Source organism: Macaca nemestrina, chromosome 10 (genome assembly GCF_043159975.1).
Source record: "Macaca nemestrina isolate mMacNem1 chromosome 10, mMacNem.hap1, whole genome shotgun sequence".
Classification (NCBI taxonomy): domain Eukaryota; kingdom Metazoa; phylum Chordata; class Mammalia; order Primates; family Cercopithecidae; genus Macaca; species Macaca nemestrina.
In genome coordinates this window covers 76423167-76493884 of record NC_092134.1, presented here as the reverse complement: position 1 = coordinate 76493884, position 70718 = coordinate 76423167, and the positions used below count along the sequence as shown (strand labels likewise).

Below are 70718 nucleotides of genomic sequence, written 5' to 3'. Positions count from 1 at the left end.
AGCACTCTCATTGTTCAATTCCCACCTATGAGTGAGAACATGCGGTGTTTCGTTTTCTGTCCTTGTGATAGTTTGCCCAGAATGATGGTTTCCAGCTTCACACATGTCCCTACAAAGGACATAAACTCATCCTTTTTATGGCTACATAGTATTCCATGGTGTATATGTGCCACATTTTCTTAATTCAGTCTGTTATTGATGGACATTTGGGTTGCTTCCAAGTCTTTGCTATTGTGAGTAGTGCCGCAATAAACATGCATGTGCGTGTGTCTTTATAGTAGACTGATTTATAATCCTTTGGGTATGTACCCAGTAATGGGATCACTGGGTCAAATGGTATTTCTAGTTCTAGATCCTTGAGGAATTGCCACACTGTCTTCCACAATGGTTTAATTAATTTTCACTCCCACCAACAGTGTAAAAGTGTTCCTGTTTCTCCACATCCTGTCCAGCACCTGTTGTTTCCTGACTTTTTAATGATTGCCATTCTAATTGGTGTGAGATGATATCTCATTGTGGTTTTGATTTGCATTTCTCTGATGGCCAGTGATGATGAGCATTTTTTCATGTGTCTGTTGGCTGCATAAATGTCTTCTTTTGAGAAGTGTCTGTTCATATCCTTTGCCCACTTTTCGATGGGGTTGTTTGTTTTTTTCTTGTAATTTTATTGGAATTCTTTGTAGATTCTGGATATTAGCCCTTTGTCAGATGGGTAGATTGTAAAAATTTTCTCCCATTCTGTAAGTTGCTGTTCACTCTGATGGTAGATTCTTTTGTTGTGCAGAAGCTCTTCAATTTAATTTGATCCCATTTGTCAATTTTGGCTTTCGTTGCCATTGCTTTTGGTGTTTTAGTCATGAAGTCCTTGCCCATGCCTATGTCCTGAATGGTATTGCCTAGATTTTCTTGTAGGGTTTTTATGGTTTCAGGCTTAACATTTAAGGCTTTAATACATCTTGAATTAATTTTTGTATAAGGTATAAGGAAGGGATCCAGTTTCAGCTTTCCACATATAGCTAGCCAGTTTTCCCAGTACCATTTATTAAATAGGGAACCTTTCCCCATTTCTTGTTTTTTTTTTTCAGGTTTGTCAAAGATCAGACGGTTGCAGATGTGTGGTGTTATTTCTGAGGCCTCTGTTCTGTTCCATTGGTATACATACCTGTTTTGGTATGAGAACCACATGCTGTTTTTGATACTGTAGCTTTGTAGTAGAGTTTGAAGTCAGGTAGCATGATGCCTCCAGCTTTGTTCTTTTGGCTTAGGATTGTCATGACAATGCAGGCTCTTTTTTGGTTCCATATGAACTTTAAAGCAGTTTTTTCCAATTCTGTGAGGAAAGTCATTGGTAGCTTGACGGGGATGGCATTGAATGTATTAATTACCTTAGGCAGTATGGCCATTTTCACGATATTGAATCTTCCTATCCATGAGCATGGAATGTTCTTCCATTGTTTGTGTCCTCTTTTATTTCATTGAGCAGTGGTTTGAGCTCTCCTTGAAGAGGTCCTTCACATCCCTTGTAAGTTGGATTCCTAGGTATTTTATTCTCTTTGAAGCAATTGTGAATGGAAGTTCACTCATGTTTTGGCTGTCTGTCTATTATTGGTGTATAGGAATGCTTGTGATTTTTGCACGTTGATTTTGTCTCCTAAGACTTTGCTGAAGTTGCTTATCAGCTTAAGGAGGTTTGGGGCTGAGACCATGGGGTTTTCTAAGTATACAATCATGTCATCTGCAAACAGGGACAATTTGACTGCCTCTTTCCCTAATCGAATACACTTTATTTCTTTCTCTTGCCTGATTGCCCTGGCCAGAACTTCCAACACTATGTCGAAAAGGAGTGGTGAGAGAGGGCATCCCTGTCTTGTGCTAGTTTTCAACGGGAATGCTTCCAGTTTTTGCCCATTCAGTATGATATTGGCTGTGGATTTTTCATAAATAGCTCTTATTATTTTGAGATACCTCCCATCAATACTGAATTTATTGAGAGTTTTTAGCATGAAGGGCTGTTGAATTTTGTCAAAGGCCTTTTCTGCATCTGTTGAGATAGTCATGTGGTTTTTGTATTTGGTTCTGTTTATATGATGTATTACGTTTATTGATTTGCGTATGTTGAACCAGCCTTGCATCCTAGGGTTGAAGCCCACTTGATCATGGTGGATGAGCTTTTTGATGTGCTGCTGGATTCGGTTTGTCAGTATTTTATTGAGGATTTTTGCATGGATGTTCATCAGGGATATTGGTCTAAAATTCTCTCTTTTTTTATTATGTGTCTGCCAGGCTTTGGTATCAGGATGATGCTGGCCTCATAAAATGAATTAGGGAGGATTCCCTCTTTTTCTATTGATTGGAATAGTTTTAGAAGGAATGGTACCAGCTACTCCTTGTACCTCTGGTAGAATTCGGCTATGAATCTGTCTGGTCCTGGACTCTTTTTTGTTGATAGGCTATTGATTATTGCCTCAATTTCAGAGCCTGTTATTGATCTATTCAGGGATTCAACTTCTTCCTGGTTTAGTCTTGGAAGGGTGTATGTGTCCAGGAATTTATCCATTTCTTCTAGATTTTCTAGTTTATATGTATAGAGGGGTTTATAGTATTCTCTGATGGTAGTTTGTATTTCTGTGGGATCGGTGTTGATATCCTCTTTATCTTTTTTTTTTGAGATGGAGTCTCGCTTTGTTGCCCAGGCTGGAGTGCAGTGGCGTGATATCGGCTCACTGCAAGCTCTGCCTCCCGGGTTCACTCCATTCTCCTGCCTCAGCCTCCCGAGTAGCTGGAACTACAGACGCCCGTCACCATGTTTGGCTAATTTTTTGTATTTTTAGTAGAGATGGGGTTTCACCATGTTAGCCAGGATGGTCTCGATCTCCTGACCTTGTGATCTGCCCGCCTCGGTCTCCCAAAGTGCTGGGATTACAGGCATGAGCCACCACACCCGGCCCCCTTCATCATTTTTTATTGTGTCTATTTGATTCTTCTCTGTTTTCTTCTTTATTAGTCTTGCTAGTGGTCTATCAATTTTGTTGATTTTTCACAAAATCAGCTCCTGGATTCATTGATTTTTTGAAGGGTTTTTTGTGTCTCTATCTCCTTCAGTTCTGCTCTGATCTTAGTTATTTCTTGCCTTCTGCTAACTTTTGAATGTGTTTGCTCTTGCTTCCCTAGTTCTTTTAATTGTGATGTTAGGGTGTTGATTTTAGATCTTTCCTGCTTTCTTTTGTGGGGGCATTTAGTGCTATAAATTTCCCTCTACACACTGCTTTAAATGTGTCACAGCAATTCTACTATGTTGTATCTTTGTTCTCACTGGTTTCAAGGAACATCTTTATTTCTGCCTTCATTTCGTTATGTACCCAGGAGTTCTTCAGGAGCAGGTTGTTCAGTTTCCATGTAGTTGAGTGGTTTTGAGTGAGTTTCTTAGTCCTGAGTTCTAGTTTGATTGTACTGTGGTCTGAGACACAGTTTGTTATAATTTCTGTTCTTTTACATTTGCTGAGGAGTGCTTTACTTCCAACTATGTGGTCAATTTTGGAATAAGTGTGATATGGTGCTGAGAAGAATGTATATTCTGTTGATTTGGGATGGAGAGTTCTGTAGATGTCTATTAGGTCCACTTGGTGCAGAACTGAGTTCACTTCCTGGATATCCTTGTTAACTTGCTGTCTCATTGATCTGTCTAGTGTTGACAGTGGGGTGTTAATGTCTCCCATTATTATTGTGTGGGAGTCTAAGTCTCTTTGTAAGTCTCTAAGGACTTGCTTTATGAATCTGGGTGCTCCTGTATTGGGTGCATATATATTTAGGATAGTTAGCTCTTCTTGTTGAATTCATCCCTTTACCATTACATAATGGCCTTCTTTGTCTCCTTTGATCTTTGGTGGTTTAAAGTCTGTTTTATCAGAGACTAGGATTGCAACCCCTGCCTTTTTTTTGTTCTCCATTTGCTTGGTAGATCTTCCTCCATCCCTTTATTTTGAGCCTTTGTGTGTCTCTGCATGTGAGCTGGATCTCCTGAATGCAGCACACTGATGGGTCTTGACTCTTTGTCCAGTTTGCCAGTCTGTGTCTTTTAATTGGAGGATTTAGCCCATTTACATTTAAGGTTAATATTGTTGTGTGTGAATTTGATCCTGTCATTATGATGTTAGCTGGTTATTTTGCTCATTAGTTGATGCAGTTTCTTCCTAGCTTCGATGGTCTTTGCATTTTGGCATGTTTTTGCAGTGGCTTGTACTGGTTGTTCCTTTCCATGTTTAGTGCTTCCTTCAGGAGCTCTTGTAAGGCCTGGTGGTGACAAAATCTCTCAGCATTACGTGTCTGTACAGGATTTTATTTCTCCTTCATTTATGAAGCTTAATTTGGCTGGATATGAAATTCTGGATTGAAAATTCTTTTCTTTAAGAATGTTGAATATTGGCCCACACTCTCTTCTGGCTTGTAGAATTTCTGCCGAGAGATCTGCTGTTAGTCTGATGGGCTTCCCTTTGTGTGTAACCTGACCTTTCTCTCTGGCTGCCCTTTTTTTCCTTCATTTCGACTTTGGTGAATCTGACAATTATGTGTCTTGGAGTTGCTCTTCTAGAGAGATATCTTTGTGGCGTTATCTGTATTTCCTGAATTTGAATGTTGGCCTGCCTTGCTAGGTTGGGGAAGTTCTCCTGGACAATATCCTGCAGTGTTTTCCAATTTGGTTCCATTCTGCCCGTCACTTTCAGGTACACCAATGAGATGTAGATTTGGCCTTTTCACATACTCCCATATTTCTTGGAGGCTTTGTTCGTTTCTTTTTACTCTTTTTTCTCTACACTTCTCTTCTTGCTTCATTTCATTCATTTCATCTTCAATCACTGATACCCTTTCTTCCAGTTGATCGAATTGGTTACTGAAGCTTGTGCATTCATCACATAGTTGATGTGCCATGGTTTTCAGCTCCATCAGGTCATTTAAGGACTTCTCTACACTGGTTATTCTAGTTAACCATTTGTCTAGTCTCTTTTCAAGGTTTTAACTTCTTTGCGATGGGTTCGAACTTCCTCCTTTAGCTCGGAGAAGTTTGATCATCTGAAGCCTTCTTCTCTCAACTCATCAAAGTCATTCTCCGCCCAGCTTTGTTCCATTGCTGGTGAGGAGCTGCGTTCCTTTGGAGGGGGAGAGATGCTCTGATTTATAGAATTTTCAGCTTTTCTGCTCTGTTTTTTCCCCCATCTTTGTGGTTTTGTTTACCTTTGGTCTTTGATGATGGTGATGTACAGATGGGGTTTTGGTATGGATGTCCTTTCTGTTTGTTAGTTTTCCTTGTAACAGTCAGGAACCTCAGCTGCAGGTCTGTTGGAGTTTGCTGGAGGTCCACTGCAGACCCTGTTTGCCTGGGTATCAGCAGCAGAGGCTGCAGAACAGCGAATATTGCTGAACAGCAAATGTTGCTGACAGATCATTCCTCTGGAAGCTTCATCTCAAAGGGGTAACCGGCCATGTGAGGTGTCAGTCTGTCCCTACTGGGGGGTGCCTCCCAGTTATGCTACTCAGGGGTCAGGGACCCACTTTAGGAGGCAGTCTGTCTGTTCTCAGATCTCACACTCTGTACTGGGAGAACCACTACTCTCTTCAAAGCTGTCAGACAGGGACATTTAAATCGGCAGAGGTTTCTGCAGCCTTCTGTTCGGCTATGCCCTGCCCCCAGAGGTGGAGTCTACAGAGGCAGGCAGCCCTCCTTAAGGTGTGGTGGGCTCCACCCAGTTCGAGCTTGCTGGCTGCTTTGTTTACCTACTCAAGCCTCAGCAATGGCGGGCGCCCCTCCCCCAACCTCGCTGCCACATTGAGTGAGGCTCCGTGGGTGTGGAACCCTCTGAACCAGGCAAAGGATATAATCTCCTGGTGTGCCGTTTGCTGAAACCCTTGGAAAAGCGCAGTATTAGGGTGGGAGTGACCCAATTTTCCAAGTGCTGTCTGTCACGGCTTCCCTTGGCTAGGAAAGGGAATTCCCTGGCCCCTTGCAATTCCCGGGTGAGGCGATGCCTTGCCCTGCTTTGGTTCTCACTCGGTGGGCTGCACCCACAGTCCTGGACCCACTGTCTGACACGCCTCAGTGAGATGAACCCGGTACCTCAGTGGGAAATGAGGAAATCACCTCTTCTGCGTCACTCACGCTGGGAGCTGTGGACTGGAGCTGTTCCTATTTGGCCATTTTGGATCCCCAGCATTCAGTTTTAAAAGCCAAAAAGATCATAAAAGTTCAGAAAATGTGCAGGCTGACAATGCAATAGAAGAGAAAATCTCATTATCTGAGGAAAAATCCAAGCTGGCTACAGAAATTTGCACAAGGAACAAGAAGCCAAATATTAATCTCCAAGATAATGGGGAAAATGTCTCCAGGGCATGTCAGAGGTCTTCATGGAAGTCCCTCCCATCATAGGCCAGAGGCCTAGGAGGAAAAAGTGATCTCATGGGCCAAGTCCAGGGTCCCTGTGCTGTATGCAGCCTAGGGACTTGGTGCCCTGCATCCCAGTTGCTCCAGCCATGGCTGAAAGGGGCCAATGTAGAGCTTCGTCCGTGGTTTCAGAGGGTGCAAGCCTCAAGCCTTGGCAGCTTCACCATGGTGTTGAGACTGCCAGTGCACAGAAGTCAAGAATTGGGGTTTGGGAACCTCTGGCTAGATTTCAAAGCATGTATGCAAACACCTGGATGTCCAGGCAGAAGTTTGCTGCAGAGGCATGTCTCTCATGGAGAACTTCTGCTAAGACAGTGTGGAAGGGACATGTGGGGTGCTGGGGCACTGCCTAGCAGAGCTGTGAGAAGAGGGCCATCATCCTCCAGACCCCAGAATGGTAGATCCACTGAGAGCTTGCAGTGTGCACCTGGAAAAGCCACAGATGCTCAACACCAGCCTAGATTGCTTTTCTATGTTTGTGAAAAATGTTGTTGGTATTTTGATGATGATTTCATTGAATCTGTACATTGCTTTGGGTAGTATGGCCATTTTAATAATATTGTATTGATTCTTCCCATTCATGAATGTAGGCTGTTTTTCCATTTTTTGGTGTCCTGTTCAATGTTTCGCCTCAGTGTTTTATAGTTTTCATTATAGAGATCTTTCACTTCTTTGATTAAGTTAATTCATATGTATTCAATTTTATTTGTGGCTATTGTAAATGGGATTACTTTTTAAATTTCTTTTTCATGTTGTTCATTGTTGGTATATAGAAATACTACTGATTTTTGTATGTTGATTTTGTGTCCTACAAAATTTTGTGTCTCTTCTAGATTTTCCAATTCATTCACATATAATTACTCCTAGTAGCCACTAATGATCCTTTGAATTTCTGCAGTACCAGTTGTAATGTCTCCTTTTTCATTTCTGACTTTATTTATTTGAATATTCTTCTTTTTTTTTTTACTTTTGCTTAGTCTGACAAAAGATTTGTCAATTTTGTTTAACTTTAAAATAGCAAGTTTTTGTTTCATTGATCCTTTGTATAGTTTTTAAAATTTCAATTTCATTTGTTTCTGCTCTGATCTTTATTTCTTTTCTTCTACTAATTTTGAGTTCGGTTTGCTCTTGCTTTTCTAGTTCTTTAAGGTACATTGTTAGGTTATTCATTTGAAGTTTTCCTTTCTTTTTTCTTTTTTTTCTTTTTTTTTTTTTTTGATGTAGGCACTCATTGCTATAAATTTCCCTCTTAGTTCTGCTTTTGTTATATCACATAGGTTTTCATATATGGGGTTTCCATTATCATTTGTTTTTAGACATTTTTCCATTTTCTTCTTAATTTCTTCATTGACCCACTGGTCTCTCAGGAGCATATTTTAAAATTTCTACATATTTGTGTAGTTTCCAAAATTATTCTTCTTATTTCCAGTTTCATTCTATTATGATCAGAGAAGATGCTTGATATTATTTCAATTTTTTCAGTGATTTAAGACTTGTTTTGTGATCTAACATGGGGTCTATCTTTGAGAATGATCCATGTGCTGAGGAAAAGAATGTGTGTTCTGCAGCCATTGGAAGAGATGTTCTGTAAATATCTATTGGATTCATTTGGCCTACAGTGCAGATTAATTCTGATGTTTCCCTGTTGATTCTTCTGTCTGGAAGTTCTGTCCAATGCTGAAAGTGGAGTGTTGGAGTCTCCAACTATTATTGTATTGGGACCTATCTCTCTCTTTAGCTCTAATAATATTCCCTTTATATATCTGGGTGCTTCTGTGTTGGGTACATATATTACATATTTAAAATTATTCTTCTATCCTCTTGCTGAATTGAGCCCTTTACCATTATATAGTGACCTTCTTTGAAATCTATTTTATCTGAGATAAAACTCCTGCTCTTTTTGGTTTCCATTGGCAAGAAATATCTTTTTCCATCCCTTTATTTTCAGTCTATGTTTGTCTTCATAGGTGAAGCGTTTCTTCTGTAGGCAACAGATCAATGGATCTTGATTTTTCATCCATTCAGCCAGTCTATGTCTTTTGATTGGTCAGTTTAGGATATTTACATTGTGTGTTGTTATTGATGGGTAAGGACTTCTGTCATTTTGTTATTTGTTTTCTGAACTTCTTTCCCTTCTTTCTTTCCTTCTTGTCTTTTTCTAGTGAAGATACTCTGCTCTGGAGATATGACTTAGTTTCTTGCTTTTTATTTTTTGTGCATCCATTGTGTTCTTTGGCTTGAGGTTACCATGAGGCTTGCAAATACTATCTTATAACCCATTATTTTAACCTGATAACAACTTAACACTATTTGCATAAGCAAACAAACAAGCACAAAGAAAATTAATAAAAACTCTACACTTTAACTTTGTTCCCCAACTTTTTAACTTTTTATTGTTCCTGTTTATAGCTTATTGTACTGACTATGTCTTGAAAAGTTGTTTTAGTTACTTTTTGTGATTCATTCATCATTTACTCTTTCTACTTAGCATAAGAGTAGTTTACACACCACAGTTACAATGTTATAATATTCTGTGTTTTTCTGTGTACTTGCTATTACCAGTAAGGTTTGTACCTTCAGGTACTATGTATTGCTCATTCATGTCCTTTTCTTTCTTACTAAAGTACTCCCTTTAGCATTTCTTGTACAGCAGGTCTGGTATTGATGAACTCCCTCAATTTTTGTTTGTCCAGGAATGTCTTTCTTTCTCCTTTATGCTTGAACGATATTTTCACCACATATACTATTATAGTATTATAGGGTAAAAGATTTTTTCTTTAGCACTTTAAATTGTTATGCCACTGTCTCCTGGCCTGTAAGGTTTCCAGTGAAAATCTGCTGCCAGATGTATTGGGGCTCCATTGTATGTTAGTCATTTCTTTCCTCTTGCTGTTTTAGGGTCCTTTCTCTACCCTTGGCCTTTGGGAGTTTGATTATTATCTTCTTTGGGTTAAATCTGCTTGGTGTTCTATTACCTTCCTGTACTTGCATATTGATATCTTTGTCTAGGTTTGGGAAGTCCTCTGTTATTATCCCTTTGAATAAACTTTCTACCCCTATTCTCTTTCTCTACCTCCTCATTAAGGCCAATAACTCTTAGAATTGCCCGTTTAAGTCTATTTTCTAGATCCCGAAGGCATGCCTCATTGTTTTTTATTATTTTTTCTTTTATCTCCTCGATGTGTTTTCAACTAGCCTGTCTTCAAGTTGACTAATTCTTTCTTCTGCTTTATCACTTCTGCTGTTAAGAGACTCTGGTGCATTCTTGAGTATGCTAGTTGCATTTTTCAGCTCCAGAATTTCCGGGGGATTCTTTTTAATTATTTCGATCTCTTTGTTAGAATTTTCTGATAGAATTCTAGGTTTCTTCTCTACATTACCTTGAATTTCCTTGAGTTTCCTCAACACAGCTATTTAAAATTTTCTGTCTGTGAGGTCACATATCTGTTTCTCCAGGATTGGTCCCTGGTCACTTATTTAGTTCATTTGGAGAGGTCGTGTTTTCCTGTATGGTGTTGATGCTAGCAGATGTTCTTTGGTATCTGGGCATTGAAGAGTTATGTATTTATTGTAGTCTTCACTCTCTGGGCTTATTTGTTAGCCATCCTTCTTGTAAGGCTTACCAAATATTTGGAAAGACTTGAGTGTTGTGATCTAAGCTGTATCTGCTCTAGGGGGCACCCCACACCCAGTAATGTTATGGTTCTTGCAGAACCTCACAGAGGTACCACCCTGATGTTTGGGACAAGATCTGAGAGAATTCTCTGGATTATCACACAGAGACCCTTGTTCTCTTCCCTTACTTTCTCCCATATGTACAGAGTAACTCTGTGTGTGTTTGTTCTGAGATATTGAAAGCTTGGGGTGGAGTGACACAAGCACCCATGTGTCACCACCATGACTGCATTGGGTCAGACTTGAAGCCACCACAGTGCTGGGTCTCACCCAAGGCCTGTTGTAACCAGTCCCTGGCTACTGCCTATGTTTGCTCAAGGCCCAAGGGATCTACAATCAGCAGGTAGCAAAGATAGTTATGCCTGTGTCCTTCTGTTAGAGCAGTGAGGTCCCACAGTGGGACTTCTGGTCCCCCAGTCTCCGTGTGGTTCCAGAAGTGCTGTGCAGGAATCAAGGGCTAGAGTCAAAAACCTTAGAAATGTACCTGGTATTCTACTGGATTGCAGCTGAGCTGGCACTCACACCACCCAACAAATCCTTCCCACTCCTCTCTTCCTTGTCCAAAGGCAGAAGAGCCTGACCTCATAGCCACCACCACCCCAGGCCACATGGAGTACTGCTAGACTCCCATCTATATTCCCTTAAAGCCTAAAGTCTCTTAAGTCATCTTGTGGTGAATGCTGCCTGGCCTGGGACACACCATTCATGTTATGGGCTCTCAATTGGCCCAGGGCAGGTCCAGAACATACCACCCAAGAGTCAAGTCCCAGAATCACAAACCACAATAGTCCACTTGGTGCTCCACTCCACTGTGGTTGTGCTGGCACCTAACGTGCAAGGCAAAGTCTCCTTTACTTTTCCTTCCACTTATCTCAAACAGGAGGTGTCTCTCTCCATAGCCACCACAGCTGGGAATGTCCCAAGTCTCATCTGAAGCCAGCAAGTCTCAGAGGCTCACCCAAGGCTCTCGATGTAGTACCTGGCTATCAATGCTGGTTATTTGGGGCCCAAGGTCTCTTCAGATGGCAGGTGTTGAATGCTGCCAGCACTTGGTCCTTTCTTTGAAAGCACTGGGTTGCTTTCTGGCCCAGGGTCCATCCAGAAATGCCGTATGGGAGCTAGGGATTGAAATGGAGGCCTCCTGACTCTGATCATTGCCCTATCTTGCTGTGGCTGAGCTGGTATTCAAGATGCATGATGAAATCCTCCCCACTCTTCTTCCCTCTCCTCTCCTCAAGTGGAAGAATGGGGTCTCCTTGGGAATCTCAAGCTGTACAGCCTGGGATTAGGGGAGGGGTAATGCCAACATTCCCCTTGGCCGCCCCAGCTTGTGTCTCAGTAGGTCACCTGACCCTGTAATCCATTGCCTCTGGGTCTAGTTCTGCACTACCCCTAGACTATGAGGGGCAGTCCTTGTGGCTTAGACTGCCTTTCAAGTTTACTTGGAGACACAGAGCATTGTAGTCCTTGGTGGCAAGCTTTGCGGGCACTCAAGTCAGGTCTGCTGTGATCAGAGATTCCCCTGTGGCACTAGGCCTCGCCTATGAGTTGCAGTTCTTATGGCCTAGACTGCCATTTAAGTTTACTTGGGGGATATGGAGCATTGCAGCCCTTGGTATTGAGGTTTGTAGGCACTCAAATCATGACTGCTAGGATCGGTGATTCCCCTGTGGCTAGGGCTGGTTTAAATGCTCCCTCTATGGACGGGCATCAGCTGAGTTTGGTCTGTTTTTTCTTTCTGCTCTAACAGGATAGCACTGAGTTCAGTGCCTCAAAATTGCTGTGTTCTCCCTCCCGCAGCACCCAGAGAGGCTTTCAGCACCATGCCTCCACTGCCAGGGTTTGGGGAGCAGTAGTGTCTGATTCACGACTCTTTTTTCTACCTTTACAGTACCTCTTTCAGCAATGAGGTTGAAACCAGGTTAAAGAGTTATCACCTGACTGTTGGTTCCTCTGAAGGTGTTTTTTGATGTGGAGATAGTTGTTAACTTGGTGTCCTGGTGTGAGATGGGGAAGAGAGAATGATCCGTGAAACCTTCTATTCCAACATTTATCTCCACACACTTCTCACTGTGTGTGTTTCATTTGTTTGTTCATTTTGCTTTGTTTTGTTTTGTTGAGATGGGGTCTCACTCTATCACCCAGGTTGGAGTGCAGTGGCACATCTCAGCTCACTGCAACCTTCATCTCCCAGGCTCAAGCCATCCACCTACCTCAGCCTCTCAGGTATCTGTATCACAGGCATACACCAACACACGCAGCTAATTTTTTTTGTATTTTTAATAGAGACCAGGTTTCACCATGTTGCCCAGGCTGGTCCCTAACTCCTGAGCTCAGGTGATCCATCCACCTCAGCCTGCAAAAGTGCTAGGATTACAGGCATCAGCCAACATGCCAGGCCTCATTGCGTGTTTTGAATTCAGTGGCCCAGCAACATCTGACCTCAGTCTCTGCTTCTACAATAAACACTGGTTTGTTAAACAACATGGGGCTTCTTAAAGGCTCCATATCCTAGATTTTTATCCTGAGGAAAGAAAAACGAGAAACCTGGGGAGTTACCTCCCAACTACAATTTGTGCTGAGTTCAAAAATCTGTTCCCCTTTCCCCTAATGCTTTCTGTGTTGAGTCCACACTTGTGACATCATCAGAAAACTGAAGACACTGAGGATGAGGACCAGGTCATTCAAGGGAATTTCTGTCCGGCACACAGCAGGGGCTCAAAAAAGGTAGTGAAAATATGAAAGATGAGTCCAGCAGTAACTCTCACTCCCTGTCACTGGAGGAGTGTGTGCGTTGGGATATGGTGGGGGACCTGAGGGATGGCACAGGGAAAGTGCAACGACTTTAAAGTGAGGGTCGGGCACCAAGGGCCACAGAGAGCGCACAAGTGAGGGGAGGAAGCTTCAGTTGCCCCAGGGAGGGGATCTGGGGCCTGCCTGTCAATACAGCTGTTGAGGTCACCTTGCTGGCTTGTCCTTGGGTCTGTTTCTGTGACCCCAGGCTACTACAGAACTCCTGGAAAGAAAACAATTGCCCCTCACCTTGGTGGCAAGAAGGGACGGGAGAGGGCAGGGATAGTCCAACTTCTCTCTTCAAATTCATTCTCAGGTCAGCCTCTCATCCCCTGATGTTCAGGAAGGCACCTGCCTCTTCCTGCCACTGCTCCCCAAGGTCATACAAATCCAGGGAACGGGCATCTTCAGGAGTGAAAGTGTAAAAACTCTGATATCCGCTTGTGTAAGTCACTCCATTCCTCCCTCCCAGCAGCTTGGGGGTTCCCATCCCCATTTCCCTCTGTCCCCTTTCTTTGCCTCTAAGATCAGACTTCCCCGTTGGGATCTTGTTCTCCTTCTAGCAGAGAATTCCAATATTAGGAGGACATCTAATCCTGCTCACTCTTTTCTGCCTTTGACTTATAGTCCTAGAGATGCTGACAGTGACCTGGTTTTCTGGATGGAGTGATTCTAGGTACTGAGCAAAGGAGGGAACGCAGGCTCAGAGAGGGATTGCAATCTCGTGTGTCTGGTATCCAAGAGGAGCTTCATAAGAACATTCAAATCACTGCACATGGGTGAAACTATCAACTTTTCAACATCAAAAGAGTCAAAGGAAGTCCATGCTTTCCAGATAAATAGAAAACTTGTTTATTTGCCCTCTGTACAGATCCCTACTGAGACCACCACCTCTCAGCCACTGCTGCTGGGATGACTACTGAAGCCTACAGGGCTGCATAATGGTTGCGCTCCAGGTTCCAACACCCCATGTACAGGGATCTTCAACGAAGGGGTGCTCTCATGTCCGCCAGGCCATTTCCACCCCATGGCCCAGACTGGCCCAGAATTAACACACAGCCTGATAAGGAAGCAGGAGGTAATGGCATAGGCTGAGGCTCCTTCCACCTGCTCACACCCACCCCAGTTGTTGCCTAAGGATGGCACAAGAGACTTGCACATTGGAGTGGACACCCAAGGTGACAATGCACCCAGGAGCCCTACTTGGTCCCTGCTTCTCAGCTGCATAACTTGAACTTTCCTACCAACATCTCCAGAGAGCAGAATTATCTCCTAGAAGAATCATGGCCAGGAGGTAATGAAGGAGGTGAGATCGGTGCCCTACTGACCTGACATCTCCCTCCCTCCACTTTATTTCTCTCCCAAGGATACACCACCCCTCATAGCACACCCCAAATCCATGCAACCATGCACCCGAGGCTTGGCTTCATAGAGCCTTGGCCGGGTTTGCAGAATCCCAGTAGATAATGGCATCCACCAGGAAGGTGGGCATGTAGCTCATGGGGAGGTAGAGAAGCTTAGCATCCCAGCCGGCTGAGTAGTGAGTGCGGGGGTGGCAGGCAATCAGCGCATGCTCCATGCAGTTGGTCACCAAGGAGAGATCCTGTGTGTACTTCTGTTCCAATTGTTCAGCAAATTTCTTATCTGTTAAACATGAGAAATGATCCATGTGTATTTCCACCTGTAACCACTCCTGCTTTGGATTCAACTTAGAGTGGAAAGGGTCTAAAAACTCATGCCACCCCACAACCCCCAGTCAAGCAATGCCCCAAGTCTCTTTTATCCAAATTCCCTGAGTTGGAGCCCATCCATGGGAAAGTAACAAGTGTTCCACACTAAGTCATGTTTCTCTCTTCGGGAATATCTGGACTGCATAAATGATGGTCTCCACCCACAGTAGAAGTCTCAACACATAAAAAAGAGCTGTCTCTCACGCCAGCTTATCAGTCACCAATGTCTTCCCTTTCTGGCTTCACTTTGCTCCTCAATAATGATGGGTTCAGATAGACACTGGTCCCAAGTTCTGAGAAGCCTGGACACTTGCTTTTATGACCAGTTGACCACACAGCACCCATCATGGAAATGGGGCTAAAGGTCTCCACTTTGTGGGGAAGGGAGAGCCTGGAGATCAAACTCTAATGACCTTCAGACACCAACGGTAGACCAGGGATTCCACACGAGGGTTTGCTTCTCTCCCTACTGTCCACAGTTTACTCACAGACTGCAAGAATCTTCTCGCTGCAGACCTCCTTGACTTCTGGACTGGACTGGTCCCAAATCTCCAGGAAGCTCTTTAAGAATCTCTCCTTACTGGTCAAAGCAGTCTTGAAATAGCCAGGCTCAATCATAGCCACCTTCACCCCAAAGTAGGAGAGTTCCCTCCTGCAAGAAAGAGAAGCAGAGGGGAAAGACTTCAGGGGTTATGGAAGGTAAAACACAAACAATAAAAATAAAACTATGACAGCACAACATACGAGGACAACGGGTGAGATAGAAAGCTTGGAATATTTAATTTCCAGCAATCAAGGGGTCATAATGATGATGGTGGTGCTGCCTTTGTATGGGGGTTCGATATTTCACATACCTGAACTTACTAGCTCTAAATCCTACCAATTCCAAAGCAAGGCAGCACCTTAGTGCTGTCTCCTCCTATGTCCTTCACATCCAATGGATCACCAGAATTCCCACATTTTGCCTCCTCTCCAGTCCTCAGTCCCCTCCCTCCTTTTCCTGCCCCAGGAATCTCCCTGGCCTCTGAGCTGGGTGATGGCAGCTGTCCTCTAAGAAGCATCTGTCTTCAGTCTGGCTCCCCACTTTCAGCCACTGGGCTTCCTGCAGTCAGTGGGTGTCTAGAAGCTGATTAGACCAAGGAGCAAATCCCTTTTTTGGGGGGTTCCACTCCCAACAGCATAAAGCACAGCTCCTGTTCAGGACCCACAGGCCATCAAGGAGCCCACCTATGCCCACCTGCCCAGCATCCCCCACCAGGCCTGGCCTTGACCTTCACCACAAGAGGACTCTGCAGTACATGCAGGTCACTAATGCTCACCCTGGGCCTGGGCTGATGGCATTCCTTCATCCAGGATCCCTTCACAGCCTTCCTTACCAGGCTGCCAGGTGGAGTTCTCAATCCCCAGCTCAGACAGAATCTCCACGACTCTCCCCAACTCAGGTGGGTACCATGGCCAGCAAGGTTGACTTGGTAACCAACCTTATAAGCGTTGGCAGTTGATTCTAGATCTCTTGTCCCTCTCTCAGGTATCAAGTTTCAGGTCACAGACAAAACCTTGTTGTTGATTAAGGACGAATTTTTGTCCACTTAGACGAGGGCCTAAAGCGTCTGTTGTGTGGACTCAAGATGCTCTACCCATTGTCAAAGGGGCTCTGGACATGAATTCTGCTAGGAAAGGCCATCTTCTGCATGCTGTCTTTGGGCTCCAGAGAGCCACGAAGGAATGGCCTCAGCGCTTGAAGCATTTCTCTCCCTAGAGAGGAAGAGCCCCAAAGCCAGGCACCCATCTCCTGGTGTGGAAATATCTTTCCCTGTTTCTGACTCAGTGAGTGCTCCTGCATCTGCATGAGCATGTGTGTCTCTGTGGCACTAAGGCATGCCCCAGCTTTACAAGTATTTCAGATTCCAGGTAGGAGGGGTCGGGGTCCATCTACTACAGCAAGAGAGGGGTGTGAGCAAGCCACATGCCCATTGTCAGCTGCCGGGAAAGCCTCCTTGGCCAGGGGACCAACACACACTGTTGTACTGATCTTTCTCTGCTCCTTCCCTAGGGTGCAAAGCATTCTTCCATCCAGTGCTGACTGCCTGGCCTGCCTTTGTGGCTCCAATACCAAGGTGCAATGGGAAGAAGTGTTTAGGGTCCTTCCCTGGGATTAGTCATTGATACACAGTATTCTCCTGTCCTGGGCTTGGGCACCTCAGTACTGTGTTCCTCTTGGCAGGATCAGAAGCCAAAGGTCCAGGTCCAATTCTGCCTCTGGCAGTTTCTGACCAGGAGATCCATCTAGGGAAGAGGTATCATTCAAGAAACTCTCTGACCTGAGGCCCCTCCTGCCACCCAGCACTCAGGAAGGTGCTTCCCAGTGAATGGCCAGCCCAATCCACAAAGCGGAAGATGAGGGTGCCGCACATGAAGACAGAGAGGGATCTCATGAAAGGGCCTTACAGGCTGGGATTCAAGGAACTCCCTGGAAAAGACTTCCCCACAAACACAGGAGCAGGAAGACTAGGGCGGGCCCCGTCCCAGACCCATACCTGAGGGAGTCAGAGAAGGCTTCCACGCCATACTTGGAGATGCAATAGCCTCCACCAAAAAGTGACACCCGGCCACAGATACTGGAGACGTTGACCACACGGCCCCTGGCCTTCCTCACTAAGGGCAGCAGGCTCAGAGTCACGTCGATCACCCCCAACAAGTTCACGTCCAGTACAGTCACAAAGTCCTGCTTGGTCAGCAACTCATTGGGGGCCGCAGGCAAGGAGATGCCAGCATTATTCACCAGGCCCCAGAGTCCTGGGACAGTGGGAAGATGAGAGAGCATCACTGTGTTGTGCCTGTGCAGGTGGACAGTTAGGATGCAACTCACATCCCAATAAAGTGAAGGCAGAATGACAGGTGTGGGATGGGAAGGAGGGTAAAACAAGCACCACAGTATCTGCAGGGGTGGGGGCTGGACATTCAGCAGCTGGTGGGCCACAGAACCCAGTTCTTTCTTCATTTACTCTTCAGGGCCCAGTCCACTGCCTGAAAGACAATAAGCTATTATCCCTATGTAAGGATTGCATGAAATCATGTTAAAGAACTATTGTCCATGTCTGGAAACATGAAGACCAATGTTTGGTTAGTTAAACATGAATGCTGTCGATGTTATAGACATTCACCTGCATTTTCAGGTATGCTAACAGCTTATATAGTGAGTGTTCCGCAACCATCTGTTCATGGAATAAGAGACATGAGAGGGGGAGAGTGAGGGAGAGAGGAAAGACAGAAAAAGACAGACCTGAAATCCTAGGCTTGGGGGAACTTGGAGAACATCCTGTGTTTGATCTCAGGGCACTGGTCTTGAAACATCCTGCATCAATATCCAGTAACATTTTTATAGAAAGCACTGGGGAATTCCAATGCACAGGCTTTGGGAAGAAGGCGAGGTTGCATCACCCCACTCAGTACACAGACTCCACCCTCTGCCCCAGAAAATGTCACCCTCTCCTCCTACTGCATCAGAAGCCCACTCTTCATCCTTCCATCAGTCCCAAGTTCACTCAGCTCTGGGAAAATCTCTCTGGAAGATGCAAATACACAATCCCCAAGACTTCAAGTCAATAGAGTTTTCAACCCACAGAACCAGGGGGCAGGAGCACAGGGTCCCTTGAGTCCGGGCAGGAGTGGCAGTTGTTGATCTGGAAGGGTTGGCCTAGGCATAAGAATCCATCCCCTGCTCAATAACAGGCCCTGCCCTGATGCAAATGCAGATTCCTCCACCCAGACATCTCAGTTTTAAGAATCCAATCAATACTCACACTTACAGAGATGCTGGCCAATAAAAGTCCACCAAGATGACATTTATGATGATAAAAAGCAGGAAGGAATTTCATATTCAACCACTCAGTATGGATTACATAGGTAAGGCTATTGGAAGTATACAGTACTCTAAATAATTAAATACAATTTTATAAAAACAGTCATTATGGTCAGAAAATGTTCATCTTCTCCAGAGAACTAAGAACAAAATATAAAATCCTAAATATATATAATTGTAAAAAGGACTTCCATGTGGATGACAATTTCAGGGAAACTTTTGTTTTCATTTTTTTTTTAAAATTAATTTATTATTATTATACTTTAAGTTGTAGGGTACATGTGCATAACGTGCAGGTTTGTTACATATGTATACTTGTGCCATGTTGGTGTGCTGCACCCATCAACTCGTCATTTACATCAGGTATAACTCCCAATGCAATCCGTCCCCCCTCCCCCCTCCCCATGATAGGCCCTTGTGTGTGATGTTCCCCTTCCTGAGTCCAAGTGATCTCATTGTTCAGTTCCCACCTATGAGTGAGAACATGCGGTGTTTGGTTTTCTGTTCTTGTGATAGTTTGCTAAGAATGATGGTTTCCAGCTGCATCCATGTCCCTACAAAGGACACAAACTCATCCTTTTTGATGGCTGCATAGTATTCCATGGTGTATATGTGCCACATTTTCTTAATCCAGTCTGTCACTGATGGACATTTGGGTTGATTCCAAGGCTTTGCTATTGTGAATAGTGCTGCAATAAACATACGTGTGCATGTGTCTTTATAGCAGCATAATTTATAATCCTTTGGGTATATACCCAGTAATGGGATGGCTGGGTCATATGGTACATCTAGTTCTAGATCCTTGAGGAATCGCCATACTGTTTTCCATAATGGTTGAACTAGTTTACAATCCCACCAACAGTGTAAAAGTGTTCATATTTCTCCACATCCTCTCCAGCACCTGTTGTTTCCTGACTTTTTAATGATCGCCATTCTAACTGGTGTGAGATGGTATCTCATTGTGGTTTTGATTTGCATTTCTCTGATGGCCAGTGATGATGAGCATTTTTTCATGTGTCTATTGGCTGTATGAATGTCTTCTTTTGAGAAATGTCTGTTCATATCCTTTGCCCACTTTTTGATGGGGTTGTTTGTTTTTTTCTTGTAAATTTGTTTGAGTTCTTTGTAGGTTCTGGATATTAGCCCTTTGTCAGATGAGTAGATTGCAAAAATTTTCTCCCATTCTGTAGGTTGCCTGTTCACTCTGATGGTAGTTTCTTTTGCTGTGCAGAAGCTCTTTAGTTTAATGAGATCCCATTTGTCAATTTTGGCTTTTGCTGCCGTTGCTTTTGGTGTTTTAGACATGAAGTCTTTGCCCATGCCTATGTCCTGAATGGTACTACCTAGGTTTTCCTCTAGGATTTTTATGGTATTAGGTCTAACATTTAAGTCTCTAATCCATCTTGAATTAATTTTCGTATAAGGAGTAAGGAAAGGATCCAGTTTCAGCTTTCTACTTATGGCTAGCCAATTTTCCCAGCATCATTTATTAAATAGGGAATCCTTTCCCCATTTCTTGTTTCTCTCAGGTTTGTCAAAGATCAGATGGCTGTAGATGTGTGGTATTATTTCTGAGGACTCTGTTCTGTTCCATTGGTCTATATCTCTGTTTTGGTACCAGTACCATGCTGTTTTGGTTAGCGTAGCCTTGTAGTATAGTTTGAAGTCAGGTAGCGTGATGCCTCCAGCTTTGTTCTTTTGACTTAGGATTGTCTTGGAGATGCGGGCTCTTTTTTGGTTCCATATGAACTTTAAAGCAGTTTTTTCCAATTCTGTGAAGAAACTCATTGGTAGCTTGATGGGGATGGCATTGAATCTATAAATTACCTTGGGCAGTATGGCCATTTTCACGATATTGATTCTTCCTATCCATGAACATGGTATGTTCTTCCATTTGTTTGTGTCCTCTTTGATTTCACTGAGCAGTGGTTTGTAGTTCTCCTTGAAGAGGTCCTTTACATCCCTTGTAAGTTGGATTCCTAGGTATTTTATTCTCTTTGAAGCAATTGTGAATGGAAGTTCATTCATGATTTGGCTCTCTGTTTGTCTGTTACTGATGTATAAGAATGCTTGTGATTTTTGCACATTAATTTTGTATCCTGAGACTGCTGAAGTTGCTTATCAGCTTAAGGAGATTTTGGGCTGAGACAATGGGGTTTTCTAAATATACAATCATGTCATCTGCAAACAGGGACAGTTTGACTTCTTCTTTTCCTAACTGAATACCCTTGATTTCTTTCTCTTGCCTAATTGCCCTAGCCAGAACTTCCAGCACCATGTTGAATAGGAGTGGTGAGAGAGGGCATCCCTGTCTTATGCCAGTTTTCAAAGGGAATTTTTCCAGTTTTTGCCCATTCAGTATGATATTGGCTGTGGGTTTGTCATAAATAGCTCTTATTATTTTGAGGTACGTTCCATCAATACCGAATTTATTGAGCGTTTTTAGCATGAAGGGCTGTTGAATTTTGTCAAAAGCCTTTTCTGCATCTATTGAGATAATCATGTGGTTCTTGTCTTTGGTTCTGTTTATATGCTGGATTATGTTTATTGATTTGCGAATGTTGAACCAGCCTTGCATCCCAGGGATGAAGCCCACTTGATCATGGTGGATAAGCTTTATGATGTGTTGCTGAATCCGGTTTGCCAGTATTTTATTGAGGATTTTTGCATCGATGTTCATCAGGGATATTGGTCTAAAATTCTCTTTTTTTGTTGTGTCTCTGCCAGGCTTTGGTATCAGGATGATGTTGGCCTCATAAAATGAGTTAGGGAGGATTCCCTCTTTTTCTATTGATTGGAATAGTTTCAGAAGGAATGGTACCAACTCCTCCTTGTACCTCTGGTAGAATTCAGCTGTGAATCCATCTGGTCCTGGACTTTTTTTGGTTGGTAGGCTATTAATTATTGCCTCAATTTCAGAGCCTACTATTGGTCTATTCAGGGATTCAACTTCTTCCTGGTTTAGTCTTGGAAGAGTGTAAGTGTCCAGGAAATTATCCATTTCTTCTAGATTTTCCAGTTTATTTGCGTAGAGGTGTTTATAGTATTCTCTGATGGTAGTTTGTATTTCTGTGGGATCGGTGGTGATATCCCCTTTATCATTTTTAATTGCGTGGATTTGATTCTTCTCTCTTTTCTTCTTTATTAGTCTTGCTAGTGGTCTGTCAATTTTGTTGATCTTTTCAAAAAACCAACTCCTGGATTCATTGATTTTTTGGAGAGTTTTTTGTGTCTCTATCTCCTTCAGTTCTGCTCTGATCTTAGTTATTTCTTGCCTTCTGCTAGCTTTCGAATGTGTTTGCTCTTGCTTCTCTAGTTCTTTTAATTGTGATGTTAGAGTGTCAATTTTAGATCTTTCCTGCTTTCTCTTGTGGGCATTTAGTGCTATAAATTTCCCTCTACACACTGCTTTAAATGTGTCCCAGAGATTCTGGTATGTTGTATCTTTGTTCTCATTGGTTTCAAAGAACATCTTTATTTCTGCCTTCATTTCATTATGTACCCAGTAGTCATTCAGGAGCAGGTTGTTCAGTTTCCATGTAGTTGAGTGGTTTTGAGTGAGTTTCTTAGTCCTGAGTTCTAGTTTGATTGCACTGTGGTCTGAGAGACAGTTTGTTATAATTTCTGTTCTTGTACATTTGCTGAGGAGTGCTTTACTTCCAATTACATGGTCGATTTTGGAGTAAGTACGATGTGGTGCTGAGAAGAATGTATATTCTGTTGATTTGGGGTGGAGAGTTCTATAGATGTCTATTAGGTCTGCTTGCTGCAGAGATGAGTTCAATTCCTGGATATCCTTGTTAACTTTCTGTCTCATTGATCTGTCTAATGTTGACAGTGGAGTGTTGAAGTCTCCCATTATTATTGTATGGGAGTCTAAGTCTCTTTGTAAGTCTCTAAGGACTTGCTTTATGAATCTGGGTGCTCCTGTATTGGGTGCATATATATTTAGGATAGTTAGCTCTTCCTGTTGAATTGATCCCTTTACCATTATGTAATGGCCTTCTTTGTCTCTTTTGATCTTTGATGGTTTAAAGTCTGTTTTATCAGAGACTAGTATTGCAACCCCCGCTTTTTTTTGTTCTCCATTTGCTTGGTAAATCTTCCTCCATCCCTTTATTTTGAGCCTATGTATGTCTCTGCGTGTGAGATGGGTCTCCTGAATACAGCAGACTGATGGGTCTTGACTCTTTATCCAGTTTGCCAGTCTGTGTCTTTTAATTGGAGCATTTAGTCCATTTACATTTAAGGTTAAGATTGTTATGTGTGAACTTGAGCCTGCCATTATGATATTAACTGGTTATTTTGCTCATTAGTTAATGCAGTTTCTTCCTAGCCTCGATGGTCTTTACATTTTGGCATGTTTTTGCAATGGCTGGTACCGGTTGTTCCTTTCCATGTTTAGTGCTTCCTTCAGGGTCTCTTGTAAGGCAGGCCTAGTGGTGACAAAATCTCTAAGTATTTGCTTATCTGTAAAGGATTTTATTTCTCCTTCACTTATGAAACTTAGTTTGGCTGGATATGAAATTCTGGGTTTAAAATTCTTTTCTTTAAGAATGTTGAATATTGGCCCCCACTCTCTTCTGGCTTGGAGAGTTTCTGCCGAGAGATCTGCTGTTAGTCTGATGGGCTTCCCTTTGTGGGTAACCCGACCTTTCTCTCTGGCTGCCCTTAAGATTTTTTCCTTCATTTCAACTTTGGTGAATCTGGCAATTATGTGTCTTGGAGTTGCTCTTCTCGAGGAGTATCTTTGTGGCGTTCTCTGTATTTCCTGGATTTGAATGTTGGCCTGCCCTACTAGGTTGGGGAAGTTCTCCTGGATGATATCCTGAAGAGTGTTTTCCAACTTGGTTCCATTTTCCCCCTCACTTTCAGGCACCCCAATCAGACGTAGATTTGGTCTTTTTACATAATCCCATACTTCTTACAGGCTTTGTTCATTTCTTTTTCTTCTTTTTTCTTTTGGTTTCTCTTCTCGCTTCATTTCATTCATTTGATCCTCAATCACAGATACTCTTTCTTCCAGTTGATCGAGTCGGTTACTGAAGCTTGTGCATTTGTCACGTATTTCTCGTGTCATGGTTTTCATCTCTTTCATTTCGTTTATGACCTTCTCTGCATTAATTACTCTAGCCATCAATTCTTCCACTTTTTTTTCAAGATTTTTAGTTTCTTTGCGCTGGGTACGTAATTCCTCCTTTAGCTCTGAGAAGTTTGATGGACTGAAGCCTTCTTCTCTCATCTCGTCAAAGTCATTCTCTGTCCAGCTTTGATCCGTTGCTGGCAATGAGCTGCGCTCCTTTGCCGGGGGAGATGCGCTCTTATTTTTTGAATTTCCAGCTTTTCTGCCCTGCTTTTTCCCCATCTTTGTGGTTTTATCTGCCTCTGGTCTTGATGATGGTGATGTACTGATGGGGTTTTGGTGTAGGTGTCCTTTCTGCTTGATAGTTTTCCTTCTAACAGTCAGGACCCTCAGCTGTAGGTCTGTTGGAGATTGCTTGAGGTCCACTCCAGACCCTGTTTGCCTGGGTATCAGCAGCAGAGGCTGCAGAAGATAGAATATTTCTGAACAGCGAGTGTACCTGTCTGATTCTTGCTTTGGAAGCTTCCTCTCAGGGGTGTACTCCACCCTGTGAGGTGTGGGGTGTCAGACTGCCCCTAGTGGGGGATGTCTCCCAGTTAGGCTACTCAGGGGTCAGGGACCCACTTGAGCAGGGAGTCTGTCCCTTCTCAGATCTCAACCTCCGTGTTGGGGGATCCACTGCTCTCTTCAAAGCTGTCAGACAGAGTCGTTTGCGTCTGCAGAGGTTTCGGCTGTGTTTGTTATTGCCCTGTCCCCAGAGGTGGAGTCTACAGAGACAGGCAGGTTTCCTTGAGCTGCTGTGAGCTCCACCCAGTTCGAGCTTCCCAGCAGCTTTGTTTACCTACTTAAGCCTCAGCAATGGCGGGCGCCCCTCCCCCAGCCTCGCTGCTGCCTTGCCGGTAGATCACAGACTGCTGTGCTAGCAATGAGGGAGGCTCCGTGGGTGTGGGACCCTCCCGGCCAGGTGTGGGATATGATCTCCTGGTGAGCCTGTTTGCTTAAAGCGCAGTATTGGGGTGGGAGTTACCCGATTTTCCAGGTGTTGTGTGTCTCAGTTCCCCTGGCTAGGAAAAGGGATTCCCTTCCCCCTTGTGCTTCCCAGGTGAGGCAATGCCTCGCCCTGCTTCAGCTCTCGCTGGTCGGGCTGCAGCAGCTGACCAGCACCGATCGTCCAGCACTCCCCAGTGAGATGAACCCAGTACCTCAGTTGAAAATGCAGAAATCACCGGTCTTCTGTGTCGCTCGCGCTGGGAGTTGGAGACTGGAGCTGTTCCTATTCGGCCATCTTGCTCCGCCCCTTGTTTTCATTTTTATTCTTTTCAGTATTTTCTACAAAAGTCATATTCTGTATTTATTGTTACAATAAATCCATGTTTCTTTCTTCCCCTGTAATAAGACAGATGAATTAGTGTAGTGAAAAGAAGAAAGAAAGAAAAAGTAATCCCTTACTAGTTCTGCCTTCCTTAAGCAGTCTTTATGCTGATACCCTCCCCTGAAGATGGAGATGGTTGTAGCTCTTGGCGGATGCTGATAGGCCCTAGCAAGAACAAGGTAAAGTGCTGGGAACACAAGCCTGGCTCCAGCACAGCTACAGCCTCCGTGCACCCTTGCAGCCCCCTGCTCCCTTCTCAACCATGCTCCAGCAAGTCTCCAGATCTCTAACCCAGGCTCTCAGCATCAAACAATCCATGACTTCTGCTTAGACAGGAGGGAGAGGATAGAGAGGAATTCTGGAGAGAAAATCTCATTAGGGCAAACTCTCCCCAAGACTATACACCTCCAGTGTTGGGATAGGTTAAGGATTGGAAAGAGATGGGGCTCAGGCCAGCCTGATTAGTGAGAAATACTAGAAAGCTACTGTCACTTCAACCTGGAAAGACACTGTAGAAATCTTCCCAGGGAGCAGACAGGAGGTGGTCCCTTCAAACAGAGGGAAGACACAGACAGACTTGAGAAATCTGGGTGGTTACCTCTTTCCCCTACGTGTTCCTTCACCCACTGGGCGGCTGCAGCAACACTCTCTGTCTTGGTGACATCCAGGGTCACCATCTCCAGCCTGTCTGAAGTCTGGCCCCTCAGCTGCTCAGCTCCTTTCTCTGTCAGACACGCAGCCAGCACCCGCAAGCCTCGTGCGTCCAGCTGTCTGGCCAGCAGTTTCCCGAAGCTAGAGTCACAGCCTGTGATGAACACATACTTATCTCTCAGGTGGCTCAGCACCTGCCTCTCCCGGTACCAATGCAGAAGGTAGTACAGGCCCACGAAAACTGCCAGGTAGAGCCACATGGCTTTGCAGAGGACAGACATGGACAGGCTGTGGGGGAACCCAGAGTCTGGCCTCTGTTGACACAGGAGGCTTTAAGAACACAGAGGGCTGTGGTAGGCAGGGAAGCCCTCAGGCATTTTGGCTAGGAATCCTCATTTCCTCCCTGATGACTGTCTTTCTACAACATATTTATTCTGGCCCCACCTCTCTGCTCTTCGAACTGCTTTTGCAGTACTCATGCACACCTTTGCACACCCCAAGTCCTGCCCAGTAGGAAGATATTATCACTTGGCAATGCGTCCCTAGTCTCCTGATTTCTCTCTGCCTTGCTGTACCCACTACACGCATGCTGTGTCCATGAAGAGTGGGCAGGAACAGGTTCCCTCCTGCTATAATAGTTTTTCAGGGCAGAAGGATTGCAGGATCCCACAGGTGGAATCCAACCTCAGAGGTGAAGAAAGCAGGGAGGGGAAGGGCGAATAGGAAGAGTTCCAGTCTGCAGCTCCCAGCGTGATCAATGCAGAAGATGGATGATTTCCGCATTTCCACCTAGGTACCTGGTTCATCTCATTGGGACAGTAGGTGCAGCCCATGGAGGGCAAGCTGAAGCAGGGTGGGGCATTGCCTCACCTGGGAAGTGTAAGGGGTCTGGGGATTTCCCTTGCCTAGCCAAGGGAAGGCGTGACAGACTGTATCTGGAAAAACGGGACACTCCTGCTCAAATACTGTACTTTTCCAACTGTCCTAGCAAATGGAACACCAGGAGATTGTATCCCATGCCTGGCTCAGCATGTCCCATGCCCGGCTCAGCGTGTCCCACACCCATGGAGCCTTGCTCACTGCTAGTACAGCAGTCTGAGATTGATCTGTGAGGCAGCAGCCCAGCAGGAGGATGGCTGTCCACTGTTGCTGAGGCTTGAGTAGGGAAACAAAGCGGCCAGGAAGCTCGAACTGCATGGAGCCCACCACAGCCACAAGGCTTGCTGCCTCTATAGACTCCATCTCTGGGGGCAGGGCACAGCTGAACGAAAGGCAGCAAAAGCATCTACAGACTTAAACATCCCTGTCTGACAGCCTTCGCAGCCTCCATGATCGTGATGGTCCCCCGGTCCCACTTCTCTCTTTCAAACTGTCTTTTCTCAATCCTTTGACTCCATCACACTTTGTCACCCCCATGACCTGGTGTTGGGTCTGGCAACCCCAACATTTCTGGCACCCAACGTGGGGCAACAAAGACCCTGGTGAAAGAACACCAGAGCATGTGAAAGCGAAGGATTCATCATCAAAGGACACCAAGGACGTCTAAAAGAAGCTTGGCAGTAAAACTGAGCGCTCGGAAGAACCAGGGTAACAATGGGACAAAGTGAAAGCAGACATTCTGCTTATTTAAATTTCTTAAAGGATTTATTATGGAGAGGGGGAGTGAAAGTTAGTACTCAGAATTTGTTTTCACTCTTTAGTGCAGTAAAGCAGTTTTTCCCATGGTTCCCAGAACAAGGGACTATGGAGTTGGATGAATGGGAGAGAATTGGCAGAGCTTTTTAAAAAGTATATAAAGGGTAGAACAATTCCTCCTGCTTCCAAGATGGCCAAATAGGAACAGCACCAGTCTGCAGCTCCCAGCATGAGTGACCCAGAAGATGGGGCCAGTCAGACAGTGGCTGCAGCCCACGGAGCAGAGTGGGGCATCGCCTCACCTGGGAAGCACAAGAGATCAGGGAATTCCCTTTCCTAGCACAGGCAAACCATGACAGATGGTACCTGGAAAATCGGGACACTCCCACCCTAACACTGCGCTTTTCCAACGGCCTTAGCAAATGGCACACCAGGAGATTATATCCCGTGCCTGGCTCAGAGGGTCCCACGTCTACGGAGCCTTGCTCACTGCTAGCACTGCAGTCTGAGATCAAACTGCAAGGTGGCAGCGAGGCTAGGGGAGGGGCATCCCCCATTGCTGAGGCTTGAGTAGGTAAACAAAGCGGCCAAGAAGCTTGAACTGGGTGGAGCCCACCACAGCTCAAGGAGGCCTGCTGCCTCTGTAGACTCCACCTCTGGGGGCAGGGCATAGCTGAACAAAATGCAACAGAAACTGCTGCAGACTTAAACATCCCTGTCTGACAGCTTTGAAGACAGCAGTGGTTCTCCCAGCATGGAGATCTGAGAACGGACAGACCGCCTCCTCAAGTGGGTCCCTGACCCCCAAGTAGCCTAACTGGGAGAAACCTCCCAGTAGGGGCCGACTGACACCTCACACAGCTGGGTGCCCCTCTGAGACAAAGCTTCCAGAGGTGGATCAGGCAGCAACATTTGCCGTTCTGCAATATTTTCTATTCTGCAGCCTCCGCTGGTGATACCCAGGAAAAGAGGGTCTGGAGTGGACCTTCATCAAACTCCAAAGACCTGCAGCTGAGGGACCTGTTAGAAGGAAAACTAACAAACAGAAAGGAACAGCATCAACATCAACAAAAAGGGCATCCACACCAAAACCCCATCTGTAGGTCACCAACATCAAAGACCAAAGGGAGATAAAACCACAAAGATAGGGAGAAACCAGAGTAGAAAAGCTGAAAATTCTAAAAACCAGAGTGCCTCTTCTCCTCCAAAGGATTGCAGCTCCTCACCAGCAATGGAACAAAGCTGGATGGAGAATGACTTTGATGAGCTGGCAGAAGTAGGCTTTGGAAGGTCAGTAGTAGCAAACTTCTCTGAGCTGAAAGAGGACATTGGAACCGATGACAAGGAAGCTAACAATCTTCAAAAAAGACTAGACGAATGGCTAACTAGAATAAACAATGTAGATAAGTCCTTAAATGACCTGATGGATCTGAAAACCATGGCATGAGAACTACGTGATGCATGCACAAGCTTCAATAGCTGATTTGATCAAGTGGAAGAAAGAATATCAGTGATCCCAAAGCCTCCAAAAAATATGGAACTATGTGAAAAGACAAAACCTACATTGATTGGTGTACCTGAAAGTGACAGGGAGAATGAAACCAAGTTGGAAAACACTCTTCAGGTATTATCCAGGAGAACTTCCCAAATCTAGCAAGGCAGGCCAACATCCAAATTCGGGAAATACACAGAACACCACAAAGATACTCCTCAAGAAGAGGAACCCGAAGACACATAATTGTCTTATTCACCAAAGTTGAAATGAAGGAAAAAAATGTTAAGGGCAGCCACAGAGAAAGGTGGGGTTACCCACAAAGGGAAGCCCATCAGACTAAGAGTGGATCTCTCAGCAGAAACTCTACAAGCCAGAAGACAGTGGGGACCAATATTCAACATTTGTAAAGAAAAGAATTTTCAACCCAGAATTTCATATCCACCCAAAGTAAGCTTCATAAGTGAAGGAGAAATAAAATCCTTTACAGACAAACTAATGCTGAGAGATTTTGTCACAAGCAGGCTTGCCTTACAAGAACTCCTGAAGGAAGCACTAAATATGGAAAGACACAACCTGTACCAGCCACTGCAAAAACATGCCAAATTGTAAAGACCATCGATGCTACGAAAAAACTGCATCAACTAATGGGCAAAATAACCAGCTAACATCATAATGACAGCATCAAATTCACACATAACAATATTAACCTTAAATGTAAATGGGCAAAATGTTCCAATTAAAAGACATGGACTGGCAAATTAGATAAAGAGTCAAGACCCATCAGTATGCTGTATTCAGGAGACCCATCTGACATGCAGAGACACACATAGGCTCAAAATAAAGGGATGGAAGAAGATCTAGCAAGCAAATAGAAAGAAAAAAAAAAGCAAGGATTGCAATCCTATTCTCTGATAAAACAGATTTTAAACCAACAAAGATCAAAAGAGACAAAGAAGGCTAATTACATAATGGTAAAGGGATCAATTCAACAAGAAGTGCTACCTATCCTAAATATACATGCACCCAAAACAGGAGCATCCAGATTCATAAAGCAAGTCCTTAGAGACCTACAAAGAGAATTAGACTCCCCAATAATAATGGGAGACTTTAACACCCCACTGTCAATATTAGATCAATGAGACAGAAGGTTAACAAGGATATCCAGGACTTGAACTCAGCTCTGCACCAAGGCAACCTAATAGATGTCTACAGAACTCTCCACCCCAAATCAACAGAATATACATTTTCAGCACGACATCACACTTATTCCAAAATTGACCACATAGTTGGAAGTAAGGTACTCCTCAGCAAATGTAAAAGAACAGAAATCACAACAAACTGTCTCTCAGACAACATTGAAATCAAATTAGAACTCAGAACTAAGAAACTCACTCAAAACCACACAACGACATGGAAACTGAACAACCTGCTCCTGAATGACTACTAGGTAAATAATGAAATGAAGGCAGAAATAAAGATGTTCTTTGAAACCAATGAGAACAAAGATACAACGTATAAGAATCTCTGGGACACATTAACAGCAGTGTGTAGAGGGAAATTTATAGCACTAAATGTCCACAAGAAAAAGCAGGAAAGATCTAATATTGACACCCTAACATCACAATTAAAAGAACTAGAGAAGTAAGAACAAACACATTCAAAAGCTAGCAGAAGGCAAGAAATAACTAAGAGTAGAACTGAAGGAGATAGAGAGACAAAAAAAAAAAAAAAAAAAACCTTCAAAAAGTCAATGGATCCAGGAGCTTGTTTTTTGAAAAGATGAACAAAATTGATAGACCACTAGCAAGACTAATAAAGAAAAGAGAGAAGAATCAAATCAATGCAATAAAAAACGATAAAGGGGATATCACCACTAATCCCACAGAAATACAAACTACCATCAGAGAATACTATAAACAACTCCATGCAAATAAACTAAAACATCTAGAAGAAATGAATAAATTGCTGGACACATGCACCCTCCCAAGACTAAACCAGGAAGAAATGGAATCTCCAAATAGACCAATAACAGGCTCTGAAATAGAGGCGATAATTAATAGCCTATCAACCAAAAAAGTCCAGGACCAGATGGATTCACAGCCAAATTCTACCAGAGGTACAAAGAGGAGCTGCTGGTCCCATTCCTTCTGAAATTATTCCAATCAATAGAAAAAGAGGGAATCCTCCCTAACTCATTTTATGAGGCCAGCATCATCCTGATACCAAACCCTGGCAGAGACACAACAAAAAAAGATAATTTTAGACCAATATCCCTGATGAACATCGATGTGAAAATCCTCAATAAAATATTGGCAAACCAAATCCAACAGCACGTCAAAAAGCTTATCCACCACGACCAAGTTGGCTTCATCCCTGGGATGCAAGGCTGGTTCAACATAAGCAAATCAATAAATGTAATCCCTCACATAAACAGAACCAACGACAAAAACCACATGATTATCTCAATAGATGGAGAAAAGGCCTTCAATAAAATTCAACAGCCCTTCATGGTAAAAACTCTCAATAAACTAGGTATCAACAGAACGTATCTCAAAATAATAAGAGCTATTTATGAAAAATCCACAGCCAATATCATACTGAATGGGCAAAAACTGGAAGCATTCCCTTTAAAACTTGGTACAAGACAGGATGCCATCTCTCACCTCTCCTATTCAACATAGTGTTGGAAGTTCTGGCCAGGGCAATCAGGCAAGAGAAAAAAATAAAGGGTATTCAATTAGGAAAAGAGGAAGTCAAATTGTCCCTGTTTGCAGATGACATGATTGTATATTTAGAAAACTCCATCGTCAGCCCAAAACCTCCTTAAGCTGATAAGCAACTTCAGCAAAGTCTCAGGATACAAAATCAGTGTGCAAAAATCACAAGCATTACTATACACCAATAACGGACAGAGAGCCAAATCATGAGTGAACTGCCATTGACAATTGTTACAAAGAGAATAAAATACCTAGAAATCCAACTTACAAGGAATGTGAAGGACCTCTTCAAGGAGAACTACAAACCACTTCTCCATGAAATAAAAGAGAACACAAACAAAAGGAAGAACATTCCGTGGTCATGGATAGGAAAAATCAATATAATGAAAATAGCCATACTGCCCAAGGTAATTTATAGATTGTCAAGCTACCAATGACTTTCTTCACAGAATTGGAAAAAACTGCTTTAACATTCATATGGAACCAAAAAAAGAGCCTGCATTGCAGTGACAATCCTAAGCAAAAAGAACAAAGCTGGAGGCATCATGCTACCTGACTTCAAACTATCCTACAAGCCTACAGTAACCCAAACAGCATGGTACTGGTACCAAAACAGATATATAGACCAATGGAACAGAATAGAGGCCTCAGAAATAATACCACACATCTACAACCATCTGGTCTTTGACAAACCTGACAAAAACAAGAAATGGGAAAGGATTCCCTATTTAGTAAATGGTGCTGGGAAAACTGGCTAGCCATACGTAGAAAGCTGAAACTGGATTCCTTCCTTACACCTTATACAAAAATTAATTCAAGATGGATTAAAGACTTAAATGTTAGACCTAAAACCATAAAAATCCTACAAGAAAATCTAGGCAATACCATTCAGGACATAGGCATGGGCAAAGACTCCATGACTAAAACACCAAAAGCAATGGCAACAAAAGCCAAAATTGACAAATGGAATCTAATTAAACTAAAGAGCTTCTGCGCACAAAAGAAACTACCATCAGAGTGAACAGGCAACCTACAGAATGGGAGAAAATTTTTACAATCTACCCATCTGACAAAGGGCTAATATCCAGAATCTGCAAATAACTTAAACAAATTTACAAGAAAAAAAAACCAAAAAATCCCATCAAAAACTGGATGAAGGATATGAACAGACACTTCTCAAAAGAAGACATTTATGCAGCCAACAGACATATGAAAAAATGCTCATCATCACTGGCCATCAGAGAAATGCAAATCAAAACCACAATGAGATACCATCTCACACCAGTTAGAATGGCAATCATTAAAAAGTCAGGAAACAACAGGTGCTGGAGAGGATGTGGAGAAACAGGAACACTTTTACACTGTTGGTGGGACTGTAAACTAGTTCAACCATTATGGAAGACAATGGGTGATTCCTCAAGGATGTAGAACTAGAAATACCATTTGACCCAGCCATCACATTACTGGGTATATACCCAGTGGATTATAAATCATGCTGCTGTAAAGATACATGCATACGTATGTTTATTGTGGCACTATTCACAATAGCAAAGACTTGGAACCAACCCAAATGTCCATCAATGATAGACTGGATTAAGAAAATGTGGCACATATACACCATGGAATACTATGCAGCCATAAAAAAGGATGAGTTCATGTCCTTTGTAGAGATATGGATGAAGCTGGAAACCATCATTCTGAGCAAACTGTCACAAGGACAGAAAACCAAACACCACATGTTCTCACTCATAGGTGGGAATTGAACAATGAGAACACTTGGACACAGGATGGGGAACATCACACACCGGCGCCTGTCGTGGAGTGGGGGGAGGGGGAGGGATAGCATTAGGAGATATACCTAATGTAAATGATGAGTTAACCTGTGTAGCACACCAACATGGCACATGTATACATATGTAACAAACCTGCACGTTATGCACATGTACCCTAGAACTTAAAGTATAATAAAAAATAAAAATAAAAATAAAAAATATAAATTTTCTTAATTTCTTCATTGACCCACTGATCATTCAGAAGCATATTTTAAATTTTTTAATGTATTTGTTTAGTTTCCCAAATTCTTGTCATTTCTAGTTTTATTCTATTGTGGTCAGAGAAGATGCCTGATAGTATTTCAACTTTTTGAATATTTTAAGATTTGTATTATGATCTAACATGTGATCTATCACTGAGAATGACCCATGTGCTGAGTAAATGAATGTGCATTCTGCAGCCATTGGATGAAATGTTCTGTAAATATCTACTAGATTCACTTGGTCTACTGTGAAGATTAAGTCTGATGTTTCTTTGTTGATTTTTTTTGTCTGAAAGATCTGTCCAATGCTGAAAATGAAGTACAGAAGTCTCCAACTATTATTGCATTGAGGTTTATCTCTCTATTTAGCTATAATAATACTCTCTTTATATATATATGGGTACTCCTGTGTTGGGTGCATATATTACGTATTTAAAGTGGTTATTATATCCTCTTGCTGAACTGACCCCATTTACCATTATATAGCGACCTTCTTGGAAAGACCTTTTCTTCTTGTTTTTGTTTTGAAAACTATTTTATCTGTGATAAAACTTTTGCTCCTTTTTGGTTTACATCGGTATGAAGTATCTTTTTCCATCCCTTATTTTCAGTCCATGTGTGTCTTTATAGGTGAAGTGTGTCTCTGTAGGCAACAGGTCAATGGCTCTTGTTTTTTCATCCATTCAGCCAGTCTATGTTTTATGACGGGAGAGTTTAGTTTACATTCAATGTCATTATTGATAAGTAAGGACCTACTCCTACCATCTTGTTATTTGTCTTCTGGGTTTTTTATGACCTTCTTTACCTTCTTTCTTTCCTTCTTGTCTTCCTCTAGTGAAGATTTTCTCTAGAGATGTGATTTAATTTCTTGCTTTTTACTTGTTGTGTATCCATTGTATGTTTTTTGGTTTGAGGTAACCATGAGGCTTGCAAAGGCTATCTTATAACATATTATTTTAACCTGATAACAACTTAACACTATTTGAATAAACAAACAAGCACGAAGAAAATTAATAAAAACTCAACACCTTAACTTCATTCTCTGACTTTTCAACTTTTTATTGTTTCTATTTATATCATATGTACTATGTCTTAAAAGGTTGTTGTAGTTATTATTTTTGATCAGTTCATCATTTAGTCTTTCTAATTAGGATAAGAGTAGTTTACACAGCACACTTACAATGTTCCAATATTCTGTGTTTTTCTATGTACTTATGATTACCTGTGAGGTCTGTACCTTCAGGTATTATGTATTGCTCATTAATGTCCTTTACTTTCTGACTGAAGTATTCCCTTTAGCATTTCTTGTACAACAGGTCTGGTCTTGATGAAATCCCTCAGCTTTTGTTTGTCTGGGAAAGTCTTCCTTTTTCCTTTATGCTTGAAAGATATTTTCACCAGATATACTATTATCGGGTAAAAGTTTTTTCCTTTAGCACTTTAAATATATCAGGCCACTCTCTCCTGGCCTGGAAGGTTTCCACTGGAAAGTCTGTTGCCAGACATATTGGAGCTCCATTGTATGTCATTTATTTCTTTCCTCTTGCTGCTTTTAGGGTCCTTTCTTTACCCTTGACCTTTAGGATTTTGATTATTAAGTGCCTTGAGGTAGTCTTCTTTGGGTTAAATCTGCTTGGTGTTCCATTACTTTCTTGTACTTGGATATTAATATCTTTCTCTAGGTTTGGGAAGTCCTCTGTTATTATGCCTTTGAATAAACTTTCTACCCCTATCCCTTTCTCTACCTCCTCATTAAGGCCAATAACTCTTAGATTTGCCCTTTTAAGTTTATTTTCTAGATCCTGAGGGCATGCGCCATTGTTTTTTTTTTTTTCTTTTATTTCCTCCATATGTTTTCAACTGGCCTGACTTCAAGCTCACTAATTCTTTCTTCTGCTTGATCAATTCTGCTGTTAAAGAACTGTGATGTGAACAGACACTTATCAAAAGAAGACATTTATGCAGCCAACAGACACATGAAAACAGCTCATCATCACTGATCATTAGAGAAATGCAAATCAAAACCACAATGAGATACTATCTCACGCCAGTTAGAAAGGCGATCATTAAAAAGTCAGGAAACAACAGATGCTGGAGAGGATGTGGAGAAATAGGAATGCTTTTACACTGTTTGTGGGAATGTCAGTCAGTTCAACCATTGTAAAAGACAATGTGGCGATTCCTCAAGGATCTGGAATGAAAAATACCATTTGACTCTGCAATCCCATTACTGGGTATATACCCAAAGGATTATAAATCAGTCTACTACAAAGGCATGTGCACACGTATGTTTATTGCTGCACTATTTACAATAGCAAAGACTTGGAACCAATCCAAATGTCCATCAATGATAGACTGGATAAAGAAAACATGGCACATATACACCATGGAATACTATGCAGCCATAAAAAACGAATGAGTTCATGTCTTTTGCAGGGACATGGATGACCCTGGAAACCATCATTCTCAGCAAACTAACACAGGAACAGAAAACCAAACACCACATATTCTCACTCATAAGCGAGAGTTGAACAATTAGAACACATGGACACAGGGAGGGAAACATCACACATCATGGCCTGTCAGGGGGTTGGGGGCAAGGGGAGGGGAAGCATTAGGACAATACCTGATGCATGCGGGGCTTAAAACCTAGATGATGGGTTGATGTGTGCAGCAAACCACCATGGCACGTGTATACCTATGTAACAAACCTGCATGTTCTGCACATGTATCGCAGAACTTAAAGCAAAATAAAAAATAAAAATAAAAAAAGAACTCTGCTGCATTCTTGAATATGCCAATTGCATTTTTTTTTTTTTTTTTTTTTTTTTTTTTTTTTGAGATGGAGTCTCACTCTGTCGCCCAGGCTGGAGTGCAGTGGCCGGATCTCAGCTCACTGCAAGCTCCGCCCCCCCGGGTTCACGCCATTCTCCTGCCTCAGCCTCCCGAGTAGCTGGGACTATAGGCGCCCGCCACCTCGCCCGGCTAGTTTTTTGTATTTTTTAGTAGAGACAGGGTTTCACCGTGTTAGCCAGGATGGTCTCGATCTCCTGACCTCGTGATCCGCCCGTCTCGGCCTCCCAAAGTGCTGGGATTACAGGCGTGAGCCACTGCGACCGGCCAACCAATTGCATTTTTCAGCTCCAGAATTTTTGCTTGATTCTTTTTAATTATTTCAATCTCTTTGTTAAGTATATCTGATAGAATTCTAAATTTCTTCTCTGTGCTATCTTGAATTTCTTTGAGTTTCCTCAACACAGCTATTTTGAATTCTTTGTCTGAAAGGTCACATATTTGTTTCTCAGGATTGGTCCCTGGTCCCTTATTTAGTTCATTTGGTGAGGTCAAGTTTTCCTTCATGGTGTTGATGTTAGTAGATGTTCTTCAGTGTCTGGGAATTGAAGACTTATGTATTTATTGTAGTCTTCACTGTCTGGGCTTATTTGTAACTGTCGTTCTTGGGAAGGCTTACCAAATATTTGAAAATACTTAGGTGTTGTGATTCAAGTTGTATCTGCTTTAGGGGACACCCCACACCTAGTAATGCTATGGTTCTTGCAGACTGGTAGAGGTACCACCTTGATAGTCTTGGACAAGATCTGAGAGAATTCTCTGGAATACCAGACAGAGTCTCATTCTCTTCCCGGACTTTCTCCCAAACATATAGAATCTCCCTCTCTGTGTGTTCTGAGCCATGTAAAGCTGGGGATGCAGTGACACAAGCACCCCTGTGTCACCAACACTATGACTGCATTGCATCAGACTTGAAGCCAGCACAGTGCTGGGTCTCCCCGAAGGCCTGCTGTACGTAGTCCCTGGCTACTACCTATGTTTGTTCAAGGCCCTAGGGCTCTATGGTCGGCAAGTAGCAAAGTCAGTTAGGCCTGTGTCCTTCTCTTCAGGATAGTGAGGTACCCCATACCCTGTATGGGCCCAGAAGTGTTGTGCAGGAGTCAGGGACTAGAGTCAAAAACCTTAGAAGTGTACCTGGTATTCTACTAAACTGCAGATGAGCAGGGACTCAAACCACAAGACACAGTCCTTCTCACTCTTCCCTTCCTTTTCCAAAGGCAGAGGAACCTCAACCTGCAGCCACCGCCTCCCTAGGCCACAAGAAGTACTGCTGGACAACCATCGATGTTCCCTTAAGGCCCAACATCTCTTAAGTCAGCTTGTGGTGAATGCTGCCTGGCCTGGAACTCACCCTTTAGCTCAGCAGGCTCCCCACTGGCCCAGGGTATGTCCAGAAAATGTCATCCAAGAGTCAAGTCCCAGAATCAGGAAACACAATAGCCCACTTGGTGCTCTACCCCACTGTGGCCTTGCTGGCACCTAAGGTGTAAGACAAAGTCCCCTTTACTTTTCCCTCTGCTCTTCTCAAGCAGGAGTCTCTCTCCATAGCCAGCATAGCTGGGAATGTCCCGAGTCTCACCTGAAGCCATCAAGTCTCAGAGGCTCACCCAAGGCCCTTGATTAGTACCTAGGAATTACTGGTTATTCAGGGCCCAAGGTCGCTTCAGATAGCAGGTGATGAATGCTGCCAGCATTGGGTCCTTTCCTTGAAGGCAATGGGTTCCCTTCATATGGGAGCTAGGGCTTCAAATAGGGGCCTCATGACTCTGATCATTGCCCTATCTTGCTGTAGCTGAGCTGGTATCCAAGATGCAAGACAAAACCCTTCCCACTCTTCCGTCTCCTCTGCTCAAGTGAAAAATGGGGTCTCCTTTGGAGCCTCAAGTTGTGCAGACTGGAGTTAGGGGAGGGGTGATGCTGACATTCCCTTGGCTGCCCCAGCAGGTGTCTCAGTATGTCATGTGTCCCCCTAATCCACTGTCTCTGGGCCTAGTTCTGCACTAGGCCTCACCTAGGGGTTGCGGTCCTTATGACCCAGACTGCCTTTCAAGTTTACTTGGAGACACAGAGCGTCATAGCCCTTGGTGGTGAGGTTCATGGGCACTCAAGTTAGGACTGCTGGGATCAGCGATTCCCCAGTGGCTAGGGGTGGTTTAAATGCTCCCTCCCCAGGCAGGCATCAGCTGAGTTTGGTCTGGTTTTCCTCTCTGCTCTAACAGGACAACTCTGAGGTCAGTGCCTCACAATTACGGTGTTCTCCCTCCTCCAGCACTCACAGACACTCTCAGCACCATGCCTCTGCAGCCAGGGGTTGGGGAAGGACAGTGTCCATGACTCATGACTATTTTTTCCTATCTCTTCAGTGCCTCTTTTAGCAATATGAAATTAAAACCAGGTAAAATGAGTGCTCACCTGGTTGTTGGTTCTTATGAAAGTGTTCTTTTCTGTGTAGATGTTAACTTGTTGTCCTGGTGTGGGGTTGGGGCTGGAGAAGGATTTGTGAAGCCTTCTATTCCACCATCTTTCTCCATCCTCTCCTCTTTGCATGTCTTTTGTTTGTTTGAGGTTTTTTTTTCTGTTTGTTTTTGAGACGGAGTGTCATTCTGCCACTCAGGCTAGAGGGCAGTGGCGCCATCTTGGCTTACTGCAACCTCTGCCTCCTGGGCTCAAGTGATCCTCCCACCTCAACCTTTTGAGTAGCTGAACCACAGGCATGCATCAACATGCCCAGCTAATTTTTGCATTTCTGATAGAGTCCATGTTTCGCCATGCTGCCCAGGCTGGTCTTGAATGCCTGAGCTCAGACGATCCACCCGCTTTGGCCTACCAAAGTGCTAGGATTACAGGTATCAGCACACCCAGCCTCATTACGTGTTTTAAATTCAGAGGTCCTGCAACATCTGACCTCACTATCTGTTTTTACACTGAACATGATTTGTTCAATGACACAGGGCTCTCTAAAGACTCCATATCCTGGACTTTTAACCTGAAATCAGTAAAATGAGAAATCAATGATGGTACCCTGTAACTACAATTTGTACTGAGCCCAGGAATCTGTACCCCTTTCTCCTAATGCTTTCTGTGTTGAGTCCACACTTGCAACATCTTCAGAAAACTGAAGACACTGAGGATGAGGACTAGGTAATTCAAGAGAATTCCTCTCCAGCCTATAGCAGGGGCTCAACAAAGGGAGGGAAAACAAGAAAGATAGTCCAGATGTGACTCTCACTCCCTGTCACTGGAGGAGGGGGTGTGTTGGGATATGGTGGGGGACCTGAGGGATGGCACAGGGAAAGTGAAATGACTTTAAAGTAAGGGCTGGTCACTGAGGGTCACAGAGAGGGCACAGGTGAGGGGAGGAGGCTTCAGTTGCCCCAGGGAGGGACCTGGGGCCTGCCAGTGCCTTATTGACATCTCCTTGCTGGCTTGTCCTTAGGTCTATTTCTGTGACCCAAAGATACTCCAGAAACCCTGGAAAGAAAACAATTTTCCCTCACCTTGGTGGTAGGAAGGGCTGACAGAGGGCAGGGATAGTCCAACTTCCCTCTTCAAATCCATCCTCAGGCCATGCCTCTCATCCTCTGACCTCCTTAAAGGCACTTGCCTCTTCCTGTCACTGCTCTCCAAGGCCACTCAAAGCTAGAGAAAGGGTATCTTCAGGAGATGAAAGGGTATAAACTCAGATACCCACTTATATAAGTCACTCCATTCCTCCCTCCCAGCAGTTCGGGAGGTCTCAGCCCTATTACCCTTCTTTCCCCTTTCTTAGCCTCTGAGATCAGACTTCCCCTTTGGGATCTCCTACTTTTTCTTGCAGAGAATTCCAATATCAGGAGAGGACCTATTCCTGTTTACTCTTTTTGCCTCTGACTTGTAGTCCTAGAGAGGCTGACAGTGACCTGGCTTTCTGGAGTGACTCTGGGTACTGAGCAAAGGAGGGAACCCAGACTCAGAGAGGGATTGCAATCTCATGTGTCTGGAATCCAAGTGTAGCTTCACAAGAACATTCAAATCACTGCACATGGGTCATCCTATCAACTTTTTCTAGAACAAAAGAATCTAAGGAAGTTCATGCTTTCAGGACAAATAGAACATTGGTTTATTTCTCTCATACAGATCCCTACCTAGGACACCACCTTCTAGTCACTGCTGCTGGGATGACTCCTGAGGCCTGTGGGGCAGCATAATGGTCACCTCCCCATCTCCACACCTTGTGCATAGGGATCTTCAGAGGACAGGTTCCCTTGCATCCTCCAGGCCATTTCCACCCCGTGGGATGGTGTAGACTGGTCCAGCATTAATGCACAGCCCAAGGAGGTGGCAGGAGGTAATGGAGTGGTCTGAGGCTCCCTCTACTCAAAACCTCCCCAGTTGTTAGCCCAAGGATGGTCCAAGAGGCTTGGAGCCTTAAGTGAACACCCAAGGTGACAATGAACCCAGGAGGGCTATTTAGTCCCTTGTTACTCAGCTGGATAACTTGGCACCTTCCTACCAACATCTTCAGAGAATGGAATTATCTCCCAGGAGAATCTGAGCCAGGAGGTCATGAAGGTGGCGGGAACCATGACCTGCTGACATTAAGAGCTTCCTCCCTGTAACCTATTTCTCTCTCCCTGATACATCACCCCTCATGGCATACCCCAAATCTATGAAAACATGCACCTGAGTCTTGGCTTCACAGGGCCTTGGCCAGCCTTGGAGAACCTAGCGGAGCATGGCATCCACCAGGAAGGTGGGCATGTAGGTCACGGGGAGGTAGAAAACTTGGCATCCCAGCCAGCTGCATAGCAAGTGCAGGGGTGGCAGATGGTCAGCTCCATGCAGTCAGTCACCAATGATAGATTTGTACTGCATTTTGACCAAAGGCTCCTACGTGCTTTTTTGAGGTCCGTTCAAAATGAGAAAAGATCCTTAATGTACTAGCACATCCTTCCCCTCCCACTTAGAGCTCTGAATTGGGAGGAGAGTATCTAAGAATCCCTAGGCCCCTCAATGATATGCCTCAAGTCTAATCCATCCATATTCCCCAGGGAGTGCCCCAACCCTCACTCCAGCAAAACCTGTTCCACACTAAGCCCCCTCGGCCTCTCTTCCTAAGATATCTGGGCTGCATAAATTGAAGGTCTCTATTAACAGCCTAAGAACATGAAAATAAGCTATCTCTAAACCCAGCTGCCCATGAGTCCACAGGTGTCTACCCTCTCTGGCTTTAGTTTCCTCTTCAAAATAATGAGAGGTTCAGATGAGCCAGTGGTTTCAATTATAGGAGCTTGGATTCTTCTTTTAGGTGACCAGTTGACCACATGGCTAAATGGACTAAATGTCCTCACTTTGTTGGGGAGGTAGAGTCTGGAGGACAGACTCTCACACTGTTGGAGGCACTAGTGATGGACCCAGACTTCTAGACAAGGATTTCTTTATCTCCCCACTGTCCACAGCTTACTCACAGGATGTCAGAAACTTCTCCCCATAAGATCTCCTTGACCTCGGGGCTGGCCTAGTCCGACAGCTCCTTGAGGTTCTGTAAATGCCTCTCAGAGCTGGCCATACTGGTCTTGAAGTGACCAGGTTCAATCACAGCCATCTTCACTCCAAAGTGGGAGAGCTCCCTCCTGCATGGCAGACATGCAGAAGGGCAAGGACTTCAGAAATCTTAGGAGGCAAAATACAAAAAAACAAAGAAACCCAATACAAATCCAGCATGCAACAGCAGTGGAAGAGGCTAGAAAGCTTGGAGAGTTGGGAAGGGCAGCAGATAGCAGATGAAAGTTATGATGGTGGCCTTGCCTCTCTCTGGGGTTTCCACATTTCACATACCAAAGCTTACTAGCCCTAAATCCTACCAATTCAAGAGCAAGGCAGCACCTCAGTGCTATCACTTCCTATGCCCTCACATCCAGTGGATCACCAGAATTCCCATATTCCACCTCCTCTGCAGTCCTCAGTCCCCTCCCTTCTTCTCCTGCCCCAGGAATCTCCCTGGCCTCTGAGCTGGGTGATGGCAGCTGTCCTCTGTGGAGCATCCCTCTGCCTTTAGTCTGACTCCCCACACTCACAGCCACTGGGCTCCCTGCAGTCAGTGGGTGTCTAGAAGTCAACTAGACCAAGGAGCTCTCCTGAGCAAATCCTTTTTTGGGGGGGTTCCACTGCCAACAGCATGAAGCACAGCTCCTGCCCAGGGCCTCCACCAGCCCACATGCACCCACCTGCCCAGCCTTCCCCAAGGCCTGGCCCTGTGCTTCACCCCATGAGGACCCCACAGCACAGGCAGATGGCTGAGGCTCTCCCTGGGCCTAGGCTGAAGACAAAAGTCATTCCCCCATTTCTGTTCAAGGCTGCCAGGTGGGGAATCCTCAATCTCCAGCTCAGACCCCATCTCCAGGAACTTCCCCAACTCAGGTGGCTGCCATGGCCAGCAGGGCTGACTGGGTCACAACCCCTATGAGAATTGGCAACCAACCTTCTAGCTCTCTTGCTCCTCTCTCAGGTGTCAGAGCTTTTCAGTCAGGGTCAAAATCTTGTTGTCCTGGGCTGAGTATATTGGGCACTCAACCAAGGGCCTAAAGAGTCTGTTGTATGGACTAAGATGCTCACCCCATGTCTCCTAGGCTCCCTGCAACTGCATGTCACAGTGGCTTCATCCTGGGCTCTGGAGCCAAATATGCCAGTTCCAGTCTGTTTCAGACATTTTCTGCCTATGAGGCCCACTCAATAGGGTCAAAGGTGAGTTCAGGAACCATGTGGTCTGGGGCCCCTCCCTCCCCAGAACATGCAGAAGCTGTTCCCAAGAAGTGACTGGCTAAATCCATAAGGGCAACAGGACACACAAAATGAGAGAGGGGCATCTCGATAAGGGGCCTCTAAGGCTATGATTACATGAAACTACTGCAAAGGGCTCCCACAGAAGAACAGGTGCAGGAGGACGAGGGAGGGCCCTGTCCCAGGCCAATACCAGAGGGAGTCGGAGAAGGCCTCCACACTGTACTTGGAGATGCAGTAGCCTCCACCAAAAAGTGAAACCTGCCCCGCGATACTAGAGAGATTGATCACACAGCCCCTGACCTTCCTCATTAGGGCAGCAGGCTCAGAGTCACATCAATCACCCCCAACAGTATGGTCAAAAAGTCCTGTTCCATCAACCACTCATTGCAGCTGGAGACCAGGCAGATGCCAACGTTATTCACCAGGCCCCAAAGTCCTGGGATGGTAGGAAGATGAGAGTATCACTGTTGTGTTTATGCAGTTGGACACAGTTAGGGTGCAAGTTCATTTTCCAGTTCAATGTATTTATTGAGTCAACAAATGTGCTACATGGAATAAGGGAAAGGAGTGGAAGAGAGGAAATAAGAATGGGGTGGCTTCAGAGTTTCAAGGTTTGCACCCATTTCAAGGTATTAGGGGTGAGGGGTGGTCCTTCCCATCTCTGCTCCTAGTGCCTGGCACCCAGCATGCAGTAAAGCCAATGCTGTGAAGTGCATGGACAGAACTTGAGAAAACAGAATGAGGGCCAAACAAATATCTCTCCAGGGGAGAGAGATAGACACAGGAAATAGGAAGACAGGAATGGGGTAAGACAGAGAAACCAAGGGGAAAGGACAGAAGAGACAAGAAAAAGGAAAGAAAAGAATAAGAAAAACGCATGAGTAATTACTTTCTGTATCCTGGTTAGGAGAGATACACTTAAACACTAAGACTAGGGGAAGTTAGAGAACAGGCCTGCACTGGCCATCAGAGGACAAGCTGTGCTACAACCTGCAATAATGCCAAGGCAATATCTGTCCTGGAAGAAAAGGTCACCCTGTGTACCTGGGAATCCCAAAGCTCACTGTGGACTGAATGGCCAGAGCACAGAGGGGAGGAGGGAAGGGGGTCTTATGCCACACAGGTGTCCAGACTGTACTCTCTGCCCCAGGAAGTACCACTCTTTCTTCCCATGATCCCATAAGGCCACCTCTGCCCTATCCCCATAGGGCCCAGCAAGTTTTGGGGAAGATTCTACAGAAGACACAGGGGAGCAAACTAATAGCATGAAAGATCTGGAGTAGTCAGAGCTACAGAGCTACAGACTCCAGGCTGGCAGGGGCAAGGGTGTGTGTGGGTGAGGACTGGGGGATACGGGAGACAGAGATTGATCCTAGGAATATTAGAAAAACAATAAGGCCTGCAATGGTAGCCCTTCCCCCACTCAGAAACCTTTCCTGGACTTGAAGGAATGAGGATTCTTTGATTCAATAGTTTTACTTTTTTTGAATAGCACTACTAAGCCTGTCAACAAACCTTGGTAGAGAATCATTACTCAGATGTTACTTATGCCAGGAAAAAACTTCGGCATTCAACGATATAGAATCCCTTTAACAAATTATGGTCTCTCCACATGCTGGAATATGGAGACCTTGATTGTTATGTTGTGGAAGAAATTTGATGATGAAAATGCTGACCCCAGAATGTGTAAAGTAGAGGGAGATTAACCCTGGAGGCTGGGATTAGGGTGAATGTCGTTTCACTCCCATCCTCTTCTATCATTTCTCCAATGAGAAATCCTCTCTTACTGTCCTATCTATCCAATCTTATCCTCTTCTATAATTTCTCCATGTTTTCCATTTACAATCAGAACAAAGCAATCAATGATCTCCCTTTCCCCAAAAGGAACAGGATTCATCACTCGGTGTTTGATGTGAAGTCCCTTCAGCTCTCCAAGCCCCAGTGTCCTGGTGAGTCAAGTGGGGATCATCTTAAAGCCCTCAACAGGGACAAGTGTGAAGGAACCAGTAAGAGAATGCTGAGATCAGAAGCCTGGATCCTGCCCGGCCCCATCCCCGATGGTCTCATGCCAACTGTCAGGACCCCACATTCTCCAGAGACTGGGCTCTAACCACAGGCTGGACTCCTCTAACCCTGGGCCCAGCCACGGCCACTCTAGGACTTCTGCTCTGGAAAATGGAAAGCTCAAGCCCCTGAAAATAAAAGTCTTGGGAATGTTCCCAGTTAGCAGACACTAGGTCTTCCCTAGTGACACACAGAGAAGAGAAACAAACAGGCATGAGGAGGGATTGAGGTGGTACCTCTGTCCCCCACACGCTCCTTCGCCCACTGGGCAGCTGCAGCAATGCTCTCTGTCTTGGTGATGTCCATGGTCACCATCTCCAGCCTGTCTGAAGTCTGGCCCTTAGCTGCTTGGCCCCCTTCTCTGTCCTACACGCAGCTCCCACAAGCCTTGTGCATCCAGCTGTCTGGCCAGCAGGTTCCTGAAGCGTGAGTTACAGCTCATGATGAACACATACTTGTCTCTCAGGTGACTCACCACCTGCCTCTCCCTGTACCAGTGCAGAAGTGACTTTGCAGAGGACAGACCCAGACGGGCTGGGGTGAAATGAGAGTCTGGCCTCTGTTCAGACAGGATGATTCAAGAACACAGAGGGCTGCGGTAGGCAGGGAGGCCCTCAGGCATTTTAGCAGAAAGTCCTCATTTTCCTCCCTGATCACTGTCTTTCTGCACCATCTTTTACCCTGGCTTCATCTCTCTGCTCTTTCAACTGCCTTTGCAGGCACTCATGCATGCAATTGCAAATCCCAAGTCCTGCCCAGTGAGTAGTTATCACTACTCAGCAATGTTTCCCTAGTCCATCAATGCCTCTCTGCCTTGCTGTGCCTACTCAGGTGTACACACAAGTATCCACACAGATGCCCACACACACACACACACCATGACACACACCACTCTGATCTACAAACAAGGGTCAGAACTTGTCTCTACATATCTTGTGAAACGGTTTGGATATCTGTGCCACCAAAATTGCATGTTGAAATGTGGTCCCCAATATTAGAGGCAGGGGCTGGTGGAAGGTGTTGGGTCATGGTAGTGGATCCCTCACAGCTTGATGCTGTCCTGGAGACACTGGAATGAGTTGTCATGAGATCTGGTTGTTTAAAAGTGTGGCATCTCCCCAGCTCTCTCTCTCTTGCTCCCACTCACTATGCGACAAATCAGTTCCCGCTTGACCTTCTGCCATGGTTGTAAGCTTCCTGATGCCTCACCAGGAGCCAAGCAGATGCATGCTTGTACAGCCTGCAGAACCATGAGCCAATTAAACCTGTTTTCTTTATAAATTACCCAGTCTCAGGTATTTATTATAGCAACACAAGAATGGCCTAACACACACTGTATACCAGCACTCCTGAACCATGGTCACCCAGAACAGACTTTACTGGGAAGTTACTGGTTTGCAGGCACATTCGGTGGAAATCCTGCTCTGAGCCTGAGTTTCCTCATCCCACTCAGCATGTAGAATCAATCACTCCCCAGAAAAGTGGGGCACGATCAGGCTCTCTAGGATGAGAAGGAGAAGGCAAAAGAGTGGACAGGAGCAGGTCCCCTCCTGCTACAGTAGTTTTCTGGGGCAGAAGGAAGTGGAAGATCCACAGGGGAGTCCAACCTTACAGGTAAAGAAAGGGGAAAGAAGGGAATGGAGCCTTGGAACCCACAGGAAGGAAGCATCCAGGGCTGCTGGGAGGGGGAATGAAATTACTTACGCAGGTGTCACAGGGCTCACCCGCTCACCTCCTAATATGCCCTGGGTGCTGGCTCCACTGTCCTCCGCCCTCCCCTGTCAGAGCCCACATCCAGGATCTGGACCCCTCAGACACTGAGAGGCTAAAAACATTGCTCATTTGGACAAGGACAATGAGGATGGTGTGTTCAAAACCTGGCCCAAGCAGGGAAGGATATGAACCCTAGTAACTGGAAAGGTATTACTTTAGTTTGTATCAAGGTGTTGATGGACAGGAGGGATCTTCTCCTCAGGAGACTACAGAATGGGGTACAGACTGTACCTCACTGCTGTCCAAGGAAGGTCCCTCCAGGTGAGGTCGAGGAAACTATTTCATAACTGGTGGGCAGGATATAGAGGGGCAAGGAGCTGAGGGAGTAGGGGTGGGACAGAATAATCCAGGGTTTCTTTGCACTGGGCGTCTCTCCCACTGTCCATGTTTGCCCAATTTCTGTCCCCTAATTGAAGGAAGAAGTGGAGATGGACTGGGAGGGGGAAGGAGAGGTTTCCTGCAGAAACCAGAGGCTAGCAAAGAGCCGCGCGCCCCCTGGTGGTTCTTCTCTAGCCCTGCAGTCACGACGTGTGCATCGGCCTGGGATCGGCCAAGGCTCTTCAGCTCATTCAGCTCATACCAATGGTCACGCTCTCCAGCATCAGGGCGCCCCCATATCTCCCTGCACGAATCCTCCAAGGAGGGAAACAGCAAGACTGCTGGCTGGTAAGAGACTGGATTCGTGTTAATTAAGCAATATGGATGGAGCCTTGAGTGTGCTGCATACTAGAGGTTTGACAGACTCGCAGGGGCTCCCAGACTGAGTCCTGTCATTTTTTTATTTCCAGCCCCTGGCAGCGCTAGCTTCTAGCAGAGATAATGAATGTTGAGGTAGCTGACACTGCAACATCTGGCTTCGCTTTCCATTTTCATCACTATTTCTTACATCTTGCGACACTATGAGATTTCCTAAAGCCTCCATTTTTCTCATCTTTATAACGAGGGAGGAGAATCCCGATGACTTTGTCAAGTCCTCCCAACTCCAATTTCAGGGAGTCGAAGAATCCATATGCCTTTATTAAAATGTTGAAAACTTAGAAAGATTGGGTCTTGGGAAGCACTGGAGAATTTCTGACCAGCATACATTAGGTGCTCAACAAAAGTTAACAGAAACGGAAGAAATCTGGAATCAACAAGAGACTTACCACATCTACAGAAAGGCTGGGGGAGGGGTGCAGATCAGGAGGTGGGAGAGTGAGGGAGAAACAGAAGCTGGGAGAGATAGGAGACCGAAGGAGCGGGGAAGGGTGGAGGCATGCGGGGAGGTTGCCGATGCTGTAGGCAGCAGAGGGATATTAATAATATCTGGGTCCTTTCCAGTCTTTTATCAGTCTTTTCAAGCTTCCTCTTCCTTAGACTAATGTCACACCCTCTCCCTTCTCACACTTGGGAAATCACAGAGGAAACAGTTGTCCTTCATCTCGTGAAAGATAGGGGGTGGGAAGCAAAGACATTCACTTTCCCCTTCTCAAATCCCTCTGAGATCATCCTACAAATCCCTCACCCTTCATGGAGACACCTCCTTCCTCACGCAAGAAATTTCCTAGAATTCCTAGGGCTGAGTCAGCTCCACAGAAGTGGATACCCAACATTGCTTTTTTTATCCTGACCCCAGTCTAGGAGAAGCTCTCCACGGGTCTTTTTTTTTTTTTAAACTTTTGGACATTGTGGGCCCCGTCGAGAATCTACGGAAGGTTATAAGCCCCCACAAAAATGCACATAACACAACAATCAAAAACTTGCGTATACTTTTCATAGAGTTCACACCTAAAACCATTAGCTGCATGGAATCCAGCTCAAGAATCCTTGTAACATGGGCTTATTGAACTACTAGCTGTGTGACTGGGGCAAGTTATTTAAAGTTTCTGTGCTTTGGTTTCCTTGTCGATAGTAGTACTCACTCTGTGAAGTTGTTACGACGATTAAATGAGGTGATATGGATAAAGCCCCTTACAACTGCATCTGGCCAATGGTGCGTATTCAATAAACATTAGCTGTTACTATTACTACATCTCTCTGTGGTAATTCATAGTGACATCTGGGAATGTTCCCACCCTTCTATGTAAAAAACACAACCCAAGACAGACAAATAAAAGACCTGGCTCATGTTGATCTAATTCAGAGAGGAAAAAATGGCTGGTGGTAATAGGACTAGAGAGGTCTCTCAATGTCAATTCCACAAGAGGGGATTCCTTTTTCCTTATCCCCAACAAGTGGAAAAAGGGCATGCTTGTATATATTATCTCATGTATCCCATATAATAACCTGTAAGGGAAGCATCATTATCCTCACCTTATATATTAAGAAACTGACATTAAACTCCTATCTCTCACCAGACACAAAATTCAACTCAAGATGGATTAAAGACTTACATATAAGACCCAAAACTATTATTAAAATATTAGAAGAAAATCTAGTATTGGGGTAAAAATCTAGTATCTAATATAAGGAAAAGTCTCCTGGACATTGGACTAGGCAAAGAATTTATGACTAAGATCTCAGAAGCACAGGCAACAAAAACAAAAACAAACAAGTGGGACTTAAACTAAAAAGCTCTGCACAACAAAAGAAATAAGCAACAGAATGAACAACCCGCAGAATTGGAGAAAATATTTGTAAACTACTCATCTGACAGGGGACATATCCAGAATATACAAAGAACTCGAGCAAGGAAAAAAAAAAAAAACCCACAAATAATCCCACTAAAATGTGGGCAAATGACACGAATGGACATTTTTCAAAAGAAGATATACAAATGGCCAACAGATATATGAAAAAATGCTCAACATCACTAATCATCAGAGAAATGCAAATAAAAACCACAATGCCATATCATCTTACCTCAGTCAGAATGGCTACTATTAAAAAGATTTAAAAAAAAAACAGATGTTGGCAAGGATGTGGAGCAAAGAGAACTCTTAGACATTGCTGGTGGGAATGTGAACTAGTACAACTTCTATGGAAAACAGTATGCAGATTTTTCAAAAAACTAAAAGTAGAACTGCCATTCAACCCAGCAATCCCACTACTGGGTATTTACTCAAAGGGAAAGAAATCAGTACATTAAAAAGACACCTGCACTAGTATGTTTATCACAGCACTATTCGCAATAGCAAAGACATGGAATCAACCTAAGCGTCCATCAACGAATAAAAGGATAAAGAAAATGTGGTATATATACACAATGGAATACTATTTGGCCATTAAAAAGAATGAAATTATGTCTTTTGCAGCAATGTGGATGGAACTGGAGATCATTATTTTAAGTAAAACAAACGAGGCATAGAAAATCAAATATTGCATGTTCTCACTCATATGTGAGTGCTAAAAGATGTGTACACATGGATGTGGAGAGTGAAATGGTACACAGTGGAAACTTGGAAGGAAGAGGGAATAGGAGGTGGGTGGATGATGAGAAACTAGTCGATGGGTACAATGCATGTTATTCTTGTGATGGATAACCTATACATGTAACAAAACTGCACATGCACCACATCAATCTGTACAAATAAATATTTTTTAAAAACAAAAACAAAAACAAAAGAAAATAAACTGAGATTCAGAAAGGTTAAGTGACCTGCCCAAGATCACACAGCTACCAAGTGGTGGAAAAAAGTGTCAAAAACAGGTCTGATTCAAAAACTGGTGTTATCTCCACAGTGTCTTGTAAAGACCCGGTGAAAAGGGAAAAACTGAGCAGAGAGAGCCAAGGACAGGGGAGTGGGTCACAGGCTTTGAGGAGACTAGAAAGCTCCTAATCAATCTGGTACTGCTGGGCAAACCAGATGCCTCTCTAGCTTGGGGAAGCTGTGGCAGGAGGGCAGAGCAACCTCCACGACTACACTTGGCTTCCTGACTCAGTAGCCTTCTGGAAGTTCACACTGTGGACACGAGTGCAATCACTGCCAAATGCCTCAGCCTTAACCTGTCCACAAGGCACCTGCCTCCACCGGTAAGTCAGACACGTGGGTTGATCCCTGGGACAGCCTGCCTCATCCCTTCCGCCAGGGTCCAGGCACAGCCCTTTTCCCGACCCGACTCTGGGAAGTCGTCTGTCTTTATCTCTGCCTCTCAATACCTCCTCCCTGGTACCTTCCTTCCTTTCTGATTGTTGATCACAAAGTCTTGTCTACACTTTTTTGGGGAAAAAAAGTGGGGCGGGGAGGAGAAAAAGTAAATTTCCAGGAATTGTTTCACTGCTGCTGTTCCTGCTGCATAGGGCAAAGCTGCTGGCCTGCTCCTTTTGCCCAGGTTGGCGAGGAGCCTGGCCTCCTGCTCCTCCCTCTTTCTCTTCCTCCCAGTCTCTCTCTTTCCAGCTGCACCCCCACCCCCTAAAAAAGCCCCACATGAAAACTGCAGAGCTATCACTTATTTCTTCCTGAGGGAGGAGCTTTCCCTTCTGCCAGAAGGAACCACCATCACTTCCTCTTTCTACAAATACACATTGGGCAACAGGAGTAGGTGGGAGCAGGGAGCAGGTAGAGGTGAGGCTGCACGGGGGATGTCTCCATGTGGGAAGGACAATTCAGAGACCCAGGAGATAGGAGCCACTAAAGGGCAGTCTTGTGAGGAACAGAAATGGTCACAGATGTGGCCATCTGGAGAGGACCAAGTCCAGACCAGGGTCTTCCTTGGAGGGTGCTTGGTCTAGGATAGGCTTCATTTGCATGGGTCAAAAGCATGTAGTGGGAAGGGGAAGTTCTCAGAAGGCTCCTTACTGAAGAGAAATATCAATGGGATAGAAACTAAGATGCTAGAGAGAAAATGAGAGCAAAACTAACTGAAAAATTGAAGTAAACAACATTTTACACTGTCGTGGTTCATCATGATGGTTTGTTTTTGTTTTGTTTTGTTTTGTTTTATTGAGACAGAGTCTCACTCCATGGCCCAGGATGGAGTGCAGTGGCGTGATCTCAGCTCACTGCAACCTCTGCCTCCTGGGTTCAAGAGATTCTCCCATCTCAGCCTACTCTGTAGCTAGGATTACAGGCATGCACCACCATGCCTGGCTAATTTTTGCATTTTTAGTAGAGACAAGGTTTCACTATGTTAGCCAGGTTGGTCTCGAATTCCTGACCTCAGGTGATCCGCCCACTTCAGCCTCCCAAAGTGCTAGGATTACAAGCATGAGCCACCTAGCCTAGCCCATGATTTTTTGTTGTTGTTGTTGTTTGTTTTGTTTTTTTTAAGAGATGGGATCTAGCTCTCTTGCCCAGGCTTCAGTGCAGCGGTGTGATTATGGCTCACTGCAGCCTTGAATTCCTAGTCTCAAGTGATCCTCCCACCTCAGCCTTCCAAGTACAGACTGCATCACCATAACTGGCTAATTATTTTATTTTTTTGTAGAGATGGGGGTCTTGTCTTGTTGCCCAGGCTGGTCTCAAACTCCTGGGCTCAAGCAGTCTTCCCATCTCGGCCTCCCAAAATGCTGGGATTACTGGTGTGAGCCACTGCACCGGCCATGATAGATTTTGTGATCTCAGAGCGATCTGATATGTAAGTGGAAGGTTTAAGAAAACTGCAAAATTAAAAATATCCCCTTTAATGGAGATAAATGGCACTGATGGTTGCACAGCAGTGTAAATGCACTTAGTGCCACTGAACTGTACACCTAAAAATGGTTAACATGGTAAATCTTATGTATATTTTACCATAATAGAATCAATTAGCAAACTTTTAAAAAATATTCTCTTTGAGTGCATAAAATGTGGTGTGTGTGTGTATATATATACACACATACATAAGGGAATATTACTCAGCCATGAAAGGAAATGAAGTACGGATGCATGTTCCAATGTGAATGAACCTTGAAAACATGCTAAGTGAAAAAAAAAAACAGACACAGAAGGTCACATATGATATGGTTCCCTTTCTATTAAGTATCCAGAAAAGGTAAATCCATAGGGACAGGTAGCAGAAGGTTGGGGGCGGGGGAATAGGACTGATTGCTTAATGGTTATAGGGTTTTCTTTGGGGGTAATGAAGATGTTTAGCACTTAGACAGAGGTGGTGGTTGCACAATGTGCATGTCTAAATGCCATTAAATCACACATTTTAAAATGGTTAATTTTATGCTATGGGAATTTCACCTCGACTTAATATATACTCAATCCCCTCCAGGCGACACACCTTTGGCTCAGGCCTAGGCAGCTCTGCCATCTGCCAAGTGTGGCTTGTGTAACACACAACCTCTCTGGGCCTCAAAGAGGGTGAAGAAATCCATCCTCCCCAGAGGGATATCTCCAGAATCAAACGGTATGAAGTGAGGTGAAAGCCCTCTGAGAGGCAGGAAGCTCTGCTGACACACAATGTTCACCCATAACATGCAGCTCAGAATCCCTTACCCACTAGTTTGGAGGGAGAGACAACTCTGCTCTCCCTCCCCCACACCCCATCCCCTGCTCATTCCCTGCCAGCCACCCACCACACCCTTCACGCAGAGAAGTATAGAGCCACAGGGGGAGGGCGCCATTCTCTCTCTCCCTCCCCATTTAGGAATCTCCCTGAAGCTTTGACAAAGCCCCCTTGACACCCCACATTCAATGTTTTTTTTTTTTTAACTCTGTCACCCAGGCTGGACTGCAGTGGCCTGATCTCAGCTCACTGAAACCTCTGCCTCCTGGCTCAAGCGATTCTCCTGCCTCAGCCTCCCAAAGTGCTGGAATTGCAGGTGTGAGCCACCATGCCCAGCCATTTAATCTTATCTTTCTCCCCAGATTCTCACCTCCAGTCACAAGATGAAGGCAGGGAGCTCACAGCCCTGTGAGGGGCTGGGGAGAATGGCAGGGTTGGGCCAGAGTCATTAAAAGCCCAACTGATTTTCAGATTTATTTTAACCCTCCCCTACACCTCCACATCCAATTTCACTCTAGTAGGAATTAAGACAGGGGAGGCCGGGCGCGGTGGCTCAAGCCTGTAATCCCAGCACTTTGGGAGGCCAAGACGGGCGGATCACAAGGTCAGGAGATCGAGACCATCCTGGCTAACACGGTGAAAACCCGTCTCTACTAAAAATACAAAAAAAATTAGCCGGGCGCGGTGGCGGGCGCCTCTAGTCCCAGCTACTTGGGAGGCTGAGGCAGGAGAATGGCGTGAACCCGGGAGGCAGAGCTTGCAGTGAGCCGAGATAGCACCACTGCACTCCAGCCTGGGCGACAAAGCCAGACTCCATCTCAAAAAAAAAAAAAAAGACAGTGGAGAGAGGGATTCCAAGCTGACTTAGGGAGAGGAAAATACATATATATGTGAAGCATTTGCCACAGGCCCGGCCTGAGCTAAGCACTTTCCTTCCCTCAACAGCTCCTTTAATTCTCACAGCATCCCTTTTAGTAGATAATATTGTTGACCCCACTTTGCAGAGGAGAGCACTGAGGCTAAGGAAAGAGGTAAATTCATTCAGCGAGTGAGGGAGGAGTTGGGATTTTAATGCTGGCAGTATGACCTCCCTGCCACTGGCACACCAGGTCTTTTGCTGGGACGTCCCCTGTAACCGGATTGGGGGAATGCAGGAAAAACCCCCGCCTTCTCCACAGAGCCTCAGCAGTGACAGCTACTTCCCGGATGGGAAGGGCGGCCGTGAAGCCAGCACGGAAGCCAGCCCCACAGTCAAGGGCCCTCCAGCCTCCTCACAGCTCCCCACAGCCTGGACCTGCCGGCCCTCCCTCCAGGACGGAGGGGCTCCCAAGGGAAATTCAGGTGAGTGTCGCCCTCTCCCAGGGAAGATGGGAATCAGGGCTTGCAGACAACTGGCTTTCCCGTGTGATCCACAGGTTTTCCTAGGGGTGAATCAGATGTGTGTGGTGTGCGTGTGTGTGTGTGTGTGTGTGTTCCACACTCACGGTCCAAATAACGAGACAGAAAAAGAGCAATGAAGATCTGTGCAAAAGGGCTGAGGAATGAAGTGCCAGGAGAGAGGTGGAGGTTGGAGACCACCTAGGAATGGCGGGTGTGGGGGCATTGAGGGGGTTGTTGAGGGAGAACTGTCTGGGGGTGGGAAGAAATGTTGGTGGACACCAACAGCCCTGGCCTCTTCCACCTGAAACCCCTTAAGAAAGTATCTCTGCTCTTGGGTCAGAGCTAGCAAGTAAGTTGTGTATTATTTATTCACAGTTTGAAAGCTAAACTTCCCTTTCTTGCCTTATCAGCCCAGAATCTTTCCCCAAAGCCCCTGACTCCCTCTGGCCTCTACCTTGAGGACACAAGGCTCTCAAGGTCTGCTTTCCCTTCCAACTCTCCTTTCATCCCAATAGGTGTGTGCTGGTCCCAATGTCAGTGAAACCCAGCTGGGGGCCCGGCCCCTCGGAGGGGGTCACCGCAGTGCCTGCCAGTGACCTTGGAGATATCCACAACTGGACCGAGCTGCTCAACTTTTTCAACCACACTTTGTTTGAGTGCCATGTGGAGCTCAGCGAGAGCACCAAGCGCGTGGTCCTCTTTGCCCTCTACCTGGCCATGTTTGTGGTTGGGCTGGTGGAGAACCTCCTGGTGATATGCGTCAACTGGCGCGGCTCAGGCCGGGCGGGGCTGCTGAACCTCTACATCCTCAACATGGCCATCGCGGACCTGGGCATTGTCCTGTCTCTGCCCGTGTGGATGCTGGAGGTCACGCTGGACTACACCTGGCTCTGGGGCAGCTTCTCCTGCCGCTTCACTCACTATTTCTACTTTGTCAACATGTACAGCAGCATCTTCTTCCTGGTGTGCCTCAGCGTCGACCGCTATGTCACCCTCACCAGTGCCTCCCCCTCCTGGCAGCATTACCAGCACCGAGTGCGGCGGGCCATGTGTGCGGGCATCTGGGTCCTCTCGGCCATCATCCCGCTACCTGAGGTGGTCCACATCCAGCTGGTGGAGGGCCCTGAGCCCATGTGCCTCTTCATGGCACCTTTTGAAACGTACAGTACCTGGGCCGTGGCGGTGACCCTGTCCACCACCATCCTGGGCTTCCTGCTGCCCTTCCCTCTTATCGCAGTCTTCAACGTGCTGACGGCCTGCCGGCTGCGGCAGGCAGAACAACCCAAGAGCCGGCGCCACTGCCTGCTGATGTGTGCCTACGTGGCCGTCTTTGTCATTTGCTGGCTGCCCTATCATGTGACCCTACTGCTGCTCACACTGCATGGGACCCACATTTCCCTCCACTGCCACCTGGTCCACCTGCTCTACTTCTTCTATGATGTCATCGACTGCTTCTCCATGCTGCACTGTGTCATCAACCCCATCCTTTACAACTTTCTCAGCCCACACTTCCGGGGCCGGCTCCTGAACGCTGTAGTCCATTACCTTCCTAAGGACCAGACCAGGGCAGACGCACACTCCTCCTCTTCCTCCTGTTCCACCCAGCATTCCATCATCATCACCAAGGGGGACAGCCAGCCTGCTGCAGCAACCCCCCACCCCGAGCCAAGCCTGAGCTTTCAGGCATCCCCTTTGCTTCCAAATACTTCCCCCTTCTCTCCCCCTCAGCCTCTTACATCCAGCTGAGGTAGAGGCCAGGCTCCTCCAACAGTGAAGGAAAAGACACAGGTGAGAGTATAGGTGGGAGATTTGGGGGGATGTAGAGGGGAGGGTCAAATTTGTGTCTATCTTAAAATACAGAGGTATGGAGAGGGAGACAGGGTCGGGAGGGATAGAGAGCAGGCCCTCAGTGTTGTACTATTTGTCTTGGTCCTTGTGTCTAAGGAGCCATGCAGAAAAAAAGGTGAAATAAATGGGAGAGATAGTCATGGACTCTGGATCTTTTAAAAATCTGCACTTCCAGCTGGGATTGGGAAGGGAGCTGAGGCTAAAGAGGTGCTCGGCAGAGGAAACTAGACACATTCATTTCATAAATCACTCTGGCCGGAAAGAGTGAGCTCTGCAAGAACGTCACAAAACTCCTTTTGTGTTTGTGAGCTTGTTGATCTTCCAGCTCACTATGCAGGTTATGGGGACAAGAGGCCAGAGGCCAAGGAACCAGGCGACCCCAGCAGGACGTTCTCCAGCTGTGCATCCTATGCACAGCTATAAGTGAAGGGGGATGGGGATGTCAGGGTTGGGGGCAAAGCCAAGGTCTGAGACCTGCACCCTGCAGCTGGGTCAGCTGCAGGGTATCTCCACCCTCGGCCATCCAGGAAACACAGCTCCATTTCCTTGTTGACACCCTCCCCTCCCCGTTGTCCATCCTGCTCCCTCCCCACAAGCAGAGGAGCTGTCCCAGAGTCAGCTCCTCATAGCTGACCTCCTCCCAGCTTCGGATCTAGGAAACTTCCAGACTTCTTCTAGGGAGACACAGAGCTACCAGAAAGCCCAACCCACCCCCATCTCTTTCTCTCCAGATCATAGGAAAGTATCAAGGGATGTCATTCTGGGAGCAGCCCTTGGGACAGCCAGCAGCAGGTGCTGACAGATGCTCTGTCCTTCACCCTCTGTCCCCAGCACCAGATGGGGAAGGCCACAGTGGAAACTTCTCAATTCCGTCACAGGGCAGAGCTCTGACACTGTTATAAGTCAGTTCTCCCTGGCCATGTCTTTTCATAATTTTCCTGTCCCACAACTTAGGTTCCTTAACACTTCTTCTACAGATGAAGCAAAGAAGTCTTCTGTTAACAAGTAGATCTTCTGGCAAAGGATCACTTATGTTTGGGAGACTAGGACCCTGTCCATGAAGAACTCTGAAGTAAAGGCCTAAGAACAGGATCTAGTTTCCGCCTTCCAATTCCACGTCCTTTGCCTCTTAATCCTGCCCATGGTGAGGGGACTAGAATCACTGGTAGCCTCTTCGCCATCTCCTCTGTCCTGCTCAAGTGCTTGATGTATCTGGAATGTTTAACTTGGAGCAACTACTCACTGACCTGGAGACCACCTGTTCTGCTTTGAGAAATCAGACCTGTTCTGTGGATGCACTGACCACGTGCTCCAATTGCATAGCACCCAGGTTTGTCAGGAGCATGGAAGGAAACCTGCATCTCCCTGCTCACTGGGCCCAAACCTGAAAGGGTCTTATGCTGCAGACAGCTGCTCAGTAGCACAGAGCTGAAGGCTTTTTGAATCAGGAGTCTGGGTTGTGGCTTGGGTCGCAGTAAGGGCTTAGCCTACCAATGCAGAATTCACACTGAAAAAGACTTTCCTCTCTTGTCCCAACAAGTAAGCCAAGATCTGATGCCCCTATCACTGCCTCCTCTGACGTGGGCTACAGTTGTTTCCCAAAGGAAACCTAATTTTACATCTGTCACATTGCAGGTCACCTCAGAGGCCACTCTCCCAAGATTAGTTATCACCCTGGCAGTATGAATACTTCCCTAAGGCCTCCCATCCATGGAGGGCAAGAGTGGTAACCAGCTGTTACACTCAGCATCTACTGAGCACTGATGGGAGCCCCGCCTGGTCCATGTGCTCTGGGGCCAAATGGACATCACTCCCTAACTTCTTGAGGTCTGTCTCCTCTGTGGAAACACCCGTATATCAACCTCATTAAACTATGCCAAACTTTTGCCTCCTCCCTCTTTCAATCTGTCTCGCTCCACTCAAAGACACACCATGTCCCAGCAAATCAAATGGCATTGGCAAAACAAATTGTAGCCAAATCTCTCACTTAGTAACATTAGTCCAAGTAGACACGGGCAGGGACCCACCACTCTCTCTGGGCTGACGGAGGATCCTCTCAGGAATACCCCCTGAAAAGGTTGAGTCTTTGACTTAATTTCCCACTAAAAACAGGTCAACAAGTTAATCCTGGGGAATTCCAGCTACAGAAAAGGAAAATGTGCTACCTGAAAGAATTCTGGCATCTGCTGGGCAGAAATGTGCTACTGAAAGGGTGATGAGCCCAGATATTCTGAACTCCAGGTATGAGCATATTCATAGTAGGTAGGAAGAGAACTCTCATTTCAAATTTCTTTTTTTATTCTAAATAAAAACCACACTTTGTGCTGAACAATGGAATATAAAAGAATCAGATGTACAATGATTTTAGACATCTACTATTTGGGGAAAAAAGTTTACAAAATATACAAAACTTTACAGCAATAGATAGTAAACACTTAAATATTAGGAGGTCAGTACTTATTAATTTAATGGAAGGAGTTAGACGTCAACAACTCTTCTCTGTTTCGTAAGAGACTTTAGCTATTCAAGGTGGGGGTGGCGAGTGGATTGAACAGGGGAAGGACTTTAAAGAAACATCAAAATCGAGTTTCATTTTCATTCTGATGTTAAGCTTACGATGCATAACCACACTGAAACTAATGCTGTGCACCCTGCCTCCTGACTCATTTGGTGCAGGATTTAGGGAAAAGAGTCCCAGATGGGTGCAGACCACTCCATAGAGCCCACTCCCATACCAACAAATACAGTGTCCATCTAGAATTTGCTTTGGAAGTAGTCTGGGGCTTGGGGAAAGGGCCACAGGAGGCCAGAGGAGGAAGAAAATTCAACACTAGCAAAAACATGTCTAGGAAAAAGATATTTAAGCCCAAAGGTTTGGCCTGGAGACAAACAGGTACTCATAGATCAGAAAAGAAGGATATTAAAAAAAAAAACTTTTACCCATCTCCTGGTTCTTAAAGGTCACCTGGGCCTGACCCCTATCCCACCTCCTTTCTTCCTAACTAGCCATGGACGATGGGAACTCCATGGAGTCATAAAATTTAGGACCAAATACTAAGGTTTAGCAGAGCTTCCCAGCAGGTGCTATGGCATCAGTAAGTCACCAGTGGGTCACTGGAGTGCCAGGATACTAATCTCTGCCTCTGGCCACATGGAGCCTCTGCTGTTTAACCCCAGATACCACACAAGTATTACCATTTTCCCCTCATAAAACAAGTTGGGAATGGCCTCATATTTGGTTTAATGCTCTATGATCATTCTTAATAATTTGTGAATAAGAGAGCTCCACAAATGATGTAGCTGGTCCTGAGTACATACCAAGAAAACAGGAGAAGAGGATGTTCAAGGCTTAAACAGAACTTCAGAGTAACACAGAAGACAGTACTAAACTAGGCTCCAGGAGAGAGGGAGCAACAAAATCAAATGAACGGAAAGTCAAAACAATTAAAAATGCAAAATAAAATGAATACCTTCCACCAGGTATCCCAGGGTGCCCTATGCCACAATATAGTGTTTCAAGTAAAACCATTCAGAAGAGGGTGAACTAGAGGCAGAGGAAGCAGACATGACTTTGGCGGGGTGGAGGGAAACGGGGAAGTTCAGGTGTGAATATAAGGGTCCCCAACAGGGAGAGGGTTTGGTCAACAAATCTCATAAGCTACTGATCCTATGACATATCTGACTGGGACCAACTGGGCCACCCTGATCAATCTGATCAGCCCCAGGGGGATCAGGGGATGCAGTTTTCTGTCTCGTGTTTCAAGGGCACAGTTCCAAGGATCTGCTTTTTGGTTTACTGGCAAAAAAGGAAAACTTCACAGTTTCAGGTTAAGTACACAGACCACCCAGCACCCATGATGCCCTCTGTTAAGGAAAAAGGTTTCTCCAGCACATGTATCTGCTCTCAGCCACTTGGCTGGTTCCAGTAATTACCACCTCTCTCACACCAGCATTTCAAAAATCAGTCCTCACCAACAGTCTGGGAGGGACTGCTCATGCTTGAAAATGCAGCAGACACTTGATTGTAGTCTGTTACACATCTCCTTCTTAATTCTAATGGTCAGTGTGAGTAAGAAAGGGAGAAGCCAGTCAGCAATGAAGTCTCAACACTGCTTTCCTGATGAGGATGTCCTGAAGGGACACTGAACAAGGTGGGTTTAGATGGTCTAAGGTGGACCTTTAAACTGGCCACTGTACAAGTCCCTTCATCTAATGGTCACCCCACCAGACAGCCATGCACTCCGACTCTGAGGCTTTATCAGTTCAGGGCTGGGGAGAAGCAGCAGGTCCAACAGGGATGGAGCTTTGGTTTGTCTGACATCTCAATATAAATAAGGACAGGAGGCTTCCAAACTGTGCAAATAGGTCCCTCATGTCACTTGCTCCCCTCAACCCTGTCCCCAATCTACTCCATCACAGGATGGAAAGGGGTTGAAAGGCCTGGAATTTAACTGGCCCGAACTTTCTAGAACATACACCCATGGCCTAAAGTGTTCCCTGGGTTTATTATGCTAGAGATAATCTGGAGAAGAAAAGAATTTGCTTAAGGGCTTGACACGTCCTCCCTTAGTTATACCCCTGGTTCTCCAAATCTCTGGTCAAGGCTGTTTTCTAGAATATGGCTACTTGCTGGGGAAAAACTCATTTTCCTAAAGTCTCTTATACAAAAGACATGCTGGGTAATGTGTATACAAAAACAAAAATAAATAAATATTAATGTCCAAAAAGGCTTTGTGAGTTAATGAAAACTAATTGCTTGTGAAACAGCCCGGGGTGCTGCTGAATCCCACCAGGGGCAGTGTCAGGGCTGAAGCCAGGGACTCCCAGAGCTCACCTGAGCAGGGTGAGGTAGTATGAGCTACTGAGGTGGCACCTCACAAGTATGCAAGATCGAGGGCCCTATCCCTCAAGCCTTCTTTGGGCAAAGCCCCTTAGAAAACCAAGTAAGAGTGGAGCTAACCAGCTGCGTGGGCTGGGCCGGCACACTCTGCAGCCACCCACGGAGGGCCTGAACCAGCTGCCATCCAACAGCGACCCCTGGAGGTAATGGCAACGACAGATCAGGATAAATTCCAGCAGGTCAAAGGTGAGCTGCCAAAGCTCCGGCACTGTTAGCACAAAGTAAACAACAGGTTACCCGACTAGGACAGACAGTCAGAACGCACACCCTGCTACACACCACCAGTTACTCAGGTCCCTTTAATTCTGAAGGGCTCGCAGTCTGCGACTCCACCACTTCATGGAGTCAGCTCATCTAAACCACGGGCCAAACACTTCTGGGCAGGAGACCAGATATAAATTAAGGCAAGGCTGCTGCTGTCAGAGACATCCCCACCTCTCCACCAGGACACTCATTCACAGCCAACAGAAGTGGCCAAAACAGATGACTATATCAAGTGGTTCCCTATCCTCTCTGCCCCACAGAAGGTCAGACGTCCCGGGCCAGCACTCCATAAAATCCTGTTTCTTTGGAAATTAGGAGAAAAGAGAAACCTCTCCTGTCCATCCAGGCTGCCACTTCTGGCGGCACCGCAGGACACCTCTTCTGGCTGGCAGGGATTCATCCCAAAGCTTTCTGACCTAAATAGAAAGCTCTGTCCCTAGTATGGATCTAGCTGCCAAAAGATTTTCACTGTCCAATCAGCAGATTAGGGTCGTAGATAAGCAGACACCTACATCCCTGATACCTTGTCCCTGCTGAGGGCTAGAACCTGAGGGGACTGCCCTGCTGACCTGTCTTTTCTGAATGACCACATTCCCAAAATCTTTCTCATAGCTGGTCATCCCAGCTGGAGGCCTGGCGGTAACACCCACAGAGAAAACCTCCCTTTACTCCCTCTGTCCAGTGAGGCTGTTGGTTGGATTCGTAGCAGCATAAAACCTATCAGTAAACTAAAACTAGAGAGGCTGGGGAAGGGGGTCTAGTGGACACCAACTGCTTGACTAGATCCCAAAACCAGCCTCAAAAGAATAAAAAACACAGCCCTTCATGGGCAAGAACAGGTATGGAGGTAAATGTGATAGGGCTGTTGCTTCTCAAAAACAGTAACAGCTTATGTGCTATTTCTTCTTCTTTCCTTCTTTAAACACAACACAGAACAGAATTCCTACCAAGGCAAAATTATAACTTCAGCAGGGGAGGGACCAACAGCTCTTAGATATCAGCGTTCCAGCTGCCGCGTGGGAGCTCCCCGTGGCTCTGCCAGGACCCAGTCAACTGTCCGGGTTCTTTTCCGCCTCTTTGGAATGGATGATGTACATGAAGGTCTGCTCGATGGTGAAGTCAGGGGGTAGGCTGCCTTTGTGCACACCAACATGCTTGCTCATGAGGTTAAGGGTGGAACTGTAGTGCCCACAGACTGTGCAGCGGTACATGAGGGCCCCCGAGTGTGTCTTTAGGTGGCACTTGATGGTTGAGCGGCCTCGGAAGAACTTGTGGCACACCTTACATTGGTATGGCTTCTCGCCCGTGTGGATCCGCCGGTGGTAGTTGAATTCGCTTGTGTGGGCAAATCTTTTGCCACAGACCTTGCAGCTATACTTGCTGTTCCCAGGTTGGCCCTGCAGCGCCAGCTCTTCACTCAGAAACTCCTCTGCTGGCAGCTTCCGCTTCTGGAGAGCCGGGTGCTGTAGCCCAAAACCAGGCCGTGCATCAAGGCCACTGGTGCATTTGTGCTGGCTGACGTGGTAGCGATAGGCAGCCTCTGACTTGAAGCTCTGGCTGCACAAGTGGCAGTGGAAGAGGGCATCTTCCAGGCTTTGGTGCACAGCCATGTGCTTCTCTAGAAGATGCCAGTCCACAAAGCTGTTGGCACAGACAGAACAGGAGAAGACTGAAATGCCGAGATGGGACAGCGTGTGCCACATGAGGCTGCAGAGGTTAAGGTGACGCTGGTCGCAGACACTGCAGGCCTGGCCCTTCAAGTTTAGGTGGTCAAGGATGTGGCCCCGGACCACATGGAAATCTTTGGCCAATACTTTCCCGCAGGCAGCACATTTCAGCTCTGGGGAGGCTGCTCCTGAAAAGACACCCAGCTTCCCTGGCAGGGGATCATTGGGGTGGACAATGATGTTGTTCTCAAATATTCCATCCCGTCGGTGAAGGGTCAGCTGCCACTGGGTAAAGAACTTAGTTTCACACATGTCGCAGGAGAAAAGGAAAATACCAATGTGGGACAGGACATGGGTTACCCGGGAGTTTCGGTCCTGGAAGTGGGTCTCACAGACCTTGCAGTTGCCCGTCAGCAGGTCCACATGGTCCCGAGCATGCTGCCGGATCAGTTGAATGTTGGGCTCTAGAACTTTCTTGCACACCTGGCAGGGCATGGCCTTATTCTCCCGATTGTCATTCTCTCCAAAAGTCAGCTCATCCTCACTGTCATCACTCAGCTCAATCACCTCCTCAGCTGTGCCTATATCCTCAGCAGGGTCTTCAAACTGCAAGTCATCATCCCCCAGGTCCTCGAGCTGGAGCTCATCCATCTGCCCAAAGCCTGGATCTTTGGAGTGCTCACTATTGCTCAGACAGGAGTTGGTCTCAGTGGTAATGTCTACTGCATTGTCAGGGGTGAGGAAGCTGTTTTTACTGAAGTCTCCATTGCTTTGAACTTTGTATGGCTGGCAGGAGCTGGTGCTGGTCTGGATGCCCGTGCTGACAGTGCCTAGGACTGGCTGGGTCATCATGCTAGGAACAGACGTGAAGGGAGCAGGGGTGTCATGGTCTTCTGTCTTTGGTGGTGGTGGTGGCGGTTGCAGCAGAAGCAGGCTATGGTTAGCATCACTGGCAACATTCCTCTCTTCCTCTTTATAGCTCCCTCCAGCATCACTGGGCAACACATAGTTTCTATCAGCACCAAGGTGGTCCCCACCAGCTCGGAGTTCTCCAAGGGGATGGGCAGGTTCTGCCGAAGGACAACTCAGGGTACCAGAGTGGCTCTCATTGGTGCTGGTCAGGGGCTTGGCCCTGGCAGTGCTCTCTAGGTCAGGAAAGGTAGAGTGACAGGCCTGGAGGAGGTCCTCCATACCCAGACGCTCAGCCACCTCGTAGATGACCCCAACATTGATCAGGTCTGTGAAGAGTTCTGATGTGTAGACAAAGCTCAGAACCTTCTCAAAGTTGGCAGGGGTGATGAAGTCCACCACATAGGTCCTGGCAGCATCAAGCCCAGTATTCAGGAAGAGGTTCTGGAAGTAGCCAGCTGCACAGGCCAGAACAGCCTTGTGGGCCGGGAAGGAGCGGCTCCCCACCACAATGGTGACGTCGCACATGGTCTCTGAGAGCCGGCACTTGTTGAGTTCCTTCAGCAGGTTGTTGGGGTGGTTGGTGCTTTGCAGTTTGATCCTCATGCCCATCTTAGCAGCTCCTATGAAATTACCTCCTTATCAGCACAGTTAATCTGTGGACAGCAAGAGAAAAAGATGGATGGCCAAACACATCCGTGCAAAAGAGAGGCTATGCAGGAGAAAATACCACCACTCTGAATGTTTCCAAGCCCCGGGTGGGGATCAGGAGTAAACTGGCATGGAGAGTTCCTCCATTATGACAAGACAAGGACATCTCCCCCTGTATATACTCAAAGAGTTAAGACAAAAACAAAAAGGATTGATGACAATCTGATAGCTTGGTCTTAAGCTGGTGCCTAGAGACGAACTAGAGGCATTCCCTCGGACACAATCTTATACTTCATTACCAGAGCCACTGGATCAGATTTCTCTATTAATTTCCTCCCAAATACAAGCTTTCCTACTTCATTGAGCATATATTCTTTTCCCTCATGATGCCAAATGCCATGCACATGCTTGAACACAACTATCAAAGCTCCACTAGCTACTGAGGAACAGGTAAGTTAGTTCCATCTTTTAGCTTTGTCATTGCTGTGTCTTCAACCTCTCAATCAATCTCTAAATAAATCTCACGTTCTTGAATCCCCATCTCTCTCTGCCTATACTACATACCTGCTCTCTGGCCTTTAGATAACCCAGAGCCATCACAGTCCCTGTATTCTGTGAAGTTAAAACACTCAGAATGCACAGCAAAGCAAAGCAGAACACAACTGTGGTAGTATTTAATATTATTTTAATATGTTGTATTCTTTTTGGCCACCGTTTTCGGGGTTTATATTTTGTTAGCCCTGCACTAACATATATTTACTTGATGCCGCAAGAAAGACTTCTAATTATACAGATAAGACTCCTAGAGGCTTGTTCACTACCACTTTCTGCCCTTTCTGACTCCTGCACGACTAAGGAAGAAGAGCTACTTGAATCCCTGTTCAGTCTCACAACTGTGCGCAACGCAGCCCCTTTCTCCATCTCTCCAGATTCTACCAACAACTCCCAACTTTTTCTGGGGCCCAGGAAGAATCTGAGTATTGTGGGGTACCGGCCAAGCATCTCCCGGGCCCTGCTGGCCACCCCTGAACGATCGGCGGGTCGCAGCGCCGGGCAGCCAGAGTGGAGGATGCGAGAGGGGGAGGCTGGGAACTTTTGAGGACACCCCAACAATCTCCGGGCGCCGCGGTCTCCCCTCCGGAGACTCGCATCTGGGAGGGAAGGGCGCTGCATCGGCTGGGGCGCTCCCTCTGGAGGCACCGAACGCCTCGGTCCCTCCACAAACAGCGCAGGGCTCACCCGGGTGAGCCTGGCGGGGGCACGGGGCTGAATAAGGGGCCAAGGGAGGAGCGGCGGGGCCGGCCGGGGTCGGCGCGCGGGCGGGGAAGATGGGTCCGGCCGAAGGGAGCGGGCAAGAAAACCCCAGCAAGAGCGAGAGAAATGCCGGCACGGGGGTCGGGCTTCGACCAGGGGCAGCCCTCGGCCTGGCCGCGCTTACCCGGCTCCGCGGGGCCCCGAGCACCATCGCCGCCGCCGCCTTACACAAAGGCCCCGGCCCGCCGCGCCCGGCCCGACGAGGAGGCGGCGCCGCCGGCCGCGGCCAGACTCTCCATCCGCCGCGCGGCTCGCCGCGCCGGCCCGGGCCGCCCCCGCCGCCCGGCCCGCAGCGCCCCCCGCCGTCCCGGAGGAGGCAGCGCCCCCCGCCGCCCGACCGCAGCGCCCCCCGCCGCCCGGGAGGAGGCAGCGCCCCCCGACGGCGGGGCCGGGGCCGGGCCCCTACTCGCGCGAGGGGTGCAGGGGCTTCCAAGTCCCCAGGCCTGGCTTTTTCTAAGCGCTGATCCACTGTGTGGGGGACTTGGTGCCTGAAGAGTGAAAAACCCTATCCAAACTCTCTTCGCCTCCCCTATTCTTCGCTCACAGTTCCAAAAGCTTCTCTTCAGAACATCTACTATGGGCATTTTACAAAAAGTTGTAAGATTGTTTGATCACTATATATCTCCTCCACTAGGCTGTGGGCTTCCTGGATCAGGGATCTGTGGCTTTGCACACCGCGGCACGTCCATACTGACTGCTACCACACTTCTTGGCACAATAAGTGCTTAATACATTAAGCCTGCTTGAATGAATGAAGGAGCACTTGAGGGCTAGACTGCTACTACTGGACCCTTCTGGTAATCCTCTGCTGTCCCTCCTTCCACCCAGGTGGCCAAATGAAGAAAGTCACAGGATCTCACTGTACGTTGGCACCCCAGGCCTGTTTCCTGAAGCCTGCCCTCCCCAACTCTGTGTAGAACTCGATCACTCTTCCTCCCAAATCATCTTCTCAAATGCTGCTGCCCAAGAATTGTCATCAAACCAAAACCACCTACACTGCCAGCCCCACCCACCACCACCAAAGACATTAGAAGTCTTGGTCATGTCACCCTCCCTCCCTCGGTACAGAGGAAGCTCTTAGGCTCCAGGATCCTTCAGTTTCATCCTCTCTCCCATCCCATCCCCGTCACTGCCTGAGAATAGCTTGCAGCCAAGGACAAACTCCCAGGACAGGTGCATGGTAGGGTTCAGTAATTCCTTGATGGATAAATGGAAAGGAAGGGACACACTGAATGTCGCCAACAGATCTAAGCCAGTTTGGCCATTCAGCAATTGTCCGTTCTCTTGATGAATTTGGGAGATTGTGTGTCCTTGTTTCCACAACCTCACTAACTGGTGGTAGATTATACTGAAAGCAAGCACTATACCAAATGCTGCCAAACATGTAACATTTGTTAGCCAGGAGACACAAAAACAGCCATACAACTGTTCTTATAGTTTGGGGATGAGGCATCTCACTTTACCATCTAGTGAAAGGGTCACTTAGAGGCTGACACAATGTTTCAGTGGCAGGCCCAGCTCTCACGGTTGTGCAAGGGAACGGAGTCTCCCTAAAGTGGAATATCACACAGCCAGCAGGTCCAGACCTCCAGCATGACTCTGGAGACAGAGGGCTGCTGGGCTTGCAAGGGCCTGGGCCTGTTCAATCTTTCTAACCAACTGCCCCAGCCATCTCTGGAGGGTTGACCCCAATAAACTTCACATGAAAACAAAGCATCCCAAAGACGCAGGTGAAAGTATATACCACTTATACTGAAGTCTTTTTAAAGTAAATCACCATATAGTCACAATAACAAACATATACAAAGTTAAATGGAGAAGAAAGGGCCAGGAATTTAGTCAAGGTCTTGTGGACCAGATCTGTTTAGGCATCAACCATTTTACAACAGGAAAGGGAAGATCAGGATCCCTTCACACATTCTTCAAGTACAAACACAGGAATCTAACTTAACATTTGTCTTCATTTTTTCCAGGAGTCCCCAGTACTGCAATTTTTGTCAGTCCCACTAGAGAGCAATCTTTCTGCACTTACGTTCCTACCTGCAAAGCAATTTTCTCATCTCAGCCTATATGCCTAACTCCCACTAAGTCTGAGCAGAACCAACTCTTATAGCTTTCATGACCCAAAGAAAGTCCCTAGACTCTGCTTAAGTGTACCCCGTTTTAAGCCCTATAGATAGATAATTTTGAAAAGTCAAAGAGATGACTCACTGGAAAAAGGGTCTAGGCTCTGGGGTGGGAGCATTTTTGACCTCTGGCTATAAAGCTGACATAAGTAATACTAAGGTGAGTGTTCCCTCCTTTCACCACCCCCCCATATAGCTGTCATTCCAAAGTGGCCCCAAGTCAGGCTGTAGGAAGACAGAACTTTCACTAGAATGAAAGGACTGCAGGAAGTGGCCTCTGGCTCTGTGGCCCTGTCCCTACACTGCCTTGGGAAATCTATGTGTCGATGTTTTATCAGTGCAATTCAGGGGCATAACCAAGGCCCCTGTACCAGGCTAAGATAAGGAGCCTGAGGATTTCACTGGCTGTTCCATTAGGGTATAGAACCCCCCTTGGGATGACGGGCTGTGATAGTTGACATCTCAGATTAATAAAAGACACCCATACCCATGCATATACCACATGTAAGTGCCTTACACATTCTGGGGACTGTTAAGTCAGAGCTGCAGGGGCTGGTAACAGGCATATTAGAGAAGAGTCAGAGGAAATAATGTTTTCCCTTTATAATAACTAAGGCAGCCAGTTAACAGTGAAGATATCTGCTCCTCTCTTTCTTGGCCTCAGTAGTAACTTCCCTGTCCACACCCTGTCCTAGCTGGATCAAGTTCTGTTTGCTTGTCCACAGCCCTGCTAAAGTGTAAACTCTCTGTATGAGTCATCATTTCATCCCTAGGATCTGTCACAGAACCCAGGCTCAGCATTTGGAGACAGAAAAATTGTATAGTGTTATAGATTCATCCTCCTCTGTGGCTGGGTCTCTGCACAGCCTTGGTCCTCACCTCCTTCTCTAATTAAGTAGGGTCAGATTCAGGAATGGATGTCTCCCAGGCCCATCCTAGTAATACAAGTCATTCTGAATATATTTTTTCTTTTTCTTTTTCCTTTTTTGTTTTTTGTTTGTTTGTTTGAGACGGAGTTTTCTGCTCTTGTTGCCCAGGCTGGAGTGCAGTGGCGTGATCTCAGCTCACTGCAACCTCCGCCTCCTGGGTTCAAGCGATTCTCCTGCCTCAGCCTCCCAAGTAGCTGGAATTACAGGCATGCACCACCACGCCCGGCTAATTTTTGTATCTTTAGTAGAGATGGGGTTTCACCATGTTGGTCAGGCTGGTCTCGACCTCTTGACCTCGTGATCCACCCACCTCAGCCTCCCAAAGTGCTGGGATTACAGGCGTGAGCCACCAGGTCCAGCCTGTTTTTTCTTTATCTAAAACTGGTCTGTGAAAATATTTATGTGTTAGAAACCATCTTCCAAATTCATGTGTTTATTTTAATTACTAAATAAATCTGATACTCATTGTGCAAAGCACTGTGTAAGGCACTGTTCACGAAATAGATATATACAAAAAGATATATAAAGTTATTTACATTTAAATATGAAGTGTGTGTATCATAAGTATGTGTGTATTTACCATGTAGCTGGAAGAGTCAAGGGACAGAAAAACCCACTAACCAAATGAGTAAACACACACATCACATCATCCATATGAAAAAATCCTTTATTGTTGAGGAGTAGAGAGAGACATTATATTTTTAATGTAGGACACTACAGGAACTGTAGGGGATTCTATAGTCAATGCCCATTGGGATTGGGGATATTCGCTATGCAGTTTCCACACCAGGGTCAGGTAGAAAAGACGGAGAAGGAGTCAAAGCACAAGAATGTTACAAGAACAGGGAAGAGAAAGGGTAACAGGAGTGTGTGCACCTGGGGATTGGGACAGGGAAACAGGTCTTCCTAATGCAGTCCAGGAGTCCGGAAGTGGAGTGCTGAGGACAAAAAACAAACAAACAAACAAAAAACACTGAAATCACATCTTATGTCCTGTAAAAAAAAAAAACTCCCACTAAAACCTGCTGGGGCAGCAGGAGAGAAGGGGAGGGGCATTTGTGCGAGAGGAAAGAACAAGAGTCTTGACCCTCAGCCTGCCCTGCAGGCTTTGGGCCTAAGGATGGAACTCTCCTAGCAGCAGGTACTTGCACCTTCCCAGCTGCCATATTCACATTACTCTACACACCTGTGTGCATGGCCAGTGGGGCCCATGCGGACCAAAGAAGTAGGAACTAAGTTCATGCCATCCTGGCACCCCCATGAGCCAGACATACACACAGCCCTGTCCAAGGTGCCCTACTAGGAATGCTCCCCTTGCCTTATCCAGTTCCTCCTCTTCCCAGAAACCTCCTAGAGAAAGGACAGGCCCAGGGATTACTTCCTTTTGCTTTTTTTTTTGAGACGGAGTCTTGCTCTGTTCCCCAGGCTGGAGTGCAGTGGCAG

The 70718-nt window shown here is 45.9% G+C and overlaps 4 protein-coding genes across 9 annotated transcripts in view; 1 reads left to right on the top strand and 3 right to left on the bottom strand.

Annotated features, from left to right (window-relative positions):
* Window positions 1-14194: 14194 nt before the first annotated feature.
* On the bottom strand, window positions 14195-30436 carry LOC105474122 (retinol dehydrogenase 16). Its single transcript, XM_071071581.1, has 4 exons — window positions 25547-30436; window positions 17169-17427; window positions 15120-15283; window positions 14195-14545 (listed from the first exon to the last, which is right to left on the bottom strand). The coding sequence occupies exons 1-4, from the start codon at window positions 25878-25880 to the stop codon at window positions 14328-14330; spliced, it is 975 nt and encodes a 324-aa protein (XP_070927682.1). The 5' UTR covers window positions 25881-30436; the 3' UTR covers window positions 14195-14327.
* Window positions 30437-55198: 24762 nt separating this feature from the next.
* LOC105474124 (G protein-coupled receptor 182) lies at window positions 55199-58402 on the top strand. Of its 5 annotated transcripts, none has more exons than XR_011609109.1 (3): window positions 55199-56455; window positions 57470-57659; window positions 58151-58402. XR_011609109.1 is itself a non-coding variant. In XM_011728524.3 (2 exons), the coding sequence occupies exon 1, from the start codon at window positions 55199-55201 to the stop codon at window positions 56411-56413; it is 1215 nt and encodes a 404-aa protein (XP_011726826.2). In that variant the 3' UTR covers window positions 56414-56455; window positions 58151-58402. The 5 variants fall into 5 exon arrangements, 3 of the variants coding, with proteins under 3 accessions (XP_011726826.2, XP_011726825.2, XP_024646248.2); XR_011609108.1 differs by having other exon boundaries at window positions 57470-57845; XM_011728524.3 differs by lacking the exon at window positions 57470-57659.
* Window positions 58403-62719: 4317 nt separating this feature from the next.
* Window positions 62720-66477, bottom strand: LOC105474125 (zinc finger and BTB domain containing 39). The gene is made up of 2 exons (XM_011728526.2): window positions 66345-66477; window positions 62720-64911 (listed from the first exon to the last, which is right to left on the bottom strand). Exon 2 carries the CDS (start codon window positions 64865-64867, stop codon window positions 62729-62731), a length of 2139 nt encoding a protein of 712 aa, XP_011726828.1. The 5' UTR covers window positions 64868-64911; window positions 66345-66477; the 3' UTR covers window positions 62720-62728.
* A 3451-nt stretch (window positions 66478-69928) lies between these two features.
* Window positions 69929-70718, bottom strand: part of LOC105474121 (tachykinin precursor 3) — a 6885-nt gene continuing 6095 nt past the window's right edge. For both annotated transcript variants that reach the window (XM_011728520.3, XM_011728519.2), the window contains one exon: window positions 69929-70213. In XM_011728520.3, the coding sequence (XP_011726822.1) occupies window positions 70182-70213 (32 nt within the window). In that variant the 3' untranslated portion in view covers window positions 69929-70181. The remainder of the gene's footprint in view (window positions 70214-70718) is intronic.

Coding starts and splice junctions, on each gene's coding strand:
- LOC105474122 (XM_071071581.1), bottom strand. CDS start 25,880: ATGTCTGTCCTCTGCAAAGCCATGTGGCTCTACCTGGCAGTTTTCGTG. Junction 17,428..25,546: donor GGAACACGTAGGGGAAAGAG/GTAACCACCCAG, acceptor CCACTGTCCCAG/GACTCTGGGGCCTGGTGAAT. Junction 15,284..17,168: donor GCCTTCTCTGACTCCCTCAG/GTATGGGTCTGG, acceptor TCTTTCTTGCAG/GAGGGAACTCTCCTACTTTG.
- LOC105474124 (XM_011728524.3), top strand. CDS start 55,199: ATGTCAGTGAAACCCAGCTGGGGGCCCGGCCCCTCGGAGGGGGTCACC.
- LOC105474125 (XM_011728526.2), bottom strand. CDS start 64,867: ATGGGCATGAGGATCAAACTGCAAAGCACCAACCACCCCAACAACCTG.